Source organism: Schistocerca cancellata, chromosome 8 (assembly GCF_023864275.1).
Source record: "Schistocerca cancellata isolate TAMUIC-IGC-003103 chromosome 8, iqSchCanc2.1, whole genome shotgun sequence".
In the NCBI taxonomy this organism is placed as follows: Eukaryota; Metazoa; Arthropoda; class Insecta; order Orthoptera; family Acrididae; genus Schistocerca; species Schistocerca cancellata.
This window is the reverse complement of record NC_064633.1, coordinates 571,372,303-571,444,391: the sequence shown is the minus strand read 5'-3', so window position 1 is coordinate 571,444,391 and position 72,089 is coordinate 571,372,303.

The following is a 72,089-nucleotide window of genomic DNA, read 5'->3' as shown; positions in this document are numbered from 1 at the left end:
ACGACATGGGGTTTTATTAGACAAAAAAAAAACGTTATCGGGACTTTTTTCATCGGGGAAATGCGTGATTCTGGTTTTGTAACTTGCTACCGTGACGGGTGAGAGGTACGCCGATATGTTACAGAATCGCATCATCCCCAGCCTGGCTGATAAACACCTGCTGGAACGTATGGTGTTTATGCAGGATGGCGCTCCACCCCATATTGCTAGACGCGTGAAAGCTCTCTTGCGCGCGTCGTTTGGTGACGATAGTGTGCTCAGCCGCCACTTTCGTCATGCTTGGCCTCCCAGGGACCCAGACCTCAGTCCGTGCGATTATTGGCTTTGGGATTACTTGAAGTCGCAAGTGTATCGTGATCGACCAACGTCTCTAGGGATGCTTAAAGACAACATCCGACGCCAATGTCTCACTATAACTCCGGACATGCTTTACAGTGCTGTTCACAACATTATTCCTCGACTACAGCTATTGTTGAGGAATGATGGTGGACATATTGAGCATTTCCTGTAAAGAACATCATCTTTGCTTTGTCTTACATTGTTATGCTAATTATTGCTATTCTGATCAGATAAAGCGCCATCTGTCGAACATTTTCGAACTTTGGTAATTTTTTTTTGGTTCTAATGAAACCCCCATGTCATTCCAAGCGTGTGTGTCTATTTGTACCTCTCTATCTACATTATTCCATGATTTATTCAGTTTTCAAATTTATACTGACTTTTTGATCACTCAGTACTTGCTCCATATCAGCTGGCTTGGTTCTAGTTTTTCGCCATATGTAGCTATGACTTCTTTTTAAATTTGAAAACTAATAAAATATTTTTCAACACTAATTTCAATATTGTTGTGCAACAAAGGTTCGACAGATTCTTCCACATCAGTCCATGATGATGTAACTCAGTACAGATGTAAGAAGTTATTAAATTGTTGACGACACTATTTGAAAACAAAATTCAAAAGGTCGTAATTTCCAAAATCAAAAGGTGCAGATATTATCAGAAATCGAAAAAATGTATGCGGACGCTACTTCAAATGTCGAAAATGCAGACAGAGCACCTATCCAAAAGCAACTTATTTCTGTAATCGTTATACCTGGAATTTCGATTTACATGACGACTTTCTACTTCAGTGTTGAAAAGTTTCACGTCGGATGTCATTTTTGCAGCTGGAAGGCGCACAACATTCTTTAAAACGACGCAGGGACTGCACGTAATCCTACAGTCGGAAAGTGCAACAATCGACAAATCCAGAACAACCTGGCGAGGCACGAAGTATTGTCGTCCTCTGCAGTGTACCCGCGCTGCTGGATCGCCACGCGAAGGAAGAATCGAAATGCTGGACGGACGCGACCAGCTGCGGGGATTGGTGGGTGGGCAGCGGGTTGCGCCTGCAAATTGCCTGTGGGTGACGCCTTTCAGGAGCTGCGTGTTAAATGGGGCGTGGCTGTCGCTACCGCTACTTCCTCCTGGGCGAACTCATCTGGTCATGCAGAAGTGATTGATAGTAGTCTGGATTCGTAGTCGTCCTCCAAAAGAGGATTGGCAGAATTCCTCTAGCCATTTGTCATGTTCGTCCTCAGTGTCCTGATCAGGTCTCCGTATACCGGTTAATATTTAGCCTCCTATATCTCTGTTCCTCGTAATTCCTCTTTGCGTTACGGACTTTTATGCGCAACTGCGTCTGTTCCGTCCTTCACTGTGTCTTTGGGATGTGATTCACCTGCCTCCGCTGAAGGAGCTCGGTGGGAGCATGCGTCCGAAGGCCTATGTTTACATGTAAATGGTCTAGGTTCAAAGAAGCTATTCCGGTAACAAATGAATTTGAATTTGCTCTCTTCAAATCCTAGGATTCCAGTTACCTACCGCATTCAGTATTTCTACACTTTTCAATTACTTTTCGGATACCGAAGAATATGGCACTACTGTTGCTAGAGGTCGCATGATGTTTTCTTCCTCAGGACACAGAGTTATTAGGAAGTGTATTGCAACGTGCCTTTTGGAAAAATACAGTAGTTGCTAGACTTATCTGTGCAAAATCATTATGTGAATTTAATTTGGTACATTGTTATCTGAATTTAGCTTGGGTCGCCACCTGAATGAACCTACTTAAGCATTGTATGTTTGCTTCAAGATGATTAGTGAATATGTCCCAATCTAGGAAACATAGCGAAATCTTGGTATGCGTAGATAACTTCTTGATTAATTCTGCAGGAGATCATGCTCTTAAAATATATTAATAATCATACACTTTTGATCTACGCTGGGCTGGAAGAGGTTCGATAGGAGTTGCATAACCAGCGGATGAGTTATTAAACATTAGGAATGCGTTGTGCTGTACATTTATCATTTATCCTTTTGATTAAGAGCAACCACGTTATTAACAAAAAAGAAACAAAGCACCTTAAATTACTGAGGAGTGTTGACACTGTAACGTTACTGGAAAAGCACAGGGAAATGAATACATATCTAACATGATCATTGGGAAATAGGGTGTGTGGTGGGAAATGTGTATTACACACAAACACATATTCAGACTAGGGAAAGAAGTTATCCAATAATCCAAAAAGTAAACTAGAGCTAAACTGAGTTAGAGAGACTAGCCTCGATGGTCGCGTACTTTAACACAAAATTTAACACAAAATTACTCCGAAATTTGTAATAAGATTTGCGAGGAATTTTAGTTAAGGAACATAGAGTACGAATTATGTCCTGTGAACAATTTATCCTAAAGTGGGAGCCATTGTATATCAGTTGGCTACCCACTAGAAAGAAACATCGATTAAATATAAAAATCATGCCCAAGGAAAGATCAGGAAATGAATCATTAGTGGACGAGAATTTATTTCAGACAAGAAAACTGGTTCATAGATAAGTTTAGAACACTAAAAGTAAAATCTCACGAACAAAGATGTGGTAACGACTATTCAACCAGTGGATGAAGAAAACTCACTCACATTTCCACAAACGCAGTGCCTTTTTGTAATATGATTACTGAATGTTAAAAGCACAAGCACAGTTCATAACCAGTTACATGGTTTGTTCAGGCAACTAATAACACTCATACATCGACGTAGCCTCATGCCCCTCAATCGCAAAGTTATAGAGCACAAAGAAACAATTCTCTTTTGAGCCACCAGTCTTCTGACTTGTTTGATGCGGCCAGCCACGAATTCCTATCCTGTGCTAGCGACCTCTTCATCTCAGAGTAGAACTTGCAATCTACATCCTCCATTATTTCCTGAGCGTATCCCTGTCTCTGTCTTCCTCTACAGTTTGTACCCTCTACAGCTCCCTCTAGAACCATGGAACTTATTCCGTGAGTCTTAATAGATGTCCTATCATCCTGTCCCTTCCCCTTGTCAGTGATTTCCACGTATTTCTTTCTTCTTCGATTCTGCACAGAATTTCCTCATTCCTTACGTTATCAGCCCACCTAATTTTCAACATTCGTTGCAGCACCACATCTCAAATGCTTCAATTCTCTTATGTTCCAGTTTTCCCAGAATCCACGTTTCACTACAATACAATGTTGTGCTCCAAATGTACATTCACAGAAATATGTTCCTCAAATTCAGGCCTTTGTTTGATACTAGTAGACTTCTCCTGGCCAGGAATGCCCATTTTTCCAGTGCTGGTCTGCTTTTGATGTCCTCCCTGCTCCGTCCGTCATTGGTTATTTTGCTGCCTAGGTAGCAGAATTAAGGAATTCTTCATTTACTTTGTGACCATCAACCCTAATGTTAAGTTTCTAGCAGTTTTCATTCCTGCAACTTCTCATTACTATATTTTATTTTCGATTTACTCCCAATCCGTATTCTGTACTCGTAGGCTGTTCAATCCATTCAGCAGAACATGTAATTTTTCTCCACTTTCATTCAGGATAGCAATGTCATCAGCGAACCGCATCACTGACACCCTTTCAGCTTGAATTTTAATTCCACTCCTGAATCTTTCTCTTATTTCCGTCATTGCTTCATCGATGTACAGAATGAAGAGTAGGGTCGTAACACTCCATCCCCGTCTTATACCCTTTTTCGTCCTAGCAGTTCGTTCTTGGTCGCCCACTCTTATTATTCCCTCTTGGTTCTTGTATATATTGTATATTACCAGTCTCTCCCTATAGCTTACCCCTCTTTTTCTCAGAATTTCGTACATCTTGCAATCCTATAGATTCAAAACTCGCTGAAGTACTCTCAATTCCTGCACATGCTAAACATCCCGAGCTAGACTATAACATCTGAAACCTAGTAAGAAATGAATTAGACACTCCGTTAAGCTGAACTTACGTACACACAAAATTACAACACTAAGGGCTAAAACTAGGTGTTACCTCTCCCACGATTCCCAGGGTAGTGAGGTTTCTCGCTTCTCACTGTGAGTCCCTACCACAGACCGGAAACTGGGGCACGGGCAATATGCGCGTTCTGCCTGTGCCATCTTCAACAAAAGAGACGGATCACCCGTCGCCAGTGTCTCTCTGAGAAGGATAAGTTCCCCTTTTCTGTACACGATAGTTAGCCTATTTTGTCGCTATATTCAGAAAAACGTTACTCGGAGCCCAAAAACACATATAAACATGACTCGTGCATATGCTGTTATTTATATATTTTTGACAATGCTGGTGCTGATTCTGCATTTAACATTTGACGATGCCACTATGGCTGCAGTACATTAGGACACTCTTTTTAAAAAACACAGATCTGAAGATGATTCATTATAGACTGAAACCGATAATATGTGAATAAAACGTTTGAGACCATAGACGTAAATTAAAGGAAATTTATTCTATATTCGGGTCACTGTTTTAGTCGCGACAATGTCGCAGCTTTTGACACATAAACACTCCATCAGACGACAGAAACGCTTCCAAGCAGACAGCCAGGAGGTTGAAACAAGGGAAAATACAGGGCTATATCGCAGATACGTGATGATTGCTTTTTACTATCGAATTACACTCTTAATAATCATATAGCTAATTTGGTAAATAATTTAGATATTACATACGGCTCAAAGGTAGTAGTTTAATACGTCACTAAGGCTGCCAGATATGTCACCCAGCCGAACATCTTTCCATCCGTTTCAATTTTTATGAGTTGCGACACATAGACGATGTTGTTAAGAATTGTAGAAGTGTAGGTCAACCGTGAAAGTCATATATCGCGACGCTACAATAGAAAACTTCGGCAGCCAATATCGCTAATTATAATTCGTTATTCATGACCCGTTTCAGAAAATCTGAGTTGCAATAATCGGATCTGTACAGCACTTAGATCGCATATTATAGGTATAATATAATAAGGAGCGTACACACTTCCACAAAATGGATACATACAACATACCTTACGCAAATAAACTTCAACATATTTCCATCATATGTAAAATATATCGTATCATGTCGAGCCAGGTTATTCCAGGAACATGAAGAAAGTGACACATAGGTATGTCAAAAAGAAAATAAGATTTACACAAAACATATTGCACCGACTGCACAAGCTCAGTTTATTACAACATATGAAAGGAGACTGAGGAACACCGGCCGCGGTGTCTAGCGGTTCTAGGCGCTCAGTCCGGAACTGCGCGACTGCTACGGTCGCAGGTTCGAATCCTGCCTCGGGCATGGATGTGTGTGATGTCCTTAGGTTAGTTAGGTTTAAGTAGTTCTAAGTTCTAGGGAACTGATGACCACAGGTGTTAAGTCCCATAGTGCTCAGAGCCATTTGAACCATTTAGACTGAGGAACACATTCAAAGCAAAGATGTCACGAACTATCAGTAGGTGGCACAATAGTAGTAAACGTACAGAAATACAATCGTAACACATGAAGCATAAGGAAGATTCAAGAAGTCGACAAAAAAGTTTACATTTTAATAAGTAATTGTATAACACACATACACCAAATCATATAATAGTGTAACAACTAAATTACTTTAAAAATTAAATTTACAGGTCTCACAAATTTATAAAGGAGCGAGTGTACATTAATTGTACAACCTGCTGCCGATATATAGTTGTAAGGCATGTTCAATATGGAAAATATAATGAGGTGAGAAAAGTCTTGGAATAATGATATGCAGATATACAACTAGCGTTATTATCGCGTGCACGCGGTATAAAAGGCCAATGAATTGGCTGAACTGTCATTTGTATTCAGGTGACACATGTGGAAAGGTTTTCGATGTGGCTATGGCCGCAGGAGGGGAATTGTCAGACTTTCAACGCGGAATGGTAATTCGAGCTAGATGCAGTTCAGAAATCGTTAGGGAATTCAATATTCCGACATCCACAGTGTCAAGCGTACTGAGAACAAAAAATTTCAGGTATTACCTCTAACCACGTAGAAAGCAGTGGCCGACGGCCTCCTCCTAACCACCTAGATCAGCGGCGTTTGCGTAGAGTTCTCGGTGTTAACAGACAAGCAGCACTGAATAGTTGCCAAAATCACTGTGGGGCGTATGAAGAACGTATGCGTTAGGGCAGTGTGGCAAAATTCGGCGTTTAATGAGCTACGGCAGTAGACAACCGACGCGAGTACCTTTGCTAATAGCACGACATCGCCTGCAGCGACTCTCCTGGGCTCGTGACGATATCGTTTGGACTCTAGACGACTGGAAAACAGTGGCCTTGTCAGATGATTCCCGATTTCAATTGATAAGAGCTAATGGTAGGGTTGGAGTGTAGCGCAGACTACACGAAGCCGTCGATCCAAGCTGACCACAAGGCACTGTCCAAGCTGCTGGTGGCTCCATAATGGTGTGGGCTTTGTTTACGTTGAATGGACTGGTCCCATCGAGCCGATCATTGACTGGAAATGGCTATGTTCGTGTTGTTTCTAGACAAGACAGTCTAGACACAAGGCGAGGAAACCGAAAGGGCACGCATCAACTCACGCCGACTGGCGTGAAGTCTGGAACAGGATACGTTATGAATGCTATAAAGAAAAGTACGTAGCTGCGGTTATACTTAACTTTAATCCATCATTTGTATACAGCATTCTTGATGATACAAGTGAGACTCTCTATAGAACTGGTTAATGGCGCCTTGCTAGGTCGTAGCCATGGACTTAGCTGAAGGCTATTCCAACTATCTCTCGGCAAATGAGAGAAAGGCTTCGTCAGTGTAGTCGCTAGCAAAGTCGTCGTACAACTGGGGCGAGTGCTAGTACGTCTCTCAAGACCTGCCGTATGGTGGCGCTCGGTCTGCAATTACTGACAGTGGCGACACGCGGGTCCGACATGTACTAATGGACCGCGGCCGATTTAAAGCTACCACCAAGCAAGTGTGGTGTCTGGCGGTGACACCACAGTTCGGCTTCTTGGAGACCATTAGCAGTCATTAATAGCCTTCATGTTCATAAACATGTCATCGGGTGCGAGTTGTTCGCGACCGGTGTGAAGAACATTCTGGACAAAACGAGGGAATGATTTGGCCAGAATCGAACATTTATGGGATATAGAATGAAATTTCCACTCTGCAGCGGAGTGTGCATTGATATGAAATTTCGTGGCGGACTAAAACTGTGTGCCTGATCGACACTCGAACTCGGGTCCTTTGCCTTTCGCGGGCAAGTGCTCTTTCTTCGAAAGGTGTTAGTCACGAAAGTTTCGCAGGAGATCTTTTGTGAAGTTTGGATGGTAGGAGACGAGGTGCTGGCGGAAGTAATACTGTGAGGGCGGGTGTCAGTCGTGTTTGGGTAGCTCGGTCGGTAGAGCACTTGCCAGCAAAGGTCCCGATTTCGAGTCTTTTTAATCTGCCAGGAAGTTTCATTTATGGTGTCGCGGCGTATCGACAAGTGCTGTCACGAAGTTGGAGGACGCAAGAACAGAGAAGACTGTGAGGCGACACCAGCCAATAAGCCTGCTGACTGGGACCGCACCACGAGAGGAGCGGCCTCTAGGAGAGGAGAATATAAGCGCCGTTCCTGCCAGCCTCGGAAGTAGAAGACGGACGCTGGCAGAGAGGCCTGGATGAACAGTGACATTATTAGCGATAATAGTGACTTATGAGCGAGTGTAAATGCTTACATGGACACTGTATAGAGTCACTGTTTGCATATCGCCCACCGCTTGCGACAACTCGTCGTAAATCCAAAGTTAAGTTCTGTCAATGTTCTATTGTAATGAAAACCATTATAGTGATTTGTTTGAATTGTTGTATAGTTATCGGATAAGGCAGCATATTTTAGGCACCCTGTGAGAGAAAAGTGGGCAGGAGCCCACATGTGAGACATAATCAACAGGTCAGTATCCTGCGCTGGCATCATTTTCGCAGTTATGGACTGCTGCAGAAGCGGCATGGCTCAGTATTTCTGCAGCGGACTTCCAACCACGTGTTGTTCGCGTCACGTCAAGTTGCGCCGCTACTTCGCACAAAAGGACGTCCGACACGGCATTAGGTGTCCAGTGACGTCTGTCACCGCAGTGAGTTTTGCCATTGGATAAGCTGACTTGAGTTCTACGTGACAAGCATACGGAAACACTGCACCAAGGTCAAGTCACAATTTATGTGAGTAACAAAGATAAGCAACTAAAGTTGTAAGTAGGCTGTTTAGATTTCTATATTGGTAATGCCACGTAGCGCTCTGTATGAAAATCACTGGCTGTGCTGTGTGCAGTCTGTGGCTAGTTTGCATTGTTGTCTGCCATTGTAGAGGGGCAGCTGGATGTTAACAGCGCGTAACGTTGCGCAGTTGGAGGTGAGCCGCCAGCAGTGGTGGATGTGGGGAGAGAAATGGCGGAGTTTTGAAATTTCTAATACTGGATGTCATGAACTGCTATGTATATTATGATTTTTCAACACTATTAAGGTAAATACATTGTTTGTTCTCTAGTAAAATCTTTCATTTGCTAACTGTGCCTATCAGTAGTTAGTGCCTTCCGTAGTTTGAATCTTTTATTTAGCTGGCAGTAGTGGCGCTCGCTGTATTGCTGTAGCTTGAGTAAGGAAGATTTTTGTGAGGTAAGTGATTTGTGAAAGGTATAGGTTAATGTTAGTCAGGGCCATTCTTTTGTAGGGATTTTTGAAAGTCAGATTGCGTTGCGCTAACAAAAAAAAAATATTGTGTGTCAGTTTAAGCACAGTCTTGTATAATTTTTCTAAGGGGACGTTTCAAAGTATTGCATTCTTAAAATGCCCTATACAAATCACATTATTGTAGACGAAAATCAGTACAACACAAGGTCTAGGTGCTGCTGTAATATGTTGCTCGAAGTCTTGGTGTCATAAGCCTCTAGTATAAGAGCAGATAACAACTAATGAGTAAGTGTAAACAAAGAACTTGAAGTATAGTGACACAAGTACAATATCAAAGTAAGTTATATGCAGCTATTACGAAACAAACATAAAAGGTCATGGTAACTTGAATGAAATCAAGCATATATCATACATTTATTAGCTGCTGCCCGATTTGTCACTCTGCCTCAGTCCTGTTATATGACGTGTCCACGACTCTACAATGCTGCAGCTTTTGTGAAGGTTACGGAGCAGTCATATGTTACTTTACATGCGCACACAGGTAATAATAAGCTTGCATTAAAAAGTAAACACCTCTCTTTTTGAGTTAGGATCACGGTACGATCGTGTGACTTTAGTGACATGGTAGCTACAGCTGATAATGATGATGTCTCCCTTGGCATTCTTGTTTGCAACTAATATGACCACGTGTGTTTGGGAAATCTGGGTGTTTCCTATTCCTCATGAATGTGGACTAGCACGACATGGACACCAAGTTGTAACCTCCCCGCAAAAATATTAAATGACAATGATAATGAAAACGTGTGCCAAATGTCGTCTTCCCACAAAACTGAATAATAAAAATGAGCCAAGCGTAACCTCCTTGCAAAATTAAAGAATAATAATGGCCCAAATGTAAACTCCCCACAAAATTAACGTTATGAAATGAAGATTGCTCATTAAACCCACAATAATGTTAATTAAATTATGAAGCATGAACTGAATGTAACATCTGAACAGCAATAATTAAACCTGATAAATCTTATAGGCACAGCAGCGTGCAATGCTGGCGTATATTTAATTCTGATTCTTGGAGGAAATGCATAGGAAATATTCTTTGAATTGGAATGAATCTTTTTCCTTAAAAGGGTTACTTTATAGAAAAATTATTATTGGGGCATTTCTTGAACAAATTAATTACAATTACCATACATTATTAGCTGAGCGCAATGCTGCTTCATTACCTTCTAAAACAATATACCTAGTCCTGAATCGTGATCGGAGATGGAAGGAGAGCACGCCGCCGACGCCCGCTCAGTACAACCGTCCACTCGCTACAACTACTGCCGACAGAGTGCAACTCGAAACTCTTCCTGCGGACTCGCTACGTGCTACTACTATCCAACTGTCGACTCGCGCGGTCAAGCGCAGACTAGCAACGATAAATAACTCTCTGTTCAGAGATTCTGTCATGCCTCGCCATCGCTGGTAATGAATACATATGAAACGTACGCGTTTCATAACCCTCCACTGGGGGGGCAAAAATTTGGCAGCGATGGTGAGTGATTTGGACTTGCCATGAGCAACAAATTTTTTCTTAACTAATTAACTTTACAGACAGAGAATATACAGATGTAGAACATGAAGTAAATATGGTGCACATGCACCGAGTACATAACATACCAGACAATGACAAAAAATATATATACAATGAGTACAGAACATATCAGCAAATCAGAAAAATGTATATACAAATCATATTGATAAATGACAAAGGTGCACACTTACTGACATTCAGCACAAAACATATTAACACATGACATAAGTGCACATGCACTGAAAAATTCTTCAAAGTCTTCACAACAAATGGACATAATGAGTACAAATCTCTTGACTAATGACATTAGTGCACATGTACTGAAGTTCAGAACATATCACCAAATCAAAAAAAAAAAAAAATGTATTAGTCATGAATACAAATCATATTAGCAAAAAAATGATTTTCACTATATTACAAGAATTAGGATAGGAAAGGGAAGGATTGCATCATGGTTGTAGCACTTTAGGTTGCACGCAGCTGCACTGAAAGTCCATATCTTTCTACTGTAGCACAACACCAAGTGAAACAATCTGCAGTTCTTTTCCCAGAAGTATTTATCAGCGTAGCCAAGACACTGAAATGTCGTAGTAATATTCCATGTCCTCATTTTAGTAGTACATTAGGTACACCAAACAGTGGGACCATAATAACATCTCCATCGCTTACAGTGGTGGACAGCATGTCGTGTCAACACCACGTTCTTGTAAGGTACACCAACGTAGAATCAGTGCAAAACCAAATATAGTGCCCCATGATCAAGAGGATATACAGGACAAACGGATATTGCAGTAATTCAGGGTAGTTAGGCCACATGGTGAAGGACACTAAGTTACATACTAGTCTTCACTAAGAATTACATTAGTAGTTTGCGGCATTCATTGCCCAGTTATTGAACATTTCTGTACCATGTATGTAGTATTACAGAATAATGTTCATAAATTGGCGTTTTACACAGAACATTGGCACTCATTGCCTAATTATAAATCATCAGAAGTCATAATGTTCATGTGGTGCTTTACAGAGAACTTTGGTACTCATTTCCTAATTACAAATCATCAGAAGTCATTATATTCATGTGGTGCTTTACACAGAACATTGGTACTCATTTCCTAATTACAAATAATCAGAAGTCATTATATTCATGTGGTGCTTTACACAGAACATTGGTACTCATTTCCTAATTACAAATCATCAGAAGTCATTATATTCATGTGGCGTTTTACATAGAACATTGGTACTCATTTCCTAATTACAAATCATCAGAAGTCATTATATTCATGTGGTGTTTTACATAGAACATTGGTACTCATTTCCTAATTATAAATCATCAGAAGTCATTATATCCATGTGGTGCTTTACAGAGAACATTGGTACTCATTTCCTAATTACAAATCATCAGAAGTCAATATATTCATGTGGTACTTTACACAGAACATTGGTACTCGTTTTCTAATTACAAATCATCAGAAGTCATTTACAAAGAACATTGGCATTCATTTCCTAATTACAAAGTATTATTCTATTATTTCATTATTTGCTAGCAATGCATTGCGTTGAGATCGATAACTAATTGCTGGGGGATAGTAATATTTGTATTTGACTTATTGCTGCAAATTAAGATGTGTAACATCATTCGTCATGAGTCAGCTGTAGCAAGGTTATGAAACAAGTAGAGTATACGTGATCACATTTACAAACGACATAGGTTTAATACACAACTATTTATACCACATTAATTTCATGAATAATTTCTCCTGCAAAATATACAAAATGGATTATGAAACTGAAAGAAGAAACTCATATTATGCTGAAAAGTAGTGAACTTCGAATTAACAGGTAGTGAAATGTGTATAAAATGTGTTCCCTAGCTGTCCTTTCCAAAACTTTCAGTCATCCTACTATGCAATATAACACATACTGTCAAAAGAAACTGCAACAAATACTTAAATAACTACAGAGCATAAATACATAAGCTTCAACATCATCCTCATCTGTAAAGAAAAAACTTCATTATCCATCACTTCATTATCATAACTCCATCATTATCATCACCTGTAAAGAAAAACTTCATTATCCATATCCTCATCTGCAAAGAAAAACTTCATTATCCATATTATCATATTCTTCATCATTATTCAACACCATTCATCATCATCTGCAAAAGAGTCACTTCATTACTCATTATACAACTATTTCTTATTTCTAGCATATTTCATCACTAAAACTAAGATGTGAAGTTCTGTCTGACAGCCTGCATCAATCGCCTCGTATTCTGAAAGAAAAAATTAGTTAAGACTGCTATTCTACGCTGTGTATAGTATATTCTTGTTAATAGTTGTTAATTCTGATCCGTTTACTCTTCCTCATAAGGTTTTTGCATCTTCTTTCGTTTATTCCGTAGGTGAATTTGCCATTTATGTTTAATTTATTTCGTTCACGCATCATTTCTTTCTGAAATTTATGAACAAAGATTAATGTCCTGCATTTACATCATATACCCACTAAATAATGACTGGTTTATGGTAACATAATTAAGCATACAGCATAACGTAATGTGTGAAAAAAAAATATAGACAGTGTTCAAATGCAAAAATGTACACAGAATATCACAATGCAGCAGCAAAAAATGTAAAACAGTCACGATGTTGAGATATCATACGGCAAAAATGTCAAAATCAACTGGTGTTTGCTATATCTTAACTATTTCATAATGCATACAAACAAAACAGGAAAACAATCATGCATACATAAAAAATGGAAAATGTGCACGGTCTAAGGTGTATAATGACAAGAAAAGCGACCTGCTAACCTTACCTTGCCGAGCACTTGCCAAAAAAAAAAAATACGACAATCATCAGTAAGTAGTCACATAAATATAATTGCATACGTGGTCATAAAAATGTGTAAGTTCATCTGGAAAAAATATGCACGGTCTGATGTGTAACGACAAGAAGAGCGACCTGCTAACTTTACCTTGCCGGGCACTTGCCAAAAAAAAATACGACAATCATCAGTAAGTAGTCACATAAATATAATTGCATACGTGGTCATAAAAATGTGTAAGTTCATCTAGAAAAATATGCACGGTCTGATGTGCAACGACAAGAAGAGCGACCTGCTAACCTTACCTTGCCGGGCACTTGCCAAAAAAAAAAAAAAAAAAAAAAAAAAAAAAAAAAAAAAAAAAAAAAAAATACGACAATCATCAGTAAGTAGTCACATAAATATAATTGCATAAGTGGTCATAAAAATTAGCAAATGGTATTATAGCATGTTAAATCATAAAGTATCTTCATTCAATAAAGGGTTTGACGTTGGAGACGTGGTGGTTTCCTTTGGTTTTTCTGGTTCTCAAAGTTTCAACGTGTACAACATTGGGGTGATGGATGAATGCTGCGAATCCGATATGGACCTGCGTATAGAAGCTCAAATTTACTGCACCTACCTTTTATTTTGTTGGATAAATAGTGTGTACGTACTAATATCTTCTGTCCAACGTGAAAGTCACGGCGTGTACAAACCTGTTTTTGTTGTCTTCTCCGACGCTCTGATGCACGTTTGATGTTGTTCAGCGCAATGTCAATTATTTCATGGTGTCGTAGTCGACGAGATGTAGGAAAGTTTACTACTTCTTTAATTTTGTTATGTGGTTCAGCATTTTTCAGTATAACAGACGGAGATAGCATAGTGGATTCATTTGGTATGGAATTAATTACATCCTGGAATGAGTGTATGTGTGTGTCCCAATCAATATGTGTTTTATAGCAGCATATTCTACACAGTTTACCAATTTCTTTCATTAATCGTTCACAAGGGTTCGAAGAAGCATGGTACCTGGATATACAGATCGGAGAAATGTTTCTAGCTCGTAACATACGTGTCCATATAGCAGATCTAAACTGTGGTCCATTGTCAGAAATTACTTTCAACACATGCCCTACATGAAATAGAAAATGTTTTACAAATGCTTTCGAAACAGTTTTAGCAGTAGCTTTGCGTAACGGAGTGAAGGTTACAAATTTCGAAGTGAGTTCAACAGCGACAAAGATGTAGCAAAAACCTCTATTAGTTCTGGGAATCGGACCAGAAATGCCTACAGCGGCCATATGTCTCAATTTAACAGGTACAATGGGATATAATGGAGGAATATGTGAAGTTGTGTCTGACTTAGCTTTCTGGCAGATTTTACATGACGCTAAAACTCGTCGTATACGTTTCTCCATGTTGCCAAAATAACAGTTCTGTCTCAGTATAAGAAAACATTTTCTTGCTCCGTAATGTGCGTAACTTAAATGAGTGTACCAGATTAATTTGTTAACAAGTTCGTCAGGAATGCATAATAACCAATTGTTGCTGTCTGGATGAGAGCGGCGAAACAGAATGTTATTGCGTACAGTGTAATGGTTTCTAATGGTAACATTATTCCTATCTTGCCAGAGGTGTTTAATCTCTTTCCACACGTTGTCTTTCATCTGCTCTTGTGCTATGTCCTGTAATGACGACGAAATTAAATTTTCAAATCCCACTTGTTGAACGTACATGACGCTGAAATTTTCTTTGCAGAAGTTGGTTGCGATGTCTTGCTGATTGTTGCTGAGAGAACGAGATAGTGCGTCTGCTACAACATTTTGTGTGCCGGGAATATGAACAATTATAAAATTAAATTCCTGTAAATAAAGTTTCCATCTACTTAATCTGTCGTGTGTAAATTTAGCCGAAAGTAAAAATTGTATTGCTCTATGCTCTGTGTAAACGGTGGTATGTCTTCCATAAAGAAAATGCCTAAATCTTGTAAAAGCCCAAACAACACATAATGTTTCAAGTTCTGTGACAGAATAATTACGTTCAGCAGGTGATAGAATGCGACTTGCAAATGCGATGTTTTTAATTACTGTACAACCATCTTCTTCAATTTCCTGAAAAATACGTACGCCTAAAGCGGTGTTATAACTGTCGGTGGCTATGGAAAAATTTTTGGTAAGATCTGGGTGCGATAAAAGTGGTGCATTCAACAAAGCTTCTTTCAGGTTCACAAATTCAGAATGTGCTTGCTTATCCCAAGACCAAATAGTGTTTTTACCTGTCAATCGACATAATCTGGGGGTGTCTAAAGCAGAGTAATGAATAAATTTACGAAAAAATTTAATTAAGCACAAAAAGCTGCGTAGTTGTCTTTTCGTCGTAGGAACAGTAATGTCACGTAAAGCTTGAAGTTTCTCCGGGTCAGGGGTAATGCCTTCTGCTGAAATTACACGCCCAAGAAATTTAATAGAAGTTTTGCCAAAGTGCGATTTACTGAGATTAACTGTGAGTCCTTGTGCACGAAAAGTTTCCAACAGTCGTTCAAGAATTAGATTGTGTTCAGACCAGTTAGCTTCTGCAATGAGAATGTCGTCTACGTACGTTGTGATTCTGTCTTTAAGTTCTGTCGGAAGTATTGTGTTCAAACCGTGAATAAAAGCTGCAGAAGAAATTGTTAAGCCGAACGGTAATTTACAAAATTGATAACAGTCACCAAAACAGAGAAATGCTGTGTACTTTCTGCAGTTCGGATGGAGCTGAATTTGCAAAAATCCCGATTTCAGATCTAATGTAGAATAAATAGCAGTACCGTGAAATTTCTGCAGTAGTTCCTCCAGTGTCTCTGGTCGATCTGTTTCATTAATAATTATGTCATTGATGTGACGCGAATCAAGCACGAGGCGAAGTGAACCATCTTTTTTCTTAACAATATGGAGCGGGTTTATGTACGGACTAACTGCCGGTTCAATAATTCCTTGGTCAAGCATAGCTTGCAATTCTTTCTTAACTTGTTCTAACCGGCTGACTTTCATGCTGTTGTGGTGAAAAACGTCTATTGTTACCAAATGTGGTTCCTGTTCCTGATAGTTTTGACGATATTGATAATTAAAATTTTGTCTGTTATTAAAGTTCTGGTGGTTGTCGTTCCTAAAGCGTCTGTTGCCTTTGCTATTGAAATTGCGTGGCTGATCGTAATTGCTGTACGTTTGTTGACCTTGCTTATTATAAGAAAAATTTTTGTTTATAAAGGAATCCGATTGCTGTACTTCCAAAAACTGTAACAGATCCCTGAATGCCGAGATATTTTCTTTTTGCTGACCCGTTAAAAGTGACACTCTTAATGATCGTGGCAATTTAGAAATACATAATTGAATAAGTGCAGATTCACTATATGGTTCACTTAAGTACTGGTTTTGTTGAACCATGTGTACAAAAAATTGCGTGACAGTGGAATAATTCTAGTTCTCATAATTTGGTAAACTAATTAGTTGATCTTTAATTCCGCGCTGCGTCGTCTTCGACCAGTACGCTGACAGAAAAGCATTCTGAAACTCTTCTACCGAATAGCATTGTCTCGCGATCGGTCTCATACGAGTTGCCGGTTCGCCTTCCAAAAAACTGCAAATAAATTCAAGTTTATGTGTTACTGGCCAAATCGGTGGAAAAGCAAAGCTAAATTGTTGTAACCAATCCAGTGGGTGAATCTGTGTTCTGTGATTTTTAAATACTAACCAACAATGCATTCTACAAGGTCAACCAAACTTTAATGTTTCGCCACGTGTACGTATAGTCTCAGCCCCAACAAATACACTCCTGGAAATGGAAAAAAGAACACATTGACACCGGTGTGTCAGACCCACCATACTTGCTCCGGACACTGCGAGAGGGCTGTACAAGCAATGATCACACGCACGGCACAGCGGACACACCAGGAACCGCGGTGTTGGCCGTCGAATGGCGCTAGCTGCGCAGCATTTGTGCACCGCCGCCGTCAGTGTCAGCCAGTTTGCCGTGGCATACGGAGCTCCATCGCAGTCTTTAACGCTGGTAGCATGCCGCGACAGCGTGGACGTGAACCGTATGTGCAGTTGGCGGACTTTGAGCGAGGGCGTATAGTGGGCATGCGGGAGGCCGGGTGGACGTACCGCCGAATTGCTCAACACGTGGGGCGTGAGGTCTCCACAGTACATCGATGTTGTCGCCAGTGGTCGGCGGAAGGTGCACGTGCCCGTCGACCTGGGACCGGACCGCAGCGACGCACGGATGCACGCCAAGACCGTAGGATCCTACGCAGTGCCGTAGGGGACCGCACCGCCACTTCCCAGCAAATTAGGGACACTGTTGCCCCTGGGGTATCGGCGAGGACCATTCGCAACCGTCTCCATGAAGCTGGGCTACGGTCCCGCACATCGTTAGGCCGTCTTCCGCTCACGCCCCAACATCGTGCAGCCCGCCAACAGTGGTGTCGCGACAGGCGTGAATGGAGGGACGAATGGAGACGTGTCGTCTTCAGCGATGAGAGTCGCTTCTGCCTTGGTGCCAATGATGGTCGTATGCGTGTTTGGCGCCGTGCAGGTGAGCGCCACAATCAGGACTGCATACGACCGAGGCACACAGGGCCAACACCCGGCATCATGGTGTGGGGAGCGATCTCCTACACTGGCCGTACACCACTGGTGATCGTCGAGGGGACACTGAATAGTGCACGGTACATCCAAACCGTCATCGAACCCATCGTTCTACCATTCCTAGACCGGCAAGGGAACTTGCTGTTCCAACAGGACAATGCATGTCCGCATGTATCCCGTCCCACCCAACGTGCTCTAGAAGGTGTAAGTCAACTACCCTGGCCAGCAAGATCTCCGGATCTGTCCCCCACTCAGCATGTTTGGGACTGGATGAAGCGTCGTCTCACGCGGTCTGCACGTCCAGCACGAACGCTGGTCCAACTGAGGCGCCAGGTGGAAATGGCATGGCAAGCCGTTCCACAGGACTACATCCAGCATCTCTACGATCGTCTCTATGGGAGAATAGCAGCCTGCATTGCTGCGAAAGGTGGATATACACTGTACTAGTGCCGACATTGTGCATGCTCTGTTGCCTGTGTCTATGTGCCTGTGGTTCTGTCAGTGTGATCATGTGATGTATCTGACCCCAGGAGTGTGTCAATAAAGTTTCCCCTTCCTGGGACAATGAATTCACGGTGTTCTTATTTCAATTTCCAGGAGTGTGTTTATTGTAGTGTCGCAGTAGAGCGTTTGCAAAGTAACTGCCACCTTCTATTAACAACGAATATAATTTTGTGATTATAGGTTGTAGAACAGTCAGATTTCAGAATATGTATAGAAAGAGTGGTCGAACAACTCCACTTTAAAAAATGTAGGACTTTGCCGGATTGTTGCTGTGTACGTAGTGACACAGTGGCAGATAACAATTTTCGTATCCTGCACCATTCCTTCTGATGCAGTGCTAGATTAATTATTTCATGGTGGCCAACCTCTTCCCCTAACATCTCAATGTATAGGCAGCTTATATGTACTTTGCTACATTCTTTCCTCGAAAATCACAAACGTGCACAGCAACGTTCAGAGCACATTGAACGACGGTCACCAGCCACAGACATGCTGTTACAATAAATTCAGGCTCTGCCTAACCTGTGCGGTTCTCTTACACGCCGAATAAAATGTTTCATACATTTTGGTCCCCTTTTATTACAAGTTCTTCTGTTTATGTGTTTTTTTAACGACTCAGAAAAAGGATCACAAATATTTTATCTGCAGTAACTATTTTGCTCAGACAGAAAAAAAAAATATTTTTGCAAACGGTTCTCTACGCTAGTAACAGACGACTTTATGGAGCAGTCACGCTGACGTCACCACCGCCTATTTCCACGTCAGCATCCTCACAGACGGCAGGTGGCAGCATTAGCAGTGGAGGGCATACAAATCGTTTCGAAACGATGTGGGTAACAGTGCAGTCGTTTTGTCGTAAAACGGAAACGGGGTGATTTACCTGACGTTGTGGTGTTTCAAAGCTCTAATCAGGAAACATCGCGTTTCTTTACCGCTTGAGCGACGCCAGGTAAGAAATGTTAATACATATTTTTATTTATTTGTAGTATGTTAAGTGGAGACTTGTTATTTAAAAAGATTTTGTTTCTTTACTTTCACATTGAGCGTGGCAGAAGGTGATCCAGTGGGGACTCCAGACGCGGCGGACGACGAGAGCTAACCACTATTGCATCCTAGTCGACGGCCGGCGGCTGGAAGAACCGTTGAAGCATCATGCTAAGCATTATTAAAATACATTTTTTGTTTTTTTTATAAAAATGAAAAGGAATCCAATGTTGAATGTAGAATGATTAAGTTTGTAATTGGATGTCACTTGGTTATCAACTGTTAAATAAACTTCGAGTTGGAAGTTCAAATGACTCTGAGCACTATGGGACATAACTTCTGAGGTCATCAGTCCCCTAGAAATTAGAACTACTTAAACCTAACTAACCTGAGGACATCACACACATCCATGCCCGAGGCAGGATTCGAACCTGCGACCGTAGCGGTCGCGCGGTTCCAGACTGTAGCGCCTAGATCCGCTCGGCCACCGCAGCCGGCGAGTTGGAAGTTAAAACAGTCAATTGACTCTGTTCTTACGACATACATCGTAAATATTACTTATGTGTGAAATTTACAAATTTTATTAAAATACAGACTTCTTGAAGAGATTCTGGCAGAATTTTATCAGGAGTGTGGACGATCTTCAATAATTAACTTGTTTAGAGTTTTATTAATGAGAAGTCGACACGTATTGACATTTTGAAAATAATCGATACTGTGAAGTGTATTAAAATTCTGTTTTAAAACTTTATCGGCGATTGTGGTCAAGAAGATTGGTTTTAAAGTGGAATATTTCGTTAACTGAGAACAAGATTGATTCTTTAGTGGCATTAATTAATTATTTAAGGAAAAATTAGGAGAATTTCAATTTATTCTGGCAAAGATATCAAGGAGTGTCAGACCGCACAACGAACGTAGAAACTCTGTGACTTTGTTCAGCTGTCATTTTTTTTTTAATAATAACAGGGACTGGTGAATTTTGCTGCTACAGATAATGTTTTTCTTTATGCTTTTTTCAAGTAACTGGGAAAAGAACTTATAATTTGATCTGGAGCAGACTGTCGATTTTGGGTACACGATTAGGCTGTTGTGAAGCCTGTTGGTTTGCAGATTGCCTTTCTTTCCCCTGCTGCAGACATCGTTGCTGAGTTGCTGCTACAAGATCAGCGGTTCAGCGCAACGTGCAAAAGGAGCGCGGGCATTGCCTTTAAAGCCAACAGTGGAACCATTTCCGAAAAGGATAAAATTGTAGATGTTCAAATGCCGCCGTGGTTAACTCATGCCGTCCATGGCGCAATGGCACTATCCAAAACCGTGGTGCAGCGCGGGCCATAGATGATAAGGGTAAACGAAGGCTGGGTAGATGTGTACTGGCTGATGGACGCTTAACTCTTGAGCAACTGATCGCCTAGATGAACCACGGTGCTGCCAACAGTGTCCCCTTAAAGACTATTCAGTGAACGTTGCTGTATATGGGACTCCGCAGCGAGTGCCCGCTTCATACACCTCTACTGATCGCTGTTTACCGGCGACGAAGGCTCTAATTTGCACGCCAGTACCGCAGCTAGACGTCCAGCGGGTGAATGAACCGCGTTTTATGCTCCGTGAGACAGATGGTCGTTGGCGTGGAAGGTGTGAAACGTCTCAAAGCTAACACCCAGCATGCGTTATGATCTGGAGAATGTTTTCGAGGCATTCCCTGGGCTATCTCGTAATTCTGAAAAGCACAATGGACAGCACAAGCATGCATCTATCCTTGGCGACCATGTCCACTCCTACATGTAGTTTGTTTTTCCTCTACTTGACGGCGTCTTCCAGCACGGCAATGCAGCGTGTCGCCCAACTCGCCGTGTACGTTCGTGGTTCGGAGAACACCGGGGTGAGTTTACTGTACTCTCCTGGCCACCAAACTCCCAGAGTAAAACGCAGTCAAGAATGTGTGGGACCACACTGAGCGCGATATTCGTGCCAAGGATCCCCAACCGAGAAAACTAGCGCGGCTGGCCTATGCACTGAGTCCGTAAGGCTCCACATCCCAGTCGATGTCTTCCAGGACCTCATTTACTCTCTTTGTGCACGTCTCGCAGCGGACCGCACTGCAAAAGGTGGTTGCTATCGTGGCGTTTGGCTGGTAGATTCTACACTGTGGAACACTGGCGCATACATCACAAAACATCAAACTGGATTATCAATTCAAATGAACTAACATGTGAATCCAAATTATTCATTGCCTTTATGTTTTGAAAGTGCAGCTCTGGAAAGTATATTGATATCAGTAACTGGCTGCCTTGGTACAAGTGAAAACATGTGGATCCACCACCACCGAATAAGTCAAGGACTCAACCACCACGGGACAAGATGATTCTGAGTGTCTTTTGGGATGACTCTCTTAAGGAGCAAATCGTCAAGGCAGTGTATCACTCAAATCACATCATGAAGCAACGAGAGGCTGCCATGACAAAACATCCCAGTAAGCTGTTCAAGGGGCAATTTCTGCTCCACGACAACACCCCAAGTCATTCGTCACTGGACACCGTCACGAACCCTGCTTCTTTGGGCTATAAAATGTTGCCTCTCCTCTTGCATTCTCCTAACACAGCACAAACATTTTCTTGGATGAAGAAACCATAGCATGCCAGACATTTCCTGAATGACGACGACTTGATTTCAAAGGTGAACCGTCCTCCTCAACAGCCAAAATGCAAACATCTATCACCACGTCATCCACCGTTGCGAAAAATACACTCCTGGAAATTGAAATACGAACACCGTGAATTCATTGTCCCAGGAAGGGGAAACTTTATTGACACATTCCTGGGGTCAGATACATCACATGATCACACTGACAGAACCACAGGCACATAGACACAGGCAACAGAGCATGCACTAGTACAGTGTATATCCACCTTTCGCAGCAATGCAGGCTGCTATTCTCCCATGGAGACGATCGTAGAGATGCTGGATGTAGTCCTGTGGAACGGCTTGCCATGCCATTTCCACCTGGCGCCTCAATTGGACCAGCGTTCGTGCTGGACGTGCAGACCGCGTGAGACGACGCTTCATCCAGTCCCAAACATGCTCAATGGGGGACAGATCCGGAGATCTTGCTGGCCAGGGTAGTTGACTTACACCTTCTAGAGCACGTTGGGTGGCACAGGATACATGCGGACGTGCATTGTCTTATTGGAACAGCAAGTTCCCTTGCCGGTCTAGGAATGGTAGAACGATGGGTTCGATGACGGTTTGGATGTACCGTGCACTATTCAGTGTCCCCTCGACGATCACCAGTGGTGTACGGCCAGTGTAGGAGATCGCTCCCCACACCATGATGCCGGGTGTTGGCCCTGTGTGCCTCGGTCGTATGCAGTCCTGATTGTGGCGCTCACCTGCACGGCGCCAAACACGCATACGACCATCATTGGCACCAAGGCAGAAGCGACTCTCATCGCTGAAGACGACACGTCTCCATTCGTCCCTCCATTCACGCCTGTCGCGACACCACTGGAGGCGGGCTGCACGATGTTGGGGCGTGAGCGGAAGACGGCCTAACGGTGTGCGGGACCGTAGCCCAGCTTCATGGAGACGGTTGCGAATGGTCCTCGCCGATACCCCAGGAGCAACAGTGTCCCTAATTTGCTGGGAAGTGGCGGTGCGGTCCCCTACGGCACTGCGTAGGATCCTACGGTCTTGGCATGCATCCGTGCGTCGCTGCGGTCCGGTCCCAGGTCGACGGGCACGTGCACCTTCCGCCGACCACTGGCGACAACATCGATGTACTGTGGAGACCTCACGCCCCACATGTTGAGCAATTCGGCGGTACATCCACCCGGCCTCCCGCATGCCCACTATACGTCCTCGCTCAAAGTCCGTCAACTGCACATACGGTTCACGTCCACGCTGTCGCGGCATGCTACCAGTGTTAAAGACTGCGATGGAGCTCCGTATGCCACGGCAAACTGGCTGACACTGACGGCGGCAGTGCACAAATGCTGCGCAGCTAGCGCCATTCGACGGCCAACACCGCGGTTCCTGGTGTGTCCGCTGTGCCGTGCGTGTGATCATTGCTTGTACAGCCCTCTCGCAGTGTCCGGAGCAAGTATGGTGGGTCTGACACACCGGTGTCAATGTGTTCTTTTTTCCATTTCCAGGAGTGTAGATGTCATCAATATACCGAAGTTTAATATGAGGTTTTTAAGCACATTTTGTCTATTTATTAACTGATATCATTGATTTAAAATTTGAGTTATTGCTATTTAAGTGGATCATTATCACTATCTTAAATGTTCAAGTTAATTTCAAAAAGTTAACACACACCACATATTTCGAGTGGCACAACATTTGTAAACAATTTCTTCATTTATTTTTATAATCGAGTTTCACAGTTTGACCTTCGAACTTATGCTATTTAAGTCGGTTATTATCGTTTTCAATGTTTGCTTCTTGAGAAATGGATGAAATTAAAGTGGGAATTTAAAAAAAAAAAACACGTTTTCTCCATATGTGGCACATTGTTGAAACAAAAAATGTTTTGAGTAGTTATTTTTCAACTAAATTTTTCTATTCATTATTTTAGTATTGTTTCTAAGATTCTGGTTATTTTGAAGTAGATAATACTAGGAACGAAAAAACTAAAAAAAATGATGATAATGAATTTCATCCCCCATTATTTTTTAAAAATTAATCCTAATGCACTCAAAATTGTGGTGGAGTTTTATACAACAATATGTATAAGTGGGTACATTGAGCGTAGTTGGCTTATTTTTATTGCACATCCTTTTTGATTAATTAATTAAATTACTTTATTTTAATAGAAGTTAATTAATTTAGTTTTATTTCATTTTTATTTAGTTTTGTTTTAATTTTTAATAAATTTTATTTATGTTACAATCTTGAAAATATTCAGTTCAATTAATTAAAAATTAACACATAATTAATTTAATTAATGTTATGAAAATAAAATTAATTTGATTAATTCATCCAAAATATGGTGTACAATAGAAACTTGCCAGCTGCGCTCAATACCCCCACTTACTACTCTCCTCAACTTTGTTTAACATTTACATAGATGAAATAATGTGTATATGGAAAATAGATTTTCAAAATGCTATATAGCTAAACAGGAGGACTCTTTTAAATGACTTACTATGTGCTGGCAATGCAGTGATCCTAGTAAATAGAGAAGAGGATCTTCAGAAAGTAACTTACTTACTGAAACAAACAAGTGTGAAATTTAACATGGCGATCTCAAAAAAAAAAAAAAAAACACGAAGACAATGGCCTTCATGGGGAAAGAACACCTCATAACCAAAATAGTGGTAGACCATCAGATTTTAGACCAAATAAACCACTTCAGTTACCAAGGATGTGAGATGACATATGGCTACAGCAAAGATATAGAAATAAAGCTTAATAAATTCTGCCAGGTATGTGGAAAAATTCACAGAAACCTTAAAAACAAAACTAGGAAGGATATTCAAATACTATAAAACAATTACAGCCCACACTACTCTATGAAAGTGAAACTTGTAAGATTAGCAAAAAAGCACAAAAGTCGTACTCATGCATAAGAAATGAAATTTCTGATACGAGCTAAAGGGTGAATAATAGAAGACAGGGTGAGTCAATCAAGATATTGGAGACAAAACTATAAATTTGTATTCTAAATGATGAAAATGTAGATTATAGGAAGAAATGGATCAAACATCTACATAGAAAGAATGGATAGTGACAGACTCCCGTTCAAGTCTAGAAATTATAAGAGCCAAGGCTACCATAAGAGGCAATTTCGCCTAATGCCTGGAGGGAAGAAGAAGAAGTTATAAGGCTGCACCTGTGTCACTGACTACCACAGTCGCTTCCACAGGATAGGATCCAAAGACTCCCCAACTTAATTCGTGTGATTCCAAATCAGTATCTTACTGTGCTCGCCGCCGTAGTCCGTTGCTACACTATACAAAGGCATTGTATCAGAAGCACGACACATAAACAACTGCTTGCTCTTTGCATTTTTACACTTTAAAAATACCTACGATTGCATTGAATATTCTTACCTGAGACAGTGCTCATTTACTGGTTTCGAGCCCAACTTTATTTTAATTGTAATGGGATGCATGTCATACATCAAAACCAGATTTAAGATAAATCAGTCTCACAGTTCTCACATAATTTTAAATCAAGGTCTGAGACAAAGATGTACGCCATCGGAACCATTATTTGCATTAGCCATTGAACCACTTCTGTGACTCCATTCATTCCATACTTGATGGCTTTGCACTACTCGGACATAAGTACAGATTTCAGCCATATACACATGAGATCAGCATCATCCATGTTTGCAAAGTAGATCTTTGTCTCATGTAAGAATGAACAAAATGCAATACATGAAATTTATTCGCAGTTACGAGTACGGATAAACATCAGTGGTATAAGAGAATTATGAGAACGAAAATTTGTGCCACATCAGGACTCGAAACCAGATTCCCCCCTTTGCATGAGCGGTCGCCTTGACAGCTTTGGCTAACCTTGCACGAATCTCCGCCATATCCAAGCTTTCATATCTCATCGTTTCTGCATCACCACCTATACTTATACACACATTATGTAATTCATGCATGCATATCTGAAGGAACATTTCTTGGTTTATCGTATTGTAAAATCCAATACTATGGGATAGTGATATGAGAGCACCAAATGAAGCATTTTGACAAACTGCAAATAGCTCATTTTATTAACATCCATGCTTTACTTAAACTCCTCCATGTCGTATCAGTATATCTCATTCTGGTTGCCATAGCAAAACAGATTATGGAAGCCGCTGCTTAAGTTACCCTTTATAATCAGAGCCACACGGATTTCCGAAGGCGAGTTGATTTTGCACAGTTCTCTAATTAATATCAATATTATTTATGCCATATCAATTTCCAGTTTCATATCGGCTACTGTAAATACTGTAACCAACATCTTTGCCGGTCACCATGCCTCGGCCAATGTTCATGACTGGAACAGAACCCCTGCCACATATATGCTGTCATATTTGATGATGGCAACTAACATGGGGAGGGATCTGTCCACTGTTTATAACACTACCAGCTGCTACTGCTACTACTACTACTACTGTAGCAATTAGCCAATAATGATACTCCCATGAAAGGAATTAAAGTTTTGACCGGGATCGTGTATGAGTGGGAAATCATCAGCAGCACAATATAGCAAGTATTATGACAGTAGTTGGTCACTAGCAATGCAGCTGTAAATTTAAAACGCTTTGGCAACAAACTAGATCTCACTAACATACACTAGTAACGGACGCCAGCAAGGAAATGACACTGCGTGGCAACGGCTCTAATCTGTTCACTAAGCTGTCTGGAACTGTTGTCTAATTTTTCATTAAGTTGTTTGTTCTGTTCGGTTAGTTGTTTGTGATTGTTGTCTAATTTTTCATTCTGTTGTTTGGAATTTTCATTAAGTTGTTGTTTGAAATCTTCTTTACGGTTGTCTTGTTTTTCATTAATTTCGTTAACTCGTTGTAGCAATAGTGCCATAATTTGATCCAACCCAATATTACCTACTCTATTTTCTGTGCTGTTTGATGGCGTATCTGCAATTGTCACGTTTTGTGTATCCATTTGGATATTCTGTGATTCTAAAAAAGGTTTGCTAATCGGATGTGCATTGTTAGTCCCTGCCTCAGAATCAAATAAATCTGCCATACCTTGAGTATACTGTTCATTTTCATTAGAAAAATTTGTTTGTTTGTCACGTAAAACCTGCAAACCGGGTGTGTCAAGCTGGGCAGCGCTCATTGCAACAGAACGCCCCGCGTCATCAATTGTCGTAAAATTAACAGAGGATACAATTAAATTCGTCTGTCCATCACTAGGATCAAAATTAACATTAGTGGTCGGTACACACTGATTGTCTGTAAATGGAGGATTGTCATCATTACACTGCGTGTCGCAAGTACTATCGCTCAAATTATTGGATTCGGTTATTTCACTCATTATACCTCGCGATGTACTATTAACAGTTTTTCGCGGCATTTTTCTCAAAACAAATTAATCACAAATGAAATAAGCACAATGCAAAAAGCAACAAACAAAAATACAACAAAGAGCAACGAATTGCCGATGATCTGTGAAAGAGAGTCACAAAATTAGTAAAAGCGTTGCGCCAAATGCTAATTATATTAAGTAAATAAGAGCAGATATCTGACTACTTATCAGAAGATTCTCAAAGAAATACGATCCTGGTTCGGATGTCGCCAAGTGTAACCTCCCAGCAAAATTTTTAAATGTCAATAATAGTGAAATCGTATGCCAAATGTCGTCTTCCCACAAAACTGAATAATAAAAATGAGCCAAGCGTAACCTCCTTACAAAATTAAAGAATAATAATGGCCCAAATGTAAACTCCCCACAAAATTAACGTTATGAAATGAAGATTGCTCATTAAACCCACAATAATGTTAATTAAATTATGAAGCATGAACTGAATGTAACATCTGAACAGCAATAATTAAACCTGTTAAATCTTATAGGCACAGCAGCGTGCAATGCTGGCGTATATTTAATTCTGATTCTTGGAGGAAATGCATAGGAAATATTCTTTGAATTGAAATGAATCTTTTTCTTTAAAAGGGTTACTTTATAGAAAAATTATTATTGGGGCATTTCTTGAACAAATTAATTACAATTACCATACATTATAAGCTGAGCGCAATGATGCTTCATTACCTTCTAAAACAATATACCTAGTCCTGAATCGCCGCCGACGCCCGCTCAGTACAACTGTCCACTCGCTACAACTACTGCCGACAAAGTGCAACTCGCAACTCTTCCTGCGGACTCGCTACGTGCTACTACTATCCAACTGTCGACTCGCGCGGTCAAGCGCTGACTAGCAACGATAAATAACTCTCTGGTCAGAGATTCTGTCATGCCTCGCCATCGCTGGTAATGAATACATATGAAACGTACGCGTTTCAAAGTTCGTCCATCATCTTTCACATAACACACATCGCCGACGCGCAGTACATAACGTTGATCTTTAGAAGTATTATGCTGCTAGATGTATTTTATATTGACATAGCACTTGGGTGAAGCCAGGGTGAGATTGAAATAACTCGAACATGGGGCTTCACGAAGTAAAATCTGACGTGTATGAATAAAACGAGTTGTGTTTCGCTTCAGCGACTTTTTCCTGAATCCATGTGGCCTGTTTGAGAGAGGCTTGTTAGCTGCCAGAAGTGTCTTAATGTTTGAGCTTAGAATATGCTCTAGGGTCATACAACACACGTGTTTCAGTTGTGTTCAGTAACACACTTCTTGCAAAAAGCATCGTCCTGCCTTACTTTCCAGTCGCGCGTGACTATTCGTTGCGTAAGACGCTCTCGACCGACATCGGCTAGCAATGGGGATAACTGCGCATTGTATTCAGTCTGATTGGAACTCTGCAGAACATGGTGTCTTGCTGTCTTAAAGCTGTCTAAGTTGTTTTTGAATATGCTGCCGGAAAAAGAACAGTACAGCCGTTTAGAGGTTTCCAATTCACTCGAGATTTATTGCTCCAACAGTGCATACAGACTTATTCAAATTATTATCTTTACACATCAATAGCACAAGCGATTCCGAGGACCAGGTATCGACTCATGCTGGAACACTCATACTAGTATCTGATGTAACCTCCAAGGGCAACAATGCAGGCGCTGACTCTGGCACGAAGTCGATTGCGCAGATGGTGAATACTGTCCTGGGATACGTTATGCCATGCCTGCTCGAACTGTTCACGTGGTTCTGTGGAGCTGTTGGCTGACGAGACGCATGACTCACTTCACACTTCTTGATTGGAGACAGCCTGGAGATCACGCTGCACACATCTGGCAGAGCACGTTGAGTTTCACGGCCGACGTGTGGACAAGCATTATCCAGACACACCAAAGATGAACGAGAATTGTAGCTTATCGCAACACAGACCATAAGGTCCGAGTGGGGCCACTGTGTCTTGGACGAATACACTTTACGAGACAGCGCTTCCACGTCTACGTCGTACGCGCTAACGACCATCACTTTCATCGGTGAAGACTACGGCGCGACACTCCAGCTTCCAAGTGCTACTCCGACGCCACCTGTGGAGCCGCGCGACTCGATGCTGTGGCGTGAGTGGAGGACGACGGGCTAGAGGTCTGGGGGTCCGTAGGCCCGCTGGTAGTAATCAGTTAGCGACAGTTCGTGTTGACACGTCTGGTGCTAGAAACTCGCCGGCCGCTGTGGCCGAGCGGTTCTAGGCGCTTCAGTCCGGAACCTCGCTGCTGCTACGGTCGCAGGTTCGAATCCTGCCTCGGGCATGGATGTGTGTGATGTCCCTAGATTAGTTAGGTTTAAGTAGTTCTAAGTCTAAGGGACTGATGACTTCAGATGTTAAGTCCCATAGCGTTCAGAGCCATTTGAACCATTTCCTAGAAGCTCTCTGATCTGTGCTGTGGTAGCTGTAAGATCTGCCACTGCTACACTTACATTACGACGATCCTTGTGGGCGTCTGTGCTGCATGGACGTCCAGAACTTGGTCTAAGTGTCTGAAAATGTTCACGTGACCACTGGTACCAGCACCGTCGCACAATTCACGCTGCACGTCCAACTTGTGTAGCAATTCTGCACTCGGAAGACCCCAATTTGACCCCTTTCAGATTTTCTCAGTTGGCTGTAGAAAGCACGGGTGCATCCCCACGGCATGGTTGTCTGCTTGCTTCACACGTCTGCACCACGCAGAGCCTTCCACTCCCTATTAAAGGGCAGATAATGATGGCGCTCCGGTAGCTATCGCACTAAGCTACCTGTTGGCAGTCGACGCTGATATTTACTATTGAAACGTCTCCTTTTCAACAGTTATACAGGACTGTGCTTAAACTGACATACAATATTTTTAGCGCAACGCAATCTGACTTTCAAAAATCCCTACAAAAGAACGGCCCTGACTAACATTAACCTATACCTTTCACAAATCACTTACCTCACAAAAATCTTCGTTACTCAAGCTATTGCAATACAGTGAGCGCCACTACTGCCAGCTAAATAAAAGATTCAAACTACGAAAGGCACTAACTACTGATAGGCATAGTTAGCAAATAAAAGATTTTTGTAGAGAACAAACAATGTATTTACCTTAATAGTCATAATATATATATATATATATATATATATATATATATATATATATATATATATCAGTTCATGACATCCAGTCTAACAAATTTCAAAACTCCGCCATCTCTCTCCCCACATCCACCACTGCTGGCGGCTCACCTCCAACTGCGCAACGCTACGCGCTGTTCACATCCAGCTGCCGCTGCCCAACAGTACAATGGCAGACAACAATGCAAACTAGCCACAGACTGCACACAGCACGGCCAGTGATTTTCATACAGAGCGCTACGTAACGTTGCCAATAAGAAAACATAAACAGCCTACTTACACTATCCTCAGCTGACACGGGCAGTCATCGGATTAAAATCGACGTCATCCAACCGCAAGTGCTATTTTCTTCTTTTCCGGCAGAGTATGTCTGTGCGGCGTCAGACATTGATACGTTAATGTCATCATACTCAAAATATATTTTTAAATGGGGTATTAACACCAGATCGGTTCTCGAGAGACTGGAGGGAATTTACAAGTCCCTTCATCGTCTTTACATACGACCACTATGACCCGCATTTACTAAACTTTTCTGATATACATCTCGCCATCATTATTGCAGTACGCTACATATACGGTTTGTCTTACGAATGCGTGAGTTTCCCCTAGCTTTTTCTATCAGTTTACCTGCAGTCTCCATCTTACGAGAGTCTGTGTGTGTAATTCAAAGACGCAACTGTCGCACAAGCCTTTGGTAATATCTATTCCCTTGCGCGAATGGAGCAATAATTCTTTAAGGCCTTGGACAGCGATTGTTTATCTCCGGACATATAGTGGCATGTGGTCATTATTCATTTGGTCTTCACTGCCGCCGTCTGTTTATTACCTAGCGCTATTTCTGTAGTCTTCGCATTTCTGTAAATTACGAGTGAAAATGCAAATTCGTTTAGGAGGAAGTAGTGACTCAGCAGCGAATGGATCCGACCAATGGAACATGAGACTGCAGCTGTTCCGGACCTGGCGCCAGCGCCTGTCCTTGACGTGTTCTCTGAACGATTAATTTATGATGGGTGTTGGTGCCACGGACGGCAGCAGTTTATCAGCCGCCAAGCCAGCCTCGCAAAAAACGGGTTCCCTCTTACGTGACAGCTGGGCTAAGGTGTGGATTATGTGAGACTTAGACGGCAGTTCATTGCTCCTTATCCTCATTCAATAACGTGTCTCAGAAGCATTTCCGAATGGATTAGAAGCGGCAATTTACAAACAGAGAAGTATTTAACATTAGTCTTAGGAAGCCTAGAACGTACATAGATGGCTGGACTACAATCGTTTAACAATGTGAACGTAGACATTTTTTATATCCATAAAACAATGCAAGATAAACGATTTTAAAAAAAAATTGGTTCAAATGTCTCTGAGCACTATGGGACTCAACATCTTAGGTCATAAGTCCCCTAGAACTTAGAACTACTTAAACCTAACTAACCTAAGGACATCACACACACCCATGCCCGAGGCAGGATTCGAACCTGCGACCGTAGCAGTCCCGCGGTTCCGGACTGCAGCGCCAGAACCGCTAGACCACCGCGGCCGGCTGATAAACGATTTCAACCTGCTCTTCGTAGTGAAATGTAGATGTAACCGGCTCTCTGACAGTTCAGTCCACAGCGTGTGTTTAACGGTGGGCGAAAATATTAACAAATACAGGAAAGAAGGGTAAAGTGGCCAAAGTAGGAAAAGTAGCCCTTCTACAACACTACTGCTTCGTAATGTGAAGTAGCCAGAGTGGGTGTAATCGACACCATTTGTGTTGTCAGTGACGTTGTCTAATTGAGCACGATCCGTTGTCTGTTTGTGAAAACGTTTAGGTATTTCGATCATTTAATGTAAGGAAAGTCACTCATGTTAGTTTATTTGCTTCATTTTCATGTAGAACAACAGTATTTTGCGATGTCACGGTTCATGCAATGCCTTTTGGGTTACAAATATGTCACTATCGTTTCCTTCGGTTGTGCTGTTTTGCTTGTGAACTGCTGATACAGACAAGGCATCCGATTAGGAAAATTGGCCAAGCTACACATCGGGAAAGGTGGCCAAGGCTGGCCACTATTCCACACTGTTCATTTTCAATTTGTTTATCCCAATGAGAATTAACTAAATCCATATTTTATGTTATGTATAATAAATGAAATTAGAACATTACAAATCGTTTGCTCTTCGGCAAGAGTTTGCAAGAGCTTCAAGATGCCAAGAAAATACATCCGGAAAACAGAGCAACAAACATTGGATGCCAAAGGAAGTTGAAGCAGTAAAGAATGACAACACACAATACACCAAAACGAAGAGTTCTATGGTAAAACAGACATGCAGTTGGGAGTAAAATGGTTATGGGCACCTTAAGGACGGTGTGCAGTGAAGAATAGGAGCAAGAAATCCTTCACTACATTTTTGACATGCAAAAGCGATTTTACTGAATTACAGCGAATTACAGCGAATGACATGCGGCGATTAGCATTCCAGTTGGCAGAGCGTAACAAAATACCACATCGTTTCAATAAAGAGTTTGAAATGACAGGCAAGGACTGGGTGGTGTGCTGTACAGAACAGTAGCTTAACATTAGTCTTAGGAAGCCTAGAACGTACATAGATGGCTGGACTACAATCGTTTAACAATGTGAACGTAGGCATTTTTTTATATCCATAAAATAATGCAAGATAAACGATTTCAACCTGCTCTTCGTAGTTAAATGTAGATTTAACCGGCTCTCTGACAGTTCAGTCCAAAAACAGCAAGTGTCTGCACTCTAAGGAAGACGACAAGTCGGAGCCACTACCTCAGCTGATAGAGGTCTGCGGTCGACTTTTGTAGTGTGCATGTCTGCAGGAGGAAGCTTCATTCCCCCTTTTGTAGGATTCCAAAGGTGAAGTATGAAAGTTGAACTTAAAAATAGGGTTCCGCCAGGAACCGAATTCCCGTGACACTCTAGAAGGGGAATGCAGTGTGAAAGTCTTTCGATAGCTTTGAATACTTTTTTAAAAAAAATATGCAAAACCAACTGCTCAAGATCCAGTTCTATTAAACTTAGATGGTCACTCTACTCATGCTAACAACATAGGTTTCATTGATAAGGATAGAGAAAATCATCCAACTGTTCCGTGCTTGGCCCCCTCCGTGTAGCCACAAGTTCCAACCTCCTGGTGTAGCATTCATGTCTCCTTTTAAAAGCTTCTACAAACGAGCTTGTGAAAAATTTCTTCGCAGTAATCCCCAAAGAACTACCACATAGTCGTAAATAAAAGGACAGAATGCCATAATCACTTCAAGTCCTTATAAAAATGTGTTGCCTGAAGCTTTTTATGAAAAAAAGGAAGTTCGAAAAAAAACGAGCAGATAACGCCAATATTCTATAATGTAAGGCAACACAAAAGTGAGGTAACACGCTACAACTGGGAACAAACGCTAAAAGAGTCTCTCCTAAAATCAAAATTTTTCAAGAAGAAATGGGAAAAGAAAAATAATCACTTGATAATTTTGTGCATGACTCTTTCTGAGTGGGTCAATTGTGAATGAATTAGACTGAAAGAGTAATCCACAGTTAGTCGTTTATTTCTCTATTACACCATTAAGAATAATTCTTTCGTTACTTGATCTTTTTGTGCCAACAATGTATTGCAACACGTTTCTTCCTCATTTGTATTATTGTTCTCCTAATAATAATCAATGGCGACATAAAAACTGTAAGCCTACTCTAAAGTAAATAGTCTATTTTGGAATGGTGGAAAAGGATTGGCCAGTTTACCTCATTAGGTAGGCCACTACGTTAGCATTCAGAAGAACGTTTATATATTCTATAAAATATACTTTTACCTTTTATGTAAATATTTGATGTGACACTTTACAATATGTAGGTTGGAGACGTATATGTCACAAGCTTCTGGAAATACAGGGTGTCTACGTGGACAAGAAAAAAAAATTCCCGGATTTTTCCCGGATTTCCCGGTTAAAAACACAATTTCTCCCGGATGAAATTGCGTATAAAGCGGGTGAAAATACATCCGGGTTAAGTAACAGTCCTTTGAATCGTAAAGGTCTTATACCGGCGGAGGACGTCCCACCACTTTAGGAAACGAAATCCTGGAAAAACGATGCGTTTGAAAAGTTGTTTGATGCGAGACAATTATTTTCGTATTGCGAAAGTATTTACACAAATTCCACAAATTACAGCACGGTAGCTTCCGAAACTCTAAAATAGAGATTGCGTCGAGCGATGCACTTTTGTCAGCCAGTCATAGTTCATGTCACGTGACCTCGCTAGCGAATGATGGCAGTTATTCAGAGCACGAGGCCTACGAGAAAGACAGGCCGCGGCGCGTACGTTACGAAGTTACGCCGAGCTCGCTCAACTCAGCTAAGTGCGTTTCTACACCCGTTAACTCGTAAGCAGATGTGTATGTACGAACGAGAATTCCACCGTCTATTGGCATCCACTGTTATTAGTCTTACAATGATAGGAAGTCCGTAGGCCTACTAACAGGCTCTAATTTGGCAATTAAAATCGTGCCAAAATGATTATCAGTTGCGTAGAAAAGTCGAAGTGTTCTGGCATGAAGAGACTTGTGACATTGCTCAGTAATACATTATGCACATTTTTTTGAAGGTCAATTACACTTTTTGGCATTGATTGCATAATTTTTTATCTATGAAAGAACAACATTAAACATGAAAACTAACCTGAAGCTCGGTCTTTTTTTAGCGTGTGTTACATGTTAAGTCATATCAAATACAAATGTGCCAGCAAAATTTTAAATAGTGGCATAAATGACTTATCTTCTGGGCCCGACATTTTTCAAATAGCTGATCCTCAAAGTGTTACGTTTTGAATGAGAGTTATAAAGCCCTGTGATTTAAGAAATTCACTGCACATTTTCACACGTAACATAAATCATCTTGCATGGAAATTTACTTCGAAAGTAACGCATCTCAAGCCACTATTCGTAATATTTTCTGGTGATCTGTTAGAAATATAAACAATTGTGACGTCACACACATCGAATGCATGTTAGTTGTTACGGACGTACTGCATAATCTTCGACCTATATCCTTTGACACTATTTACCCATTTTCTATGCAACTAAACTTTTATTTTGGTGTTATTCTCTGATTTGTGTTTCATTGCTGCAATATTATTTAGCAGTAGTGGACTAAAGTTCTTTGTCAGCGTATCAGATCTTACACGTCACACCTACAAAACTTTAACTGCAATATAAAACAACGAAAAATCCCGGAATTCTAAAAAATTCCCGGGTTTTTCCCGGATTTGTCCCGGATGAAAAAATTCCCGGGTTTTCCCCGGATCTCCCGGATGTCCCGGGCCGTATACACCCTGAAATAGCCATGGTTTCATGAAAATTCAATTTAACTTAGAGTGGCCCCTTTACACCACCTTCCGCTAGTCGAATTACTTTGAGACTGAAAAATCGTATCGAGAGCAGCCAATTTTTAAATAGTGAGGATCATGTCTAGATGGCATTTAACGTGGAACATTTGTACAACAGTAGAACTAAAGCAGATGGATCATCGACGGAATTTTAAATCTTAATCCCTCTTCCACCCCTTTGAAGAATGTAAGTACTAAGTCACGGGGGCGATTCCAGAAGTCGGTCAAGGGGAGTGGGCGTGGTAATGGGAGGGAGGGGGGAGGGGGTTGGGGAAATGGAATATCGCTTAACAAAAGGAGAGTTAGGGTCCTCCACCTCCGAATTGGTAATATCTGATGTTGCTTAAAGTAGTTTTTGGTAACTGTTTTGTAGTTCAGGGTAAAAATGTGTATTAATAAATAATAAAACGCCCATTTTATGTGAAATGATATTTATTGGTTTGCATAATGAGTTATTTGCCGCTCTTATTCTTTTGTTAAAATGTGTTTGAAATACATTGCAAGCTATATTGCTACATAATTATAAAAAATGATTGAATCTGTTGGAGTAATATATTCGCTGATTTCTGAAGCCATTTTATCCAGTGTAATATGATACTACATTGGCGGGGTGGGGGAGGGGGGTGGGGGGGGGGGGCTATAGCCCTCATAGCCACCTCCTCTTGCCACCGCCCTGCTATGATTCTGGGCTACTGGTTAAGGCAAACGGGAAAAAGTAAGAAAGAGTATAGTTAAATAGATAGATGAAGCAGTAGTTTTGCTTGATGGAGGATAGGAAGAAATTCGACAGTGTTCTTTTTAATGGAACCATCGCGGCATTTGTCTTACGTGGTTTAGCAAAGACACGGAAAACGAAAGGGATCTAAACGGCCATCCACTTAAATTAGAATCCAGTGTGAAAGCACTGTTTTTAATTTTTTTAGTTTTTTTTATTTTTATTCGTCTACTGTGAACATGAAATCAAATCTTAAAACTCGTAAAACAATTATCGGCGTCAGTTACAATAAAACCTATACGTAAGGGTTGCATAAATACATAATGGCTGCATATCCTTTATTATGCCTAACCAGTTGAATGTGAAAACATGCATTTGTAATGGGCTCGCGTCGGTGACTTCACATGTATTTTAAAATGTAAGGCGTGAAATGAGTTAATGCTTACATGTTTTCCATGCAAGCAAGGAACTCATATAGAACACGTACAAAGCAAGTAAAAGAATTCGAGCTTTCTTTTACAAAATACGTAATTCTCATCGACATAGCGCCATGCATTAAATAGCCGCCGGCCGGAGTTGCCGAGCGGTTCCAGGCGCTACCGTCTGGAACCGCGCGACCGCTACGGTCACACGTTCGAATCCTGCCTCGGGCATTGATGTGTGTGATGTCCTTAGGTTAGTTAGGTTTAAGTAGTTGTAAGTTCTAGGGGACTGATGACCTGAGAAGTTAAGTCCCATAGTGCTCAGAGCCATTTGAACCATCAAATAGCCCTGTAGCCATTCCCTCCGCTGTCCCATTAAATCAAGACGATTTACACCTGCTGCACAGCAGCCACTGTGGGCTGAAAGTCGAAACAAGTTAGCTGCACGTGCCATGTTGTGGTCTTGGATCGACAAGGACACGCGGTGGAATGTTCGCGCAACGCAGGATCAGGTGTTTACCCGTCTGTCTCGCATATCTTAACCTATCCCGAAACTTCCTCGTTTCGTAATATAGTTTATGCACAGATTCAGTTGTCAACGACTTAACCAATTATATCTGTTTTTCAACAAGCTCACATCGTCGTAATACTCGGTGTACAAGCTAGTGGATCTACTGGCCACCAGTGTACGTCCAAAGCTATTACTATTTTCAGTGCAGGGTCATCATCCCTCGAACGTTCATACACTTCCCACTCTCAAGACTCACAGGTAGCAGGCGACAAACATATATTATACATTTTCACCGTACACATCATTGGTAAATAAATCGTAACAAAGTAGTCCTCCCTCTGTCCGTATCACCGATAGTCGCCCATCTTCGACTAATCGTTTGTGTTGCCTCGTTGGCCGTTCACGATAGCGGTCAGTCCATTCGAGAACTGACAAAGTTTTCAAATGGCTCTAAGCACTATGGGACTTAACTTCTGAGGTCATCAGTCGCCTAGAACTTCGAACTACTTAAACCTAACTAACCCAAGGACATCACACACATCCATGCCCGAGGCAGGATTCGAAGCTGCGACCGTAGCAGCAGCGTGGTTCCGGATTGAAGCGCCTAGAAGCGAGCGGTCACAAGGCCGGCGACAAAATTTTCAACTATCGTCGCTTCAACCAAAACCGTTTAGAACAGTGCCGAGTGCCAAGTCTCGCCAGGGAGCTACCTGGCTAGTCAGCAGTTACCACGTGATGCGGTTGGATGAGGACGAACTGTAATATGTGAAACGTCCCCTTAGAACAATTATACAAGACTGTGCTTAAACTGACACACAATATTTTTTTTTAGCGCAACGCAATCTGACTTTAAAAAATCCCTGCAAAAGAATGGCCCTGACTAACATTAATCTATACCTTTCACAAATCACTTACCTCACGAAAAATCTCCGTTACTCGAACTACTGCAATACAGCGAGCGCCACTACTGCCAGCTAAATAAAAGATTCAAACTACAGAAGGCACTAACGACTGATAGGCATAGTTAGCAAATGAAATATTTTAATAGAGAACAAACAATGTATTTACCTTAACAGTCATAATGTATATAGCAGTTCATGACATCCATTTTTACAAATATCAAACCTCCGCCATTTCTCTCCTCACATCCACCACTGCTGGCGGCTCACCTCCAATTGCGCAACGCTACGCGCTGTTCACATCCAGCTGCCCAACACTACAATGGCGGACAATAATGCAAACTATCCACAGACTGCACACAGCACAGCCAATAAGAAAACATAAACAGCCTACTTACATATGAAGACAATCACTTCTAAACTACCAACATAACAAAATTTTTTCGTCAACGGCCGTGGAAAAGTTTTGTGGCTTCATTATTTTCCCAAAACGGGGTTAAAAAGGAAGATCAGGGAAAATTATGGCGGTAGACATACGAGCTGTACTTCAGAAAATGTACAAAAAGTTTTAAGTTGGATAATCACTAAACGATATTTTCTTCTTTCAAAACTGTTTTTTATTTCGAATTCTGCTCCTGCTCATCTTGTAGGTTTCAGATTAGTATTCTTATACGCTACCTGTACAGTTCGTCGAGTACCAGAGCTGCACAGTGAGGTGAGAGGAGTCACGGGACACCTCCTGCTGTCGCGTCGGACCTCGTTCTGCCCGGAGTAACGCAGCGACTCGACGTAGCATGGAGCCAACAGGTCGTTGGAAATCCGCTGTAGAAATGTTGAGCCTATTGCCTCCATAGGCGCCCATAACTGCGAAAGTGTTGCCGGTGTATGATTTTGTGCACGAGCTGGACTCACTGTTATCCCCCATATTTGTGAAACGAGATTCATGTCGGGCGTTCTGGGTAGCCGAACAATGCGCGAATTGTCCAGAACGTTCTTCAAACCAATAGCAAACAGTTGTGGACAACTGCGGTCCAGTGACATGGCTCATTCTCTTCTACACTCCTGGAAATGGAAAAAAGAACACATTGACACCGGTGTGTCAGACCCACCATACTTCCTCCGGACACTGCGAGAGGCCGGTACAAGCAATGATCACACGCACGGCACAGCGGACACACCAGGAACCGCGGTGTTGGCCGTCGAATGGCGCTAGCTGCGCAGCATTTGAGCACCGCCGCCGTCAGTGTCAGCCAGTTTGCCGTGGCATACGGAGCTCCATCGCAGTCTTTAACACTGGTAGCATGCCGCGACAGCGTGGACGTGAACCGTATGTGCAGTTGACGGACTTTGAGCGAGGGCGTATAGTGGGCATGCGGGAGGCCGGGTGGACGTACCGCCGAATTGCTCAACACGTGGGGCGTGAGGTCTCCACAGTACATCGATGTTGTCGCCAGTGGTCGGCGGAAGGTGCACGTGCCCGTCGACCTGGGACCGGACCGCAGCGACGCACGGATGCACGCCAAGACTGTAGGATCCTACGCAGTGCCGTAGGGGACCGCACCGCCACTTCCCAGCAAATTAGGGACACTGTTGCTCCTGGGGTATCGGCGAGCACCATTCGCAACCGTCTCCATGAAGCTGGGCTACGGTCTCGCACACCGTTAGGCCATCTTCCGCTCACGCCCCAACATCGTGCAGCCCGCCTCCAGTGGTGTCGCGACAGGCGTGAATGGAGGGACGAATGGAGACGTGTCGTCTTCAGCGATGAGAGTCGCTTCTGCCTTGGTGCCAATGATGGTCGTATGCAGGCGCCGTGCAGGTGAGCGCCACAATCAGGACTGCATACGACCGAGGCACACAGGGGAGCGATCTCCTACACTGGCCGTACACCACTGGTGATCGTCGAGGGGACACTGAATAGTGCACGGTACATCCAAACCGTCATCGAACCCATCGTTCTACCATTCCTAGACCGGCAAGGGAACTTGCTGTTCCAACAGGACAATGCACGTCCGCATGTATCCCGTGCCACCCAACGTGCTCTAGAAGGTGTAAGTCAACTACCCTGGCCAGCAAGATCTCCGGATCTGTCCCCCATTGAGCATATTTGGGACTGGATGAAGCGTCGTCTCACGCGGTCTGCACGTCCAGCACGAACGCTGGTCCAACTGAGGCGCCAGATGGAAATGGCATGGCAAGCTGTTCCACAGTACTACATCCAGCATCTCTACGATCGTCTCCATGTGAGAATAGCAGCCTGCATTGCTGCGAAAGGTGGATATACACTGTACTAGTGCCGACATTGTGCATGCTCTGTTGCCTGTGCCTATGTGCCTGTGGTTCTGTCAGTGTGATCATGTGATGTATCTGACCCCAGGAATGTGTCAATAAAGTTTCCCCTTCCTGGGACAATTAATTCACGGTGTTCTTATTTCAATTTCCAGGAGTGTATAAAAATTCCATCGTCGTTTAGGAACGTGATGAATGGCTGCGAATGGTCTCCGTAACCATTCACAGTCCATGATCGGTTCAATTGCACCACGGGAGCCAATGCATTCCATGTAAACACAGCCCATACAGTTCAAATGGTTCAGATGGCTCTGAGCACTATGGGGCTTAACTTCTGAGGTCATCAGTCCCCTTGAACTTAGAACTACTTAAACCTAACTAACCTAAGGACATCACACACATCCATGCCCGAGGCAGGATTCGAACCTGCGACCGTAGCGGTCGCGCGGTTCCAGACTGAAGTGCCTAGAACCGCCACACCGGCCGGCGCCCACACAGTGGCACCACCAGTTCGCACAGAGCCGTGTTGACAACTTGGGTCCAAAGCATCGAATGCTACCTACCGAGCGAGGTGGCGCAGTGGTTAGCACACTGGACTCGCATTCGGGAGGACGACGGTTCAATCCTGTCTCCGGCCGTCCTGATTTAGGTTTTCCGTGATTTCCCTAAATCGCTTCAGGCAAATGCCGCGATGGTTCCTTTGAAAGGGCACGGCCGATTTCCTTCCCCATCCTTCCCTCACCGGAGCTTGCCTCCGTCTGTAATGACCTCGTTGTCGACGGGACGTTAAATACTAATATCCCCCTCTCCTCGAATGCTACCATCAGTTCTTACCAACTGAAATCGGGAGTCATCTGAAAAGGCCACGGTTGTGCAATAATTATGTGGTCCGAGTCCAGGAGGCGCGCTGGAAACGTCTGTCATCTGCTGCCATAGCCACTAATAGCAGATGTCGCCACACTGTCCTGATTGATACATTACTCTGACGTTCCACATTGATTTCTGAAGCTGTTTCAGGAAATGTTGCTTGTTTGTTAGCATCGACAACTCTACACAACCGCCATAGCTCTCTGTCGTTAATTGAAGGCCGTCGGTCACTATGTTGTCCGAGGTGAGAGGTAATGCCTGCAATCTGGTACTACCGGCACACTCTTGACAATGTTGATCTCGGAATATTGTATTCCCTAACGATTTCTGCGTTCAAAGTCTGTTAATTCCTATCGCTCGGCCTTAGTCAGGTATGAAACCTTTCACATGAATCACCTGAGTGCGAATGACAACTCCGCCATTGTACTGACCTTCATACCGACATCTGTACATGAACATATCGCTATCCCATGGCCACGTTAGTGATTGCTTCAGGCCTCCTGAATACATTTCTGGAAGCACAACTGGTCCACACCCCCCTGCATCCAAGGAAGCACACGATCCTCCCTGTACACGACGAGTGTCCAGTCGTTTAGTACGTGAAGTGAGGGAACACACCTCTTCTTAGCCATCACCAGCGCTCGGTGCCTTGGTCGGTTGGGCCCAGAGTACCAATGGGCAGGTCTGCACTGGCTTCCGGCGGTATCGCGTGTGTATGGACACGGCTCTTCAGATAATGGCGTACGTTTGGCTGCTCGCAGTTGTCAGCTAAAGAGTCTGTCGGTAATAAGGATGTCCTGTAAAGCGTTGGAAGAATATTCGGCGGATGCACTGCACCCCACGTACCACCTCGAATATGATATACTGCGTATGTACACTGAAATACAACAGCGTGATAGTATTGCATCAAAGTGCAGGAAGTTAAATACAGTTGAAATTTGAATAAATTACAAACATTATTGTGTACGAGACTTTGATAGAAATCAACGGGGAGAGTTGAAAATGTGTGCCTCACCGCGATTCGAACCTTAGAGGGGCTTACGAGACAGGCGCTCTGCCCCCTAAGCTACCGAGGACTCATCTCAAGCACAAGCACGCCCCCCCCCCCCCCCCAGCACACCCACAGTCTCAACTTACTTTACACATTTCGAAAGTAGTGCTCCCTGGTCATTACTATCAATGCTGGGGGCAAGGCCTATTCCCGCATGAGTTCGAGCGTATGTGTGCATCCGCACAGAAATGATCCTTGGCTCGTGATGGTTGGTCGGGGTGGCCCGAGCGGTTATAGGCGCTACAATCTGGAACCGCGTGACCGCTACGGTCGGATGTTCGAATCCTGCCTCGGCCATGGATGTGTGTGCTGTCCTTATGTTAGTTAGGTGTAAGTAGTTCTAAGTTCTAGGGGACTGATGACCTCAGAAGTTAAGTCCCATAGTGCTCAGAGCCATTTGAAACTTTTTTTTTTTACTCCTGATCACCGTAATTAAATGTCTCCGGTATCTGAAAGAACAGACAATGTTCCTAATAGTGTATTTTAATACGACAGTATGCCATCTTAGGCAATTTAAAACACTTACAACACTTGATAATGGCACTTTGCAGCCGAAATCATGATTGTGTAAGTGTAAATGTAGCACTGTAAATAAACAACAGTGTAATGGTGGTACTGACTTTAAAGAAATATATTTGACTGTGGCCCCACACTACGAAAAAGTTATTAAATATTGTTTTTGTTGTGGTCTTCAGTCCAGAGACTGGTTTGATGCAACTCTCCCTGCTACCCTATCGTGTGCAAGTTTCTTCATCTTCGACTAACTGTAACCTCCCCCTCACTTATCGACCTTAATGACCGTGAACAATTAAGCCTCGTGTACCTAATGGAAATTTGGGAAAAGCAATCGTCACCGAGGTTAATTTGTCGGTAAAGAGGGAGGAAAGGGTTACATCTAAATGAAAGGAAAAATGCTAATGAAACTGGTGGAAATTAATTTTGAAATAGGGGTAAAGTTAATAAAGAAAGTAAATGTGCGACCGTTACGTTAACAATTAACTAGCGGTAATTAGATATTTGAGATTTGGGGGAAATTACGGTCGCCTGTCCTAAAGACAATTACTATAGTAACTGAAAAAAAGGTTATTACACATATAATTAGCACTAGAAGCGTGGCAACTGAAGGTGTAGTGTGAAAACTGAAAGTTTGTCAGAAGTAATAAATTTCGCTACACTCTGACTTAATTAAGCAAAAGAATTAATAAAACCAGAAAATCGAAAGTTAATTTAGTGACTGAAGTTAAGAGTGAGCTTTCTTTCTGAAGCACATCGAAATTCAGTAAAATACGGTTAGTCTTGGACTACCTCAACAATCATTTCAAAAGCTACTTGAATCTACGCAATTTAGGAATAAGAGATTTAACTTTGAACTTGAATTAAATGATTCAGAACAATTAACAATAGTAAAATTTAGTATGTACCAAGCTGAGCTGCAGTCACAGGTAAGCTAATATACGGTAACAAAACTCGCACTCTTAATTCGTGCTTGTGTAATCTAAATATTGTAGCCAGCTGTGAATACTTTAACTGAACTTTGAAATTAAAGCAGTGAAATGCTATAATATTACTTTAATGCTGGCGTTTGAATTTCAACGACATTCGGTTTCATTCCGGAAAAGGAAGGGACCCTGCTTGGTAATGCAATTGGGACAATGAGCAACAAACATTCATGCTAAGTTGCTGTAATTTTGTGATGCAACAATTTTAAAAGTTTGATAAGCTGAGGTCTGCCATACAGTTCTAAAACTTTACGTGCTTCCAGTCTTCCTTGTTGGTTGATTGAAGGTTCATAGAAAATATAGAAAATGGTTTAGCTATTCCAAAATCGTCAAAATCCGTAACACTATCAAGAAATGGAATACTATTTACAAAATTAATCAGAGTACATGTTCATAAAAACAGGTAGATCAAAATACGCAAATTAATTATTAATTACATAGAATACACATTTTATATAACCTTTTCATAATTAATACTCTCGCCATGAGAGTCCACTTAATGCTAAACAAGAAATTAATATTCAGCAGATCGAAAAAACCATAAATATTGACAGTAGAATTCTTTCAGCTGTCCAGGAAGAAAAACAATTCCGCCTTCCGTACCCCCAAGTACAAAGTGTGCCGACAGCGGCACAAGAGCCGACAGCGGCTTCGCCTCGCAAGTATTGTTGCGCCCGCCTGTGCGGCACGCTTGATCTCACTCGCCTGTGTAACGGCATTTCCAGAACGTCTGTTTCACTGAATTCTTTAGGAAAAACTCACTCCTGAGTAATATCAAGGAGTCCCTTAATACCATCACAGTGGATAACTCAAAACTGTCCATCATCACACGCATGTACTAGCCTGAAACTCAAAACAGCGTCTAAGTACATCGGCAATGACTAATAAAACACACATTCATGAAATCTGACAGCTAGTTACAAAAGCATATTTACATTCCTTAATCTACTGTGACTCAGCTGAAAACTTAAACTAGCAGCTTGGATTTTTCAGTTGATTAGATCATGATTAAATTGATTAAAATTAAATTGATTAATCAAAATTAATTACTTATTAATTACAACTTCTTTAACGACCTTGGTCAGTCAAAAGCATGGCAATCTAGCAAATCGTTAAATCTTACACTCTATTTTACATACTGTACAATTACCCATTGTGTGGTATTAATCGATCCTAGGTTGGTATAATTTCAAGTCTACAATGTTCCGTATACCTAATAGTTTTCCAGAGCTTGGATACTCTAAGCAATAAGCCTTTGGGTAAGGTATACCAATGACCTTATATGGTCCATTATAAACAAACTTAAATTTAGAGATTTCATGGTCTATCTCGCTCGATTTCTCGTGAGCTTTTACAAGTACTAAGACTCCGATTCCAAACTTAGCAAAACGCGCTTTAGCGTCATGACGACGTATGCGAGCATCAGCATTTAGCTGCATTACTTCTCGCAAACGATCTTTTTTCACACCAATACTAATGTCAATCCGTGGAGGGAATTTGATTATCTCTTCCAATTCACTTTCTACACTTTTGTCAATGCCGAGATTCCTCACGTTGCGGCAGTTCAAATTCATTCCTACGTCAATGTCATCCGGCCAGTTAACAATGTATATAGGCTGGTATTGCCTACGCACACTGTCTCCTGCCTCGTCAAAACTAACTACTATTGCTTTATCTTGTGACATACATGTCAAAGTTTTGCTTTCGCAATTAATCACTGCACGGTACTTTAATAGCCAATCTAACCCTATAATTACTTCCGTAGTTAAGTCTGGCACGACGACAAACTCTTGTTCAAATCGTGCCCCACATATCTCGAAGTTGACAAAAATCTGTTTTGTGACCGGTTTACTGGCCTTCCCAGTAGCACCGATAATTTTCACTCCTGTTACTGGCATAACTACGATGCCAGGTCTGTCTTTCAGTAACTGAAATATTTTTCCAGATACAGCACTCAATTCTGCACCGGTGTCAATCAACACGTTTAGTTGTAGGCCGTGCATATTAGCAGACACTACTATCTGTCTACACTTGTCCTCGAATGTTTCTTTATTTTCCCACAGTAAATCCTCGTCTATATCCAGGTCATTCCAGAAAATCCATCCGGCTTTGATCCTAAATCCGGCTTATCTGGCGGCTTTTTCAGCCTCTGTTCACATACAGTTTTAATTTCAACACGTTTGTCCTGAGGCTTAGTCTGTAGCTTCGCCTCCAATACCGAAACCTTTTCCTCTAACTCGTCAACTAGTGAGTGTTGCTTTGCTATCAATACACTAATTGTCACCTTCGTTGATTCCTCTTTAGCCAGATTGATCTCATCTGCCAATCTACCTGGAGAAATGTGCCCAGTAGTATCTGCAATTACTTCCTCTAGATCTGCGCAACCCACACTGTTAGCGTCTGAGCGTATAATGTCAGCTCTAACCTCATACACGCTGTAATCTATGTGCTTTTCTACCAATCGTGTCCGGCTATCACTAAAATTTTCGTAATCTTTCTCCTTAATACTCTCGCAATGTTTAAACTGGAGGTTTGCGTCGGATGGGTCGGCTACTTCTACCACTACGACTTTCGGTAAGGTCTGCCGGTTAGGGCCAGAACTTTCCGTTACTACTTCAACACCTAACTCCTGCGGGACGAAACACGACGAATCTTGCTCATGCTCCCCATTAACATCAACTGTTTCTGGTAAAGTCTACCGGTTAGGGCCAGAACTTTCTATCATTTCACAAACACTATCTACCTGCGGGACGAGACGCGGAAAATCCTGCACGCGCTCCCCATAAACACTTCTCCCATACAGGCCCCTATAATCTCTTAGTTCGTCGTATAAGCGACCGAACTGCCTTAACCAGACCTCATCCCTCTCTGCATCCCCTCGCTCGATGACGGACGTTTTATCCGACTTCTGATCTTCTCTCAACACTTGTGAATCATTATTAAACTCAATCTCCAGTTCCGCTGTGGGTATTACAGCTGCCACTTTATAATCGATTTCCGGAACACTACTTAAATTGTTCTCACTGACAGTGAATGTACTACCTACTGCCGTGTATACAGCTGATCTACTACTTGTGGGCGCACTCCTTTCTCCTAACACTGGCACACTCTCCCGCCGTTGATTATTCCACACAGAATTTTCATAACGAGGACACCTGGGTTTTCTCCTGTCATTGGGCCGCCAAAATTTCTCCACGCCCAGTCGGCCCCTCACCGGCGCGGCTGATGGTTTCCCTGTCTCGTCCCAGCAGATACGGTCCCCGGATGCTGCTGAGGCGGCTGATCACACCCTCTGGCGTCATTACTATTCTGTGAAGCCCGTATCACGTTAGTATGATACTGGTTTCCGTCATTCCTGTTCTTATTTGCATTGTACCGATTGTTATTACGGTCCGAACCATTATTGTTATTGCTGCCATGGTTGCGGTATGCATTATTCCCATGGTTATCGTTGTTGTGGTTGCTGTGGTACCCGTTGTTGTTACCACGGCCTCTACCACAGTCGCGATTATTGCGCCAATTATCCACGTCCTCCACTCTTTCCAGGAAATCATTTATTGTCCTGTAATTGCTTCCTACGTAGCGTTTTGTATCATCTGGAAGCTTTTTGTAGAGTTCGCAGACTATTTCGGATTCCGTGCGGCAATCACGCAAATATTCCAGCCCTCACAAAACTCCTTCATCGAACCGCGCGAATTCGGATCGAAAGGCCTCGATACGACAAATTCGCGCCACTTTGGTATCTATTTCGGATACTAAAGCCTTTAAAGTTTCCACCTTCTTTTGATCCTCTTTTTTCACTAATTGAATTTGTTCCGTCACCTTATTCTCGATGATCGGAGCAACTGATACTCCTACACTTTTCTCGATTCTGCTAATTTCGGAATAAAAACGAGTATTTATGCTCGCAATTTCCGCCTGAACGCCTATCATTTCCTGTTTAAGATTACCGATTTCGGTATTAATTACAACAATATCTTCTTTGATTTTATCAACTTTTGTGTTAACAACTCCAACATTGTTGTTAACAACGTTAATAGCTTTGTTCTGATTGTCTAGCATCCGTTCAATTTTATCAGACTGAGCTTCTTGCTTGGCAGCCTGAGCTTCCTGCTTGGCAGCCTGAGCTTCTTGCTTGGCAGCCTGATCTTCTTGCTTGGCCGATTGACTCTTGATTTCATTAATCAAAACATTCAATAAATCAGTCAAATTCCCGGAAACTACCGGTTTTACTTCCGTAGCTTGGTCCTCTATATATGTTCCCCCGAATTCATCGTCAAGGGGTACAGATTCGATTTTCGCTTCCGATTCCGAAACATTTTCTAAAGTTTGGAATTCCATTTCTGCTCTTTGTTGCGTTTCGGCGGTCGCGTCTTTCATGCTAGCCGCCTGCCCCTGAACAATGGGTACCGCGGTGCGCGTTTCCCACTGTTCGACCGATTGTTCCGTATCCAAGTCTACCAAATTTTGGCAATTGTTGCCTTCACTTTTTCAATGTAAATGCCAAATCTCAAATATAATTAGGATTACTCCCACTACTTATTCTCGCTGACGTAACGGCCTGTACGTAACCAGTACTTTGTTACGAGATTTGCACAATGTAAAATTCGTGTCCAGGACAACATCAAATCCGAAGATGGTTCTGTCACCAGGTCGCCACGTGTAACTTCCCCCTCACTTATCGACCTTAATGACAGTGAAAAATTAAACTGCTTGTACCTAATGGAAATTTGGGAAAAGCAATCGTCACCGAGATTAATTTGAGGGTAAAGAGGAAGGAATGGGTTACATCTAAATGAAAGGAAAAATGCTAATGAACCTGGTGGAAATTAATTTTGAAATAGGGGTAAAATTAATAAAGAAAGTAAATGTGCGACCGTTACGTTAACAATTAACTAGCGGTAATTAGATATTTGAGATTTGGGGGAAATTACGGTCGCCAGTCCTAAAGACAATTACTATAGTAACTGAAAAAAAAGGTTATTACACATATAATTAGCACTAGAAGTGTGGCAACTGAAGGTTGACACGTGTAGTGTGAAAACTGAAAGTTTGTCAGAAGTGATAAATTTCGCTACACTCTGACTTAATTTAGCAAAAGAATTAATAAAACCGAAAAATCGAAAGTTAATTTAGTGACTGAAGTTAATAGTGAGCTTTCTTTCTGAAGCACATCGAAATTCAGTAAAATACGGTTAGTCTTGGTCTACCTCAACAATCATTTCAAAAGCTACTTGAATCTACGCAATTTAGGAATAAGAGATTTAACTTTGAACTTGAATTAAATGATTCAGAACAATTAACAATAGTAAAATTTAGTATGTACCAAGCTGAGATGCAGTCACAGGTAAGCTAATATACGGTAACAAAACTCGCACTCTTAATTCGTGCTTGTGTAATCTAAATATTGTAGCCAGCTGTGAATACTTTAACTGAACTTTGAAATTAAAGCAGTGAAATGTTATAATATTACTTTAATGCTGGCGTTTGAATTTCAACGACATTCGGGTTCATTCCGGAAAAGGAAGGGACCCTGCTTGGTATTGCAATTGGGATAATGAGCAACAAACATTCATGCTAAGTTGCTGTAATTTTGTGATGCAACAATTTTAAAAGTTTGATAAGCTGAGGTCTGCCATACAGTTCTAAAACTTTACGTGCTTCCAGTCTTCCTTGTTGGTTGATTGAAGGTTTGAAGCCGTCGATCGAGGATGTGGCGACAGTCACTCATTGTCGGCCGTCGCTGTTGCAGAAGCTGGATGCTGGCGCGCCTTCTTCACGACACGGTCGCCAGACGAAACGGGCTCTTGATGTGCGCCTGCTAATGCTTCCCGTCCGCGGCACCATGTCAGAAACTATCGTCGCAAGTCGAGCGCAATTACATGCTGCCAAACCCCGAAAGCGCGGCAACTCGCGGGAGCGTCACACAACACACCTGCTCCACTCGCTACTCCAGCCAGACTCCCCTCCCTGCTCAGCCCGCGCTCCACGCGGCAGAGTTAACACTCCCAAAGAACCTACACACTTTGATTCTTCACACGACCTATCGATGTAATCGTTCGATAACAGTTTTCCTTAGGCAAGACCCAGCGTAAAAATACAAATAATATTTACAAACAAACCAATTATACATCGTCATAAATGCATAAATATATATATGCAAATAGTAAAACAATTACAATATGTAAAGACACAGAAATGTCATGTAGTCAGGTAAAAAAAAAAGGAAAACAGATTTATAGTACAATAGATGGAAATAGGAGGATATGCATTTCCGGCGTTACATAACTTCAGCAATCTACATCCTTCTTAATCTGTTTAGTGTATTCATGCGTTGGTCTCCCTCTACGATTTTTACCCTCTACACTTCCGTCCAATACTAAATTGATGCTTCAGAACGTGTCCTACCAACCGATCCCTTCTCCTAGTGAAGTTGTGCCACAAATTCCTCTTCTCCCCTGTTCTATTCAGCACCTCCTCATTAGTTACGTGACCTACCCATCTAGTCTTCAGCATCCTTCTGTAGCACCACATTTCGAAAGCTTCTATTATCTTCCTGTCTGAACTATTTATCGCCCATGTTTCACATCAATGCATGGCTACACTCCATACAAATACTTTTAGATGATAAGGCTTTTAACATGGCTGTCATTCAGACAACACTACCTCACACTTAAATCTGTACTCGATATTAACAAATTTCTCTCCTTGAGAAACGCTTGCCTTGCCATTGCCAGTACATTTTATATTCTCTCTACTTCGACCATCATCAGTTATTTTGCTCCCAAAATAGCAAATCTCGTTTACTACTTAAAGTGTCTCACTTCCTAATCTTTTCCCTCAGCATCACAAGACTTAATTCAACTATATTCCATTATCCTTTTGTTGATGTTCATCTTATATCCTCCTTTAAAGACACTGTCCATTCCGTCCAACTGCTCTTCGAGGTCCTTTGCTATGTCTCACAGAATTACAATGTCATCGGCAAACCTCAAAGTTTTTATTTATTCTCCACGGATTTTAATTGTTACTCCAATTTTTTGTTTTGCTGCCTTTACTGTTTGCTCAATATATAGATTGAATAACATAAGAGATAGGCTACAACCCTGTCCCTTCTCAACCACTGCTCCCCTTTCGTGCAATAACCGAGCGAGGTGGCGCAGTGGTTAGCACACTGGACTCGCATTCGGGAGGACGACGGTTCAATCCCGTCTCCGGCCATCCTGATTTAGGTTTTCCGTGATTTCCCTAAATCGCTTCAGGCAAATGCCGGGATGGTTCCTTTGAAAGGGCACGGCCGATTTCCTTCCCCATCCATCCCTCACCCGAGCTTGCGCTCCGTCTCTAATGACCTCGTTGTCGACGGGACGTTAAACACTAATCTCCTCCTCCTCCTCCCTTTCGTGCCACTCGACTCTTAGAACTGCCATCCGGTTTCTGCACAAATTGGAAATATCCTCTCGCTCCCTGTATTTGACCCCTGCCACCTTCACGATTGGAGTATTCCAGTCAACATTGTCAAAAGCTTTATCCATGTGTACTTATGCTAGAAACGTAGGTTTGTCTTTCCTTAATCTATCTTCTAAGATAAGTCATATGGTCAGTATTGCCTCACGTGTTCCAACATTTCAGCGAAATAAATATTGGTCTTCCCCGATGTCGGTTTCTACCAGTTTTTCGATTCGTCTGTAGCAATTAGTATTTTGCAGCCGTGACTTATTAAACTGATAATTCGGTAATTTTCGCTCTTGTCAACAGTTGCGTTCTTTCGGATTGGAATTATTATATTCTTGTTGACGTCTACTCACCAGATGGTAGAGTTTTGTCAGGGCTGGTTCTCCCTAGGCTATCAGTAGTTCTAATGGAATGTTGTCTACTGTCGGGGCCTTGTTTTCGGGGCCTAAGTTTCGACTTAGGTTTTTCACTGTTCTGTCAAATTCTTGACGCAGTATCATATCTCCCATCTCATCGTCATCTACACCCTCCTCCATTTCAATAATGCAGTTATCTAACGTTACTGAGCCGTGTCGAAGTATTGACCTTGTTAGATCAGGGTCGAATCGTAGGTTTTTGACTGGTCTATATGACAGATATCTGAGTGTTGTTGAACGGAAGCAGAGTGAGCTCAGTTGGAGACCGGAGTTGAGGACAGAGCGGCGAGCACGCGCGAGGCGAGGCTGTCTGCGAGAGGCTGTCGTCACCAACGCAGGCCGCACAGAGCCGAGCAAGGCGGCATCGCTGGGCGCTGACACATACGCAGCGAAGAGTGCGCTGGAGCCGGCAGCCCGTGTCGGGGCGGGCAGCCCGTGTCACCGTGCGTGCATTGGCAGGGCACCACCGAGGACAGAGGAACGTACAGCTGGTGTCTGGCTACGTGCTAAGACAGACGGTACGTGAATCTGGGCAATCGGAAGATTTAAAAACCAGTGTAGCGTGCTCGCGAACATAATTAAAGTGTATTACAGTTTTGTCGACAGAGTTAACATTTGACTGTCGAGCAAGTAGGATTTTTGCGCTACGGTAGCTGGCGATTGGTAATTTCGTAATCTATGTTCAATTTTTGTTTCTTTTTCGTGTAAACTCAGACAGAAAGAGTAATGTTGTCTCAAATTTTAAGAAATAATCCGTCTAAAGTGGTGGGTAGTCTTAAGAAGTAAACTGTTATTAACTGTTAGGTTTGAGTTCAATGCGGAGTGTATATTTGATGTTGTTGTTGTTGTTATGGTCTTCAGTCCTGAGACTGGTTTGATGCAGCTCTCCATGCTACTCTATCCTGTGCAAGCTTCTTCATCTCCCAGTACCTACTGCAACCTACATCCTTCTGAATCTGCTTAGTGTATTCATCTCTTGGTCTCCCCCTACGATTTTTACCCTCCACGCTGCCCTCCAATACTAAATTGATAATCCCTTGATGCCTCAGAACATGTTCTACCAACCGATCCCTTCTTTTGGTCAAGTTGTGCCACAAACTTCTCTTCTCCCCAATCCTATTCAATACTTCCTCATTAGTTATGTGATCTACCCAACTAATCTTCAGCATTCTTCTGTAGCACCACATTTCGAAAGCTTCTATTCTCTTCTTGTCCAAACTATTTACCGTCCATGTTTCACTTCCATACATGGCTACACTCCATACAAATACTTTCAGAAATGACTTCCTGACACTTAAATCTATACTCGATGTTAACAAATTTCTCTTCTTCCGAAACACTTTCCTTGCCATTTCCAGTCTACATTTTATATCCTCTCTACTTCGACCATCATCAGTTATTTTGCTCCCAAAATAGCAAAACTCCTTTACTACTTTAAGTGTCTCATTTCCTAATCTAATACCCTCAACATCACCCGACTTAATTCGACTACATTCCATTATCCTCGTTTTGCTTTTGTTGATGTTCATCTTATATCCCCCATTCAAGACACCATCCATTCCATTCAACTGCTCTTCCAAGTCCTTTGCTGTCTCTGACAGAATTACAGTGTCATCGGTGAACCTCAACGTTTTTATTTCTTCTCCATGGATTTTAATACCTACTCCGAATTTTTCTTTTGTTTCCTTTACTGCTTGCTCAATATACAGATTGAATAACATCGAAGAGAGGCTACAACCCTGTCTTACTCCCTTCTTAACCACTGCTTCCCTTTCATGTCCCTCGACTCTTATAACTGCCATCTGGTTTCTGTACAAATTGTAAATAGCCTTTCACTCCCTGTATTTTACCCCTGCCACCTTTAGAATTTGAAAGAGAGTATTCCAGTCAACATTGTCGAAAGCTTTCTCTAAGTCTACAAATGCTACAAACGTAGGTTTGCCTTTCCTTAATCTTTCTTCTAAGATAAGTCGTAAGGTCAGTATTGCCTCACGTGTTCCAACATTTCTACGGAATCCAAACTGATCTTCCCCGAGGTCGGCTTCTACCAGTTTTTCCATTCGTCTGTAAAGAATTCGTGTTAGTATTTTGCAGCTGTGGCTTATTAAACTGATTGTTCGGTAATTTTCACATCTGTCAACACCTGCTTTCTTTGGGATTGGAATTATTATATTCTTCTTGAAGTCTGAGGGTATTTCGCCTGTTTCATACATCTTGGTCACCAGATGGTAGAGTTTTGTCAGGACTGGCTCTCCCAAGGCCGTCAGTAGTTCCACTGGAATGTTGTCTACTCCGGGGGCCTTGTTTCGACTCAGGTCTTTCAGTGCTCTGTCAAACTCTTCACGCAGTATCGTATCTCCCATTTCGTCTTCATCTACATCCTCTTCCATTTCCATAATATTGTCCTCAAGTACATCGCCCTTGTATAGACCCTCTATATACTCTTTCCACCTTTCTGCTTTCCCTTCTTTACTTAGAACTGGGTTTCCATCTGAGCTCTTGATGTTCATACAAGTGGTTCTCTTATCTGCAAAGGTCTCTTTAATTTTCCTGTAGGCAGTATCTATCTTACCCCTTGTGAGATAAGCCTCTACATCCTTACATTTGTCCTCTAGCCATTCCTGCTTAGCCATTTTGCACTTCCTGTCGATCTCATTTTTGAGACATTTGTATTCCTTTTTGCCTGCTTCATTTACTGCATTTTTATATTTTCTCCTTTCATCAATTAAATTCAATATTTCTTCTGTTACCCAAGGATTTCTACTAGCCGTCGTCTTTTTACCTTATTGATCCTCTGCTGCCTTCACTACTTCATCCCTCAGAGCTACCCATTCATCTTCTACTGTATTTCTTTCCCCCATTCCTGTCAATTGTTCCCTTATGCTCTCCCTGAAACTCTGTACAACCTCTGGTTCTTTCAGTTTATCCAGGTCCCACCTCCTTAAATTCCCACCTTTTTGATATTTGATATTTGATATTTGATAAGGTTTTTAAACGGGTATATACGCTCGCTAACGACAAGAAACGCTTTATAAATTTTCTGCCTTCTTCTACAAGTAGTGTGTTTAAGCGTAGTTGTTCAAACCTCAGTGTGATTTTTGAATGCCAGTAAGACTGCTAACAGTGCACGGAGTTTTCATTTTATAAATTTGTAATTTTTATTAACTATTCCTCTACATAAAACCGAAATTAGATTTGTCCACAATATTTCTAAAATTAATCCTTTTGCTAAGAACTGAGTAATATGATACAACATGGTACAGCTGTGCAGCATTGTTCGATTCTCGTTTGGGCTACTGATGTCAAATAAATGTTCTCAATAGTTTTTCTCGATATTCAGTAAGCCTCTAGGATGTTCCGCTTTCCTAAATCTGTATCCTATCATTGTTCAATAACACTTTATCTTTCTGTCTACTGTAGAATTCTTCAATGAGACAGCGACCGTAGGAATGGATCGGGTACAGCAGCTTATAACCATGGACTCAGTGCCACCACAGTCACCCAAAGTAAATAGCGATGATAATGACGACGTTGTGCAGGGGATCCCCATAGTATAGCCAACACCATTCTCTACAGCGAGCTCATGGAGGGTGACGCCAGTCACCAAGGAGTGCATACGCATGTAGTAATCCTTTCTATTCCTCTGCTTCTACAGCGCTAACACCCAAGACACACAGTTGCATACTTGCATTACTAACATTATGATTTCGTTTCTCCTTGTAGGTGCACTCGATAATAAATCCTGGGCGAATGTGTTGCCACAGCCTAGGAGCCCATTACCAAGCATAAGTCCGAGGCATTATGCAGCTCATCGCAGAGCATATACGCGAGTAGTAGTTCTTTCTATTCTTCTTGTGACAATACTAACACCCAACTGAGCGGTTCTAGGCGCTACAGTCTGGAACCACGCGACCGCTGCGGTCGAAGGTTCGAATCCTGCCTCTGGCATTGGTGTTTTTGATGTCCTTAGGTTAGTTAGGTTTAAGTAGTTCTAAGTTCTAGGGGACTGATGACCACAGCAGTTAAGTCCCATAGTGCTCAGAGCCATTTGAACCAACACCCAACTTCATGCATAGATAAATAACATGATGTGTTCTTGTTAACTTCTAGATGCACTTCATGACGCCAGCCCAGAGCTGTCGGTGTGTGGGCTGAACTGGACCAAATAGCGGCAATCCTCTGGATTGATTGAGACGTGGTAAATTTTGAATGAGTAGCAACGCTACAGATGCCTACATATATAGGGTGAGTCACCTAACGTTACCGCTGGATATATTTCGTAAACCACATCAAATACTGACAAACCGATTCCACAGACCGAACGTGAGGAGAGGGGCTAGTGTAATTGTTTAATACAAACCATACAAAAATGCACGGAAGTATGTTTTTTAACACAAACCTACATTTTTTTAAATGGAACTCCGTTAGTTTTGTTAGCACATCTGAACATATAAACAAATACGTAATCAGTGCCGTTTGTTGCATTGTAAAATGTTAATTACATCCGGAGATATTGTAACCTAAAGTTGACGCTTGAGTACCACTCCTCCGCTGTTCGATCGTGTGTATCGGAGAGCACCGAATTACGTAGGTGTCCAAAGGGTACGGTGATGGACCTTAGGTACAGAAGAGACTGGAACAGCACATTACGTCCACATGCTAACATGCTAACACCTTTTAATTGGTCTTTTTCACTGACGCACATGTGCATTACCATGAGGGATTAGGTACACGTACACACGTGGTTTCCGTTTTCAATTACGGAGTGGAATAGAGTGTGTCCCGACATGTCAGGCCAATAGATGTTCAATGTTGTGGCCATCATTTGCTGCACACAATTGCAATCTCTGGGGTAATGAATGTCGTACACGCCGCAGTACATCTGATGTAATGTCGCCTCAGGCTGCCACAATACGTTGTTCCATATCCTCTGGGGTTGTAGGCACATCACGGTACACATTCTCCTTTAACGTACCCCACAGAAAGAAGTCTAGGGGTGTAAGATCAGGAGAACGGACTGGTCAATTTATGCGTCCTCCACGTCCTATGAAACGCCCGTCGAACATCCTGTCAAAGGTCAGCCGAGTGTTAATTGCGGAATGTGCAGGTGCACCATCATGCTGATACCACATACGTCGACGCGTTTGCAGTGGGACATTTTCGAGCAACGTTGGCAGATCATTCTGTAGAAACGCGATGTACGAGGTGCATTAAAGTTCTAACTCCTCCGATTTTTTTTCTAATTAACTACTCACCCGAAATCGATGAAACTGGCGTTACTTCTCGACGTAATTGCCCTGCAGACGTACACATTTTTCACAACGCTGACGCCATGATTCCATGGCAGCGGCGAAGGCTTCTTCAAGAGGCTGTTTTGACCACTGGAAAATCGCTGAGGCAATAGCAGCACGGCTGGTGAATGTGCGGCCACAGAGAGTGTCTTTCATTGTTGGAAAAAGCCAAAAGTCACTAGGAGCCAGGTCAGGTAAGTAGGGAGCAGTAGGAATTACTTCAAAGTTGTTATCACGAAGAAACTTGCGTAACGTTAGCTCGATGTGCGGGTGCGTTGTCTTGGTGAAACAGCACACGTGCAGCCCTTCCCGGACGTTTTTGTTGCAGTGCAGGAAGGAATTTGTTCTTCAAAACATTTTCGTAGGATGCACCTGTTACCGTAGTGCCCTTTGGAAAGCAATGGGTAAAGATTACGCCCTCGCTGTCCCAGGACATGGACACCATCATTTTTTCAGCACTGGCGGTTACCCGAAATTTTTTTGGTGGTGGTGAATCTGTGTGCTTCCATTGAGCTGACGGGCGCTTTGTTTCTGGATTGAAAAATGGCATCCACGTCTCATCCATTGTCACAACAAAGACAGTCCCATTCATGCTGTCATTGCACGTCAACATTGCTTGGCAACATGCCACACGGGCAGCCATCTGGTCGTCTGTCAGCATTCGTGGCACCCACCTGGATGACACTTTTAGCATTTTCAGGTCGTCATGCAGGATTGTGTGCACAGAACCCACAGAAATGCCAACTCTGGAGGCGATCTGTTCAACAGTCATTCGGCAATCCCCCAAAACAATTCTCTCCACTTTCTCGATCATGTCGTCAGACCGGCTTGTGCAAGCCCGAGGTTGTTTCGGTTTGTTGTCACACGATGTTCTGCCTTCATTAAACTGTTGCACCCATGAACGCACTTTCGACACATCCATAACTCCATCACCACATGTCTCCTTCAACTGTCGATGAATTTCAATTGGTTTCACACCACGCAAATTCAGAAAAAGAATGATTGCGTGCTGTTCAAGTAAGGAAAACGTCGCCATTTTAAGTACTTAAAACAGTTCTCATTCTCGCCGCTGGCGGTAAAATTTCCATCTGCCGTATGGTGCTGCCATCTCTGGGACGTATTGACAATGAACGCGGCCTCATTTTAAAACAATGCGCATGTTTCTATCTCTTTCCAGTCCGGAGAAAAAAAATCGGAGGCCTTATAACTTGAATGCACCTCGTATGTTGCAGTGCTCTCCGATACACACGATCGAACAGCGGAGGAGTGGTACTCAAGCGTCAACTTTAGGTTACAATATCTCGGGATGTAATTAACATTTTACAATGCAACAAACGGCACTGATTACGTATTTGTTTATATGTTCAGATGTGCTAACAAAACTAACGGGGTTCCATTTAAAAAAAGTAGGTTTGTGTTAAAAAACATACTTCCGTGGATTTTTGTATGGTTTGTATTAAACAGTTACACTAGCCCCTCTCCTCACGTTCGGTCTGTGGAATCGGTTCGTCAGTATTTGATGTGGTTTACGAAATATTTCCAGCGGTAGCGTTCGGTGACTCACCCTGTATATATGTTTACTTTTTAATTACACTTGTTACTTAATATGTTTTCATATTTATGTTTGTGGTTTGGGGAATATTATGGGCGGCGGACTTGTAGCTGCAGCTGAGCCAGTCATGATGCACCTGTGGCTGGCCGTGTGGCGGTAGCACGCCCGCCCGTCATCTGTGCGGATATCCCAGGAGACCCGTCCACCACACATGGTGTACCCACATACAGTAGAGTACAAATGTACAACACTTTGGCACACCAGTCATGTATCGTTCATGTATCGTCAGTTCAAGCTTAAGCTTCATTAAATAACAACTGAATGCCAACAAGAAACCTAACACGTCATCCGTCTTCCGAAACATATTACTGCTAAAAAACGCATGCATAAATGTCCAGCATAATGCTGAGAGACATTCATTTTGCCCTACATGGTCGCTTCTGGATACCGATAAAAATTACCCAGAATGTGGAGAGTGTGCGAAAACATGTCATACATCCGGTCTGTGATCATTACAACTTCGAAGGCGCCTCGTTCCCCATGGAACTCCAGATCATTCCTAAATTCAACAGGCAGAACGTCTATTATTCACTTCTTGTGTACACCCTCGATGTTTATGAACTAGAAGTTGAAGACGGCTATTAGCACACCGTGCAAGAGAAACAAGTTGTATAAAGTAGTTGCATACCTCTCTGAGAAGGGGGGGGGGGGCAGCGAAACTACATGTGGATCAAAATCACGTCCTGCTTACTTTCCACTCAAGTGGGTAAACAAGGACACAAAAGACGTTTTTGCTGTAGATCTCTCAAGTACTTAACCTATTCTGGAAGATACCTCATTGACTGCTTGAGCCAGGAATTAGTACTTGTGGAAATTCTCACTGAGGATACAAATTTATTAAAGTTTAAGAACCCCCACCTCCAGGAACGATGTCCCTTCATCATTTATGCCGGCTTTGAGTGCCTCCTAGTTCCTGTGGTGCGCTGTGAAGGCGACACCTCTGCCTCCTAGTTCCTGTCGTGCATTGTGAAGATGACCTCTCTGCCTACCTTCATAGAACATCACATACCACTGTAAACGGAGCAACGTATCAAGCTGTATGCTCGTGTGACTGCAGTAACAACGGATTAGACTCTTATGTCAGAGATAATGTTTTGAGGTGGTTGCACGCCGAGGGCGAAAAACCTGCATGGGTTGTTGAGGTGATGTACCGCGAAGAGAATGATGCCTTGTACGAGCAGGCAGCTGAGTGTCATATTTGTGGGCTGCCATCGGATAGACAGGTGAAAACATCACATAGAAATCATTGTCATCTGATGGGGAAGTTCAGTGGTGCATCTCACTATGGATGCTACTCGGAGTACCAAGTGTCACAACCCATAATGCCCTTTTCTATACTCCGAGTGGGTATGATCACCACCACCTAAAGAGAAGGCCACGGCGCGCTCTTGTGACGTCACGCCAAGCGGGCCAGGGTTGGCTTGGCGCTGCGCTTAAAGAATCGAGACGCACGGCCTGCAAATCTTTGTCAAACGGTTTTACAGAACCTATTCCGTAAAAAATAATTAATTTATGAAATACTTTTAGCTTTATACGGCAGCTTCATGATGAAGTGCCAATCATTTCGATAATGGTCATAACTATTGTGGTATTTCACAGATGAGTATCAAATTTGAGAACGTTGCCATCAAAAATAGGGGTCGCTATGAATTTGTGTTTGATGCATATTACACATTCTATTGCTGAGTATGAAATATAGATGAGGTTGTGAAATTTTCGTAAAACTTTGGATCAATATCTGCTTCCAATCACGAAAAAATTGAGCATCTGCAGCAACTTCACTTCCGATCGCAACGCGCGGGAATGAAATATTCATAACGCCTGTCATATCTCGTAAACCGCTGGAGATAACGAAACGAGATCTTGGCAAATGATACCCGCAAAGAGGAGAGTACTTTGCCGAATGGTTAAAATAAGTAACTTTATCAATCGCGATATAGCAGAAACTATAGTTTATAATTCTTTTTTACCGGTAATGTAATTGCATAAGACTTATCAATAGCCAGTGAAAACGTACGAGTGCGGGATGTAAATAATATTGCGATATACATGATAAAACAAGGTACATTTGTGAAAAATGCACTGTGATAAAGTACATTCTTTCTGGACCAGACAACTATTACTTACACTCACTTGAAAAATTCTGCACTAATACAGTGTATAATATTAAATTCCTCTGCCTTTAGTATCCTAAATAAATATTGTGTAGCTGTTTATAGAGCTCCCTGAGGAAAGCTGAGTACATTCCCCAAGCAAACAATCACTTTTAACTCACCTCACAAAAACAATTATGCGTTGTTATTGTAATGTAAATTTTCTTTCCTGTAAAAATATGGCTGATTTTGAGCATAAGTCAACAGTGAAAATCTACAAACCTTCAGCAGACATTTGCAGCAGTTGGAATGAGACAATGTGTCAAGCTAAAAACGTCAATAATAAATTTAACCTATTTCTAGATTAATTTGTTCCATTGTTTGACACATCGAAAAATAAAACAGATATGCTTCATACAGAGAGATTGCTTTTTAAATATGAAAACAGCAGTTTCAACATTCGTTAGCACTCATGCTAACTAATGCGAGAGTGAAAAACAACACCCACTCACAAATAGAGAATAAAGCGTATCGGTAATGCGTAACAAAATACGAACTGCAGAGAAATTTAAACACGAATAAAAAGTAACACGAACCACAAATTTATATTTCGTTTTCAAAATCAAAATAAAGCCACTTGATACCGAATACTAGGCCTATTTACTGCGAACTTTTGCTCACAATTTTAGTCAAATATATCCAAAATGCAAGATATTCCACCAGAAAAAAATAATAATTGTACTAGGTATATAGTTTTTACATACCTTCGTGTGCTCAGTGGGTTGGAAATTGTCCTGATGAATCGCTGAAAGACATTTCCAACGCAGATTCGCATCTTTCGGAAAGGAAAACAACATTATTTTCGGTCGAGTTCCGTAATTCCCGACACCTTGGCACACAACACTTGTAAACCATGTTCACAGTAGCTTCACTACACGTAAACACTGTAATCGCTAGTTTTAAGCACGAATATAGCACTCGATCCAACAAGCGTGTAGATAAACATACGCTTCAAAACACAACATGGTGGCCCGCTTGGAGTGACGTCACGGCCTGCTATGAATTTCGCGCCGCGGCCTTGTCTCTAGGTGGTGGTGGTATGATCCCCACTTTCTCATTCAATAATTGGGTGATAAGGTCACTGTTATAACTGACAGTGTTAGGAAGTATATTACGTTTTCAAAGACAATCACACACCAAGAATAAGTTTCTACTCCTTGGATTCACTACGTTGTATGTATGCATCTCTTCAGAAACTTGGTGAGGCGATGCGTCAGGAGGATATGCGTATCATCAGAGCAGCAAATCCCAATTATGCAAAGTTTCAACTTGGACGAAGAAGAGGGTCTTTCCATAGAAGTACCTGGATTTGAAGGAGAGACCTCGTGAAACCACATTCCCTCGCACAGCCATATTCTCCAATAAACTAGTAGACACTGCCTTAAGAGATGCAGGTTATGAGCACTGGACGAATGTTTGGCAGCAGATCGGCATTTCTAATTTAGGAAAATGTGCCACGTCATAGTAGTCCACATGCAATAGCTGCTAACTGCATGATAGTCGAAACTGAGGTAATCGCGAAAAACTAGTCCCATTCAAACAGTTTAAGTTAAGGACTTCTCTACTTTTAAAAATATGTAAAAATATAATTTCTTGGTACTAATGGCTGAAATCTGAGTTTATGTTTTACACGACAAAATGTTACGTCAAATATTGACTTAGCGGTTTTTGCAAACGTATCGATCCAATTGCGAAACAGACATTCGGCTTCTAAGCCCGCTATTCGGTAACATGTCAGGAATGTCAGAAGGATGGAATTTAATTATTACGAATATAAACAGAATACGTTTTGTATCAAAGAGAAGTGTGAAAATTGTACAAAATTGGCATGTAAAAACCCGAGGGTGACATTATTTTACCAGGAAAATTGACTAATTTAAAAGCAAAAAGGGAACAGGAATGAACATTCAACATAAGGTTTTTTTTTAAAAAAAATACGCCAATGTGCTTTCGACTTCACAATATATTGTCTTAGTATAAATTCGACAAAATTTCTGAAAATTATAGAATTGGTAAAAGTTGCATATCAGTTAAAACAGCAACAAAAGTTCTAGAAAGTGAAACTGGCTGAAAACTGCTTTTAAGTGTCATCGACGTCAACACTAGCCGTCAACTCAAAAATCGCTTTCTGCTCCTTCCTCGTTCTGAGGGTTGGCAGCGGCAGGAGTGACCGTAGCAGTGCCTTTCTGCTCGTCTAACACGTCGGTGCAGAATTTCACTTTGTCGTTGGTAGCCCAATCTTCACCAAAGTGGAACTCCAAAAGCTTTTTCACGTCTCCGAATTAGGCTACTGAAAGTTCTGCAACTGCTATGATTGGTGTTGGGCCGTTTCCTATGCTGAAATTTTTTCCCATTTCACAATGCTCTTCTCTTCTCCAGCTCCAAAACTGTAGAATGGCGCTCCAAGAACTAGACAAACCTCTTGTTTTTGCTTATCGTGAATACGATTTTCTTGGCTTTTCGAATTTACAATGCCAGTTACCAGGCACTTTCACTAAGCCTTCCGAGTTTGTCACAACAACTAGTTCCAACACAGTTTTCATTCCAGGACCTTCCTTTAATAACACCTTTCACGTCCTTGCCTTTCTGTTTTCGCAAGATTTCTTTTACACTTATCAGGACGTCGCTTCCTTTTCCGGGAGAGACCGTCGCCCTCGGACCCATTCTGATAGTTTTCAGCTGCTACTACACAAAATCTCTCACTTCCTTCAAAATACTCATGCAAATACACTCCTGGAAATGGAAAAAAGAACACATTGACACCGGTGTGTCAGACCCACCATACTTGCTCCGGACAGTGCGAGAGGGCTGTACAAGCAATGATCACACGCACGGCACAGCGGACACACCAGGAACCGCGGTGTTGGCCGTCGAATGGCGCTAGCTGCGCAGCATTTGTGCACCGCCGCCGTCAGTGTCAGCCAGTTTGCCGTGGCATACGGAGCTCCATCGCAGTCTTTAACACTGGTAGCATGCCGCGACAGCGTGGACGTGAACCGTATGTGCAGTTGACGGACTTTGAGCGAGGGCGTATAGTGGGCATGCGGGAGGCCGGGTGGACGTACCGCCGAATTGCTCAACACGTGGGGCGTGAGGTCTCCACAGTACATCGATGTTGTCGCCAGTGGTCGGCGGAAGGTGCACGTGCCCGTCGACCTGGGACCGGACCGCAGCGACGCACGGATGCACGCCACGACCGTGGGATCCTACGCAGTGCCGTAGGGGACCGCACCGCCACTTCCCAGCAAATTAGGGACACTGTTGCTCCTGGGGTATCGGCGAGGACCATTCGCAACCGTCTCCATGAAGCTGGGCTACGGTCCCGCACACCGTTAGGCCGTCTTCCGCTCACGCCCCAACATCGTGCAGCCCGCCTCCAGTGGTGTCGCGACAGGCGTGAATGGAGGGACGAATGGAGACGTGTCGTCTTCAGCGATGAGAGTCGCTTCTGCCTTGGTGCCAATGATGGTCGTATGCGTGTTTGGCGCCGTGCAGGTGAGCGCCACAATCAGGACTGCATATGACCGAGGCACACAGGGCCAACACCCGGCATCATGGTGTGGGGAGCAATCTCCTACACTGGCCGTACACCACTGGTGATCGTCGAGGGGACACTGAATAGTGCACGGTACATCCAAACCGTCATCGAACCCATCGTTCTACCATTCCTAGACCGGCAAGGGAACTTGCTGTTCCAACAGGACAATGCACGTCCGCATGTATCCCGTGCCACCCAACGTGCTCTAGAAGGTGTAAGTCAACTATCCTGGCCAGCAAGATCACCGGATCTGTCCCCCATTGAGCATGTTTGGGACTGGATGAAGCGTCGTCTCACGCGGTCTGCACGTCCAGCACGAACGCTGGTCCAACTGAGGCGCCAGGTGGAAATGGCATGGCAAGCCGTTCCACAGGACTACATCCAGCATCTCTACGATCGTCTCCATGGGAGAATAGCAGCCTGCATTGCTGCGAAAGGTGGATATACACTGTACTAGTGCCGACATTGTGCATGCTCTGTTGCCTGTGTCTATGTGCCTGTGGTTCTGTCAGTGTGATCATGTGATGTATCTGACCCCAGGAATGTGTCAATAAAGTTACCCCTTCCTGGGACAATGAATTCACGGTGTTCTTATTTCAATTTCCAGGAGTGTACGTCATAAACTTCCTTCTGATCAGCTGAACTGGGCTTACCGGCGTATATTTCGACACTGCATCGGCAGCGAAAGCTTCGCTGTGGCGTACGCGCTCGCAACTGCACAGCCAATATATCTCTGAATAAGAAAAATATCCCTCCTAATCCTAAAAACTGAAATGTAGGTCTGATGTCAGCTGGCGTGCTTTCCATCCGGACATGGCACGGGCAGCGCCATGCCTGTTGAACTTGGCTATGTCGAGGGCAGTTGCAGTTCTAAGGTTGGCGTGGGCAGTGGTAGTTCTGAGGTAGCCGTGAGCAGTGCTTGTTGAGAGGATGTCGATAGAGTACTAGTTGTGAGCATGTCGTGTGCAGTTATTCTGTTTGGCAAGACACCAGATGCTGTTGGATTCGGGATGTTGTAATGATCACAGTGTATTTTTCGTCGATATGTGTGAAGGTAACAAAAATAAATAAATAAAAAAACGTGCATGGGAGGTTAATTAAATAAAATGCAAATATTTTTAGTAGCTGTCTGTCCGGTTACGAAGTCTCGTAACCGGTTGGCCCTGACTAGTATTAGTCCGCAATCTGACTGCATAGAACAACAACACAGAATGAAAGGAAATTTCCGTTTACACAATTAATTAATTAAGTCCCCAGCAACTATAAAAGCTGCGAAACAACAAAGCACGAATGTAACTGTTCTGTGTGTGGAAGTGTGATTCAACGTACACATCTGGCACGGTTCTTCCTCAATAAGACAAGATGCTTTAAACGCCATTCACAATGAAGTAATTAAATAACCAGAAATACTATGATTGCACATAGAAACCAGAATTACACTCTAATACATGAACACAAGCCAGATGCTTTGTTGACTGAACCTGTGACCAAGAGACATTGTTATTTAGGAAATCTGAAATACAAAAAAATTTTTGTTACCTTCATATATATTGACGAAAAATACACTGTGATCATTACAACATCCCCAACCCAACAGCATCTGATGTCTTGCCAAACAGAACAACTGCACACGACATGCTCACAACTAGTACTCTATCGACATCCTCTCAACAAGCACTGCTCACGGCTACCTCAGAACTACCACTGCCCACGGCAACTTCTCAACTACCCCTGCTCTCGACATTCTCTGAACAACTACTGCCAGTGGAGGTGGCTGAATAATACTCTTTGGCGCAATCTCTGGCGCTGTGACTCAGTGTAGCCACCTTTCACAGTTTGCCGCGTTTTGCGGCTTTTGCATCTGGGATACTCGTATATGAACACTGATGTACAACTGCTCACAGACACATCCGGACACATATTATCTGGATTCTGCCTCCAAATTCACTACACTGGAGCTTTCGTAGGATACAATGTTAAGGAAGATTTACGTCACCCTCAAACTGTTAATTTATGTTGACATGCTGCTCTTCTTTGACAACAGGATTAGTGGCACTAAGTCGAATAACCTGCAAATGAGTGAGGATGAGTACAGGCCATCTGATGATTTAAGTTACATCCTTTCCCTGGGTGTACACAACCTCTGTGTGTATGCCATGCAACTAAGTGTACTATACGGAGGCTTCTGATGGCTGCCTGAGGAGAAGACCGCCAGACTGTGCGACGGATATGTCCTAGAGGCAGATCAGTAATATCCCACCCATATGCAAGATGATCACAGTGACGTGCCATTATGTCTGGAGCACCTAGTCCCATGCAATGGCTCTAGCCTAAAGCTGTTGACAATGCTGGGGAACAAGAAACGTTGTATTCTCCACAACAGAAATCTCCAGTGATGTCTCAAGTTGCGGATGTAACTTGTTAGTATCACTCATCGAATACCCTCCAAGCAATGTAGTTGGTTGAAGAAGTCCGTTGGTTTACATACCGAATGAAGATCTCTCACTATGTCTGATTTTGAAAAACATTTTCACAGGTTAATGAACAATTCAGTTTTCCTAAAAACCATGGACAATGTTAGAGAATACTGAGAAATTAATTTAGTTTACCAGTGGGAAAGCGTTATGCCGCAAGAAATTACAGCACCAGAGCATAATCTTCAATGAGGGACTAGTCGCTATGCAGATGGCCATCGTTTTGGTGTAGTTCACGAAGCCTCTCTACATGGGTATGTGTATTATGGACCTCTCTAAACTCCACATGTAGCGCTTTCACTATGACTTTGCGAAGCCAAACTTCACTAACCGCATGTTAGTTTAATGAATACAGATAACTTCATCTATAGGGTGAAAGGTTGCGATCCATACGACGTACAATCCAAAAACATTCTACTTGCCTGGATTTGGGGCCAATAATCCTTTTGCAATAACACCTCTAAACAGGAAGGCTCTCAGCGTGATGAAAGACGAAACGAATCGGCTGAGGATGTGGACTTCGTGAGGCTCAGATCTAAGGTGTGTGTATACCATGTTTATGCAGGTGCCACCCAGAGATAGGCTAGGGATGTGCGTGTTGTGCTCCCAAAGGCTCTCATGATTGAAGATTACAAGCCGTGCCTCCTGGGGGACGCTGTCACAGTTAGATATATGGTGCATCAGATAACCTTCAATCAAGGGGCCATGCAGTACAGACTGCACTGCAGCTGCAATAAAGCTGTCATGTCATAATGACAAATGCTTTGTCTTTGGGGCAGTTATTGGCACCCTAACTACATTCACAATATTCACTGGAGTGATGAGCTGTGTATTCTTTTGTAAATTGTTGATATGTGTATATTTGAGTGTTTGTAGAATAGTTGGATGAACTGCTTGTTATACCTGTGTGTGTGGATATCTCTCACTGTACATTATAGTGCAGATGCTGCATATATACTGTGTATCATGTACATGACCACACGCACACTGTGTATTTGTAAATATTGTATATATATTTGTATGTGTGCGTGTTTCCTTTTTTATTCGCCTGGTGCTCATAGTCCCTGTCTCCCATGTTTATACTGCACACAGAAGAGAAATGTAAATAGAAAGAAGTGACTGATTAAATGTAAATACTCTAAAAACTGGAATATATTGTAAATAGAAAGAAATAATTTATTTAATGTAAATATTTGATACAGTGAAAGGTATGGAGACATTGTACGAGTTATACAAATCAGAAAGTAATAAGTATATGAGAAATGGATAAATTAAATTCTTCTAGTTTTAGAACAAATAGTATCTCTGTACCTGATAGTGTTAATTTGAAGGAAAAATATGATTTATAAGCAAGTTCTTAAATTATAAGAAAAATAATTTATTGTAAAATAACATCATAAATAAGTCGTAAATTGAGGAAACAGCATTGTTAATGAATGTACAAAAATTGCTTACAAAACGAAAAAATTGTCAGTAAACCATATTTTACTTTTTATAGTAGTATTATTAATCACAAAAGAACATGACCCTTTCACATCAGAATACAGTTGACTGAAAGGGAAAACTGTTGTTGATAATCTAGAACCTGAATCATTCCGCCATGATGCTCAGACCTCGAATAAAGAAACCTACACGGAGTTGAGCTATTTGTAAAGGATGCTAAGGGGGAGATCTAATCTTATTGGTCCATTGGGTTCCCCAAACTTTTATTGTACTCCTACAGGCTAAGAAAGATAGGGAGATCGGAGGAGTACCCCTCCCCCATTTTATATCAGTTGACAAGAGTTGTTACCTAGTCCACTTGCCTAAAGTTCTTGAGTAGGACCATGTGACCGGTACTGAGCTACACCATCACATTCAATATAACTTACACAACTGCATAAGGTTTGTTTGTGTGTGTGTGTGTGTGTGTGTGTGTGTGTTTGTCGTGGGGGGGGGGGGGGTTCCCCTGTGGAGGCCTTGATGAATTCCTGGTGATCCCCTTGTAGGAGGTGAGTGGGGGCAGACCTTGAATATAAGTCGTCCAAGTGGGTAGCCTGACGCTGGATGTGTAACCTGATACCCCATTATCTTATAGAGACCTTGAGATAAGAAACTGCTTATAGCCGGAATGCATATACAATCGGAATTGATAAAACTATTGCACTGTACTTGTCCTTATGCTAGCGTTACACTGTTGCAGAATAAGTGTAGGTAGGTCTACTAATATTTACTCTACCTTGCAACATTGAGCTCACGCAGCCTTGCAGAAACAGTGCATCACAAACTGAGAAGCATATTCTCTCGCGCTTGTTGCATGGGTTGCATCCAAGCCAATGAAGTTAAGTGCGAGTGCGCGTATGACAAAACCATGCAACATATGCTCCTGTCTTCGCAGTGTCCGTCTTCTTCCGATGACGACCGTGTCAGACATAACGCAGTGAGCTGAAAGGTATGAAGTACTCTTCAAACGGTTGTAAATCACATTTTGTGTTTCGTCGTAAAATTTAACCATGTAAAAGGTGTTTCTTGCACGATAATAATAATAATAATAACAATAATTACTATACCACGAAATGATCTCTCCGCAGTGTTACATTCTCAGCTCTAAGCACATCGGTAATGGAAATGGATACAAGTAAGTTTGCTCCGACTGTATTCGCTACAGTCCACTACTTACGACGAAAACTGCTCAGGCGTATATTTAAATTTTATTGAGCTAATTGAAGTGTCGCTTGCTCTTCTACACCATTTAATTTTCTAAACTAAGATCTTCCCTTTACAAAGGAAGTCATGAGACTTCACACAAAATCAGAGAAGACGGAAACCAAGTTTCAGGAGGGACTAATTTTAAATTGGACACTCAAGAATGATTTTCTGTAGTTTATATTGAAGAGAGATCTTTAAATTGCAATCTAGAAGAGCGAAAAACTTGTTATATTTCAAGAGAGCGTATTTTAAGAACTTTTGGTTTACGAGAAGAGATTTTGTTTGCAATAGAAAAGTATTTTTCGTTTCGAGTGTAAATATCGTTTCTTTCCAGAAAGGAGGAATTTCGTTATGAGTAGTATACAGTACTTGTTTCAACAACAGAGAATAACTAGATAATAACTACTCCTTTGTAATTATAGAACTTAAGGTATTTCGTTGGGGATAGACCATAAATCCTATAACAGCGGATAAAGTTGACCAAAGAGTCTACTATGATAAAAGAATTATAAAGGCTTCGCCATTAGCTTTGCTGTCTATTAAGAAGGAGGTTCTGACTTAAATTCTCGGAGATCACATTAGATTTTTCTGCGGACGAAAGCTATGTACCGGAGTCCAGTCGGTCTAGTGTGGCTGCTTGATAAAACTGACCCATACTTTGCTGAACTGGGAGTAAAATCGAAAGACCACCACAATTTTCAGCATTGAAATAAAACTGTCGATGTCATGCTGTGGATAATTATCCATAAAATCTGGAGAGAAGCAGTGAAACACGAACTTCGGCTCGTGGAAAAAAATACAGTTTTCGTGACACTGTAGCAAGTATCGTCTCTGTACGCATCCTAATGTTTCACGAACAACTTAACAGTTTTATCCCAAACAGCTATTGGCCCGTTGCTTTACCTTTCTTTGAGCAAAGATACTTTTTTGGTTTGACTCCGTAAGTGTAGGTGCGTGCTAATGTGTGTGTGCGAAGAAAATATTGGTATTAGCATTCAAAATATCAAGTAGAGTTATCGAACCAATCTTACCTATGTTACCATCAATGAAAAGGGAAACGTTCCAATGACTCTTATCTATAAATCTTGGGATGCTCTGGTAGCGTTAATGGGCAGCATGAATATTTTTCGAAGACGATGGCTCGTCCCGGCGAAGGTCGGAATGCGTAAGGCAGTGGCCAGAAAATCAAACACTTGTTGGTGAACGCAACAGACGCCAATTAAAGCTACCTGCGTGTCTGGTACATCTGTTCTTCTGATTGTCAAACCCCTGAGTGCAGCTGACTGTCATGGAAGCCACATCTTATAAACAGCACAAAATCAAGAAGAAAGTGCTTATTATGCATATACGGGTGTTTATTTTACATACTTGTTGACATATGCTGTTTATATTATAACAGATGAGCATTCCTGAAACCCTCGACATTTTACTCTCCTTCATAACACCGGTTTCTTCCCCTCACTGTGTTACACGACTGTAATCTTTAGCTGCCTTCCGGCGGGGAATCTTGGACGCATAGCTTCCTGGCGGTGCCTGCCTTTATTCTAACAAAGCACTCTTTGTGAACGGTACCGTCCTGGCACGGCCGAGGCCCCAAGGTGTTGTCGCTAGCATCGGCGTGTCTTTTATAAGAGCCTTTCCTAGTACCGTCCCGTCTCTTGTATCAGAGCCAATAAACATGTCGCCGACGTACAGCCGAACCGGTCCCCCATGTAAATGAGGTGCGTGCTTTCAATTAATCCCACTGACTGCGAACAAACAGAAAAAATTAAATTCTCACAGCTCAGCGACGTCGAAGCTCGCACGCTACAATTTCGAACCTCACTGAAAATTAACACATTCAAACATTATGAGCAGAAATTCGTACTCAGGAGTTCAAAGATATCTCACTCTTAATCCATGTGGTACTCCCTCTCTCTCTCTCTCTCTCTCTCTCTCTCTATCTATCTCAGGCACGTTTCTTTTACTCGCAGCCCAGCATATTCTCAACATTATCAACATTAGCGTAATCCACTACGTTTATGTATGTGCAATGTAATTAAAACTCTGCGAAAAATTCACATTTAAACCACGCATATATGCGAATCCTCGAAGGATTCACAAAACAATGTGAATTTAAATACCACTGTTTTTCGTGTTACGTGTCACATAAATACAGCTCCTTGATTATGATGTCG